The sequence below is a fragment of the Gossypium hirsutum genome, chromosome A09 (genome assembly GCF_007990345.1).
Source record: "Gossypium hirsutum isolate 1008001.06 chromosome A09, Gossypium_hirsutum_v2.1, whole genome shotgun sequence".
In the NCBI taxonomy this organism is placed as follows: Eukaryota; Viridiplantae; Streptophyta; class Magnoliopsida; order Malvales; family Malvaceae; genus Gossypium; species Gossypium hirsutum.
The window spans coordinates 9,898,610-9,970,698 of record NC_053432.1 but is presented as its reverse complement, the minus strand read 5'-3'; the positions used below and the strand labels follow the sequence as shown (position 1 = coordinate 9,970,698).

The 72,089-nt window shown below is 35.4% G+C and overlaps 2 non-coding genes across 2 annotated transcripts; both read left to right on the top strand.

Annotated features, from left to right (window-relative positions):
• Window positions 1-52,795: 52,795 nt before the first annotated feature.
• LOC121207318 (small nucleolar RNA R71) lies at window positions 52,796-52,901 on the top strand. The gene has a single exon (XR_005902409.1). It is a non-coding gene; the product is annotated as a small nucleolar RNA R71 (small nucleolar RNA).
• Window positions 52,902-65,278: 12,377 nt separating this feature from the next.
• Window positions 65,279-65,385, top strand: LOC121207512 (small nucleolar RNA R71). The gene has a single exon (XR_005902601.1). It is a non-coding gene; the product is annotated as a small nucleolar RNA R71 (small nucleolar RNA).
• Window positions 65,386-72,089: the final 6,704 nt, after the last annotated feature.

Here is a 72,089-nt window from a genome sequence, read left to right as displayed (position 1 = left end):
ATTAGAGATAGGCAAAAAAAAAAGTGCCCCATTTTTTTATTTTATTACTAGTATATATTTTTATTTTATTGTATTACATTTTATAATTTTTTTTTAAAAAGAGCCACAATAATTTATTGTATCACCTAGGGCCCCAAAAATGTCAAGAATAAGCTTGTATGGACATAATTTATTTATATGTCCATACTATATATTATATAAATAACATAAATATTCATAAAAGAATCTTATAGTTTTTTTTTGGTAGAGAAAAAACACTCCTATTAGCTAGGAATGGAGAAAAACAGTGTTTCCTTCATATAAGTGATCACGACTATCCTCTTCTAGCAGTCGTATAACATACTGTGGTGGAACTGAGAACAAGACTACTTAGTTTATCTTCCTTATTGCCGCCTTTGTCAAACAATCAACTACTTTATTACTTCCTCACCAAACATGCCAAACAAAGAATCTTATAGTTTTTTATTATAATTTATTAATAAAATATAACTTTCAAAAGTTAAGAAAAAATATATTATTTATAAGAAAAAATATATTATTTATAAGAAGCATTATGAAGGTTTTAGTCAATTCATATTTTTTTATAAAAGTTATATATTATAAATTTTTTATTTTTTTACTTAATTTATGTATTATAAAAATATATAATCTAACATAAGTTTTTCTGTAAATTAAGTTTATATAAGTTTTTATAATTAAAGGTACAAACTGTTTGGACTATAAACTCATATATTATAATGTTGATGCTAATTATGCAAATAAAAAAATGTTTTCTTGTATCATATCGTGAGATATGATACAATTTGAGGGAATGGTGTCAAACACAAGCACTATGACAACTTGCAAACTATTTAATTTGGGACATTCAAGGTTTTGAAATGTAGTTGAGAAAATATTTGTTGCTAAAAAATATATATATTTCGCATATTAACATTACCTGAGTCTTGCATAAAAAAACAAGGATCGTGTCAATATGTTGCATATTCTATAATTTCAATCATAAGTGGAATTGAAATGATCCATACTTCTTACAGACATGGAAGAAGGAGATCTTGATAATCTTAATGATGCAGATTCAAATTCAAATGATGATGAACTTAGTCAATGACCAATAAATGATAATAAGAAGCATGTTAAATATTAAAGAGGGAATAACCCAACAAATATGCACTAGAACAATTAGATAAAATTGCATATTATGTTTATTTTTCATGTTATTTTTATTAGTAATTGTATTATTGATTGCTTTTTTAAACTAGCATAATACATATAATGATTTGATTTTAATTTTTGTTACTTATTTAGAAATTATTTTTATCATACTAATAATTTGTATAGTAATTAATATTTTTTAAAAAATATAAATTATATAAATGTGTAATTATAATTTGTACTACCAAAAATGATATAGGACATTACAATGTAATTACACTCTGTCAGCCATGTCGAAACCATTTTTATTTTGAAAAACGGGGATCGACTTTAAAACAAAATATGGAGTCGCCACCAATCCCTTTTGTTTAGGTGTGATTGAATCACCTTAAAAAATATTTTGTTTCATTAAAATATTAACTCTAGCCTACAATATTAATACCGGGTTTGGGAGTCGGTTACGTACGAAGAAGGATTAGCACCCTCATCACGCCCAAGATTGGTACCAAACTGATTAACTAATGTCCTAATGTTGAAAATTTGAAAAGTATTTAAAATACAATCCTTTTTAAAGCGTGTTTGAATAACTCGAGTTGGAATTTAAGACTCACTCGTTTCGAAGGAATAAAATACTACATCCAGTACGTTAGGATGCAATTTTAAGCCCTCAAAAACTGAAACCATCACATGATTTCCAAAGCATGCAATTAAAAGGATATTTAGTTATTTGGTCAAACGAAAAATCGAAACCCAGTACATTAGGGCACGATTTCTCGAATTTCCAAGCACGGAATATTGCCTTTATTTGAAAAATCTTTTTTTATGAGTTTGGGTAAAAAAAATAAAAAAATAAAAGATAAAATCAATGTAACATTTAAAGTAAAATATCAGTTAAAATGCGAAAATGGTCATACTTGGCGAATAATGATAATGCAAATACAATAATAATAACAAATAACGTAAATTTGTAGGTATAAAGACATAAATAAATAAATGAATAGGTACATAATAGGATAATATATAATAAGATAACAATAATGAGGACAAGAATAAAATAAAAACGAAATAAATAAAATAATAAATGAAATAACAAAGGAAATTCTAGCGAGAATTTAATTTAAATTGAAAGCGAACAAATAAACATATGAATTAGCGAAATATTGAGTGAAATGGTTTAAAAAAATAATAATGATAATAAAAATAATGATAATAAAAATAATAGCAATAATAATACTAATAATACTATAATAATAATGACGGTAGTGATAAAAGAACAATAATAGTGGTAATAACAATAATAATAATACTAATAAAAATAATAGTAACAATAATAACAGAAATAATAATACTAAAAATAATAATAAATATAATAATAAACATAAACTCAAATTAATTAATTTAACAATAAAATAGCCCAAAATAATCGAAAAGGAACTAAATTGAATTGAAAATAGAAGTTTTGGGGCCAAATCAGAAATAAAAGAAAGGGGGAGGACCGAATTAAAACACGCGCAAAATAGGGAGGGACCAAAAAACAAATATCCCTTCTCACAAAATGCGCCGTTGCTAGGAGGACCAAATTGAAACCGCAGTAGAACCGTGGGGCAAATCTAGAAATAAAAATAACTTTAATTGAAAAATCATAAAAAGCAGAGGGGCTAAATGTGCAATTAGCCCCACCATAGAAAACACGTGGATCCTCAGGTCAGGTTGGGTCTCGCACACGGGCTAGGCTAAAACGACGTCGTTTTGGCGCCTATGCTTCGACCCAAAACGGCGCCGTATTGGGAGGTCTATAAATACCATTTTTTTTTGAAAATTTCATTTTCCTTTCCTCTTTAAAAAAACAAAAACCCCCCTCCCTTTTTTCTCTGCAGGCTTGAAGTCCGGCCAGGTTCTAGTGTCGACCATCGTCGTTCGCCGCCGGCCGCCGTACACGGCGATGTCGAAGGTAAAATTTTCCCCTTCTTTTTTTTTTTTATTTTTAATATGTAATGTATGTAAATAATTTTATAAAATAAAAAACAATAATAATAAAAAGTTTCGAAAATAAAAAAAGAAAAGATAAGGAAAAAAACTCAAAAACCTTTGCTCAATTGTTGGTCTTCTATTCTTCAGGTGCTTGCTGCTGTTTTTTTTTTAGTAAAATATGTTTGAATCTCTCCTTATATTTCTCCTTCCTCCCCTTTTTACAAAATCTGTATATTGGCTTTTATAGCCGATCTTTACAACTTACTTTTGCATATTTACAAGTACGTGAGCGAACATGCCACTGACGTGGCGTGGTGGAGCAGCGTATGTCGCAGGATAGTGGCATCCAACTCGCGAGGGAGGCGTGGGTAGCAAACCTAGGTGCGGCGCACCTAGGGTTTTCCGTTTTTCCTAATGGTTGTGGGTTAGTGCTAAGTAGGCTAGGGTTTTGGTTGTGTTTAGGCCTAGGTCCTTGGTTTTTTTTTGGGTATTTAATTTGGGTTATTGGAGTGTTGAGTTATAAAATAGGCTCGGGCTAATTGGGCTTGCTATAGTTGCCCCTCTTTACTCATTATCGTGTAACGAGAATGGAGCAAAGACTTTTAAGAAAGACCAATTTAGCCTGACCTGGCTGAGTCTCGCCTTCTTTTGGTGTTCCTCCTTTCTTCGTAGCTTCTTTCCAGTCCACTGCATCTTATTGCCTGTCATACTCCATTGCCGATTCAGAAATAAGACTTTTAATTTCAACATGCTCTCTGTAACTTTAGAGAGATAAGGTTTGCCATTTTCGATCTGCTCCGCTGCAACTTCAAGGAGATAAGATCTGCTATCTTCAGTCTGGTCCAACTGCAACTTCAGGGAGATGAGACCTGTAACTTAAACCTGCTCTCTGTAACTTCAGAGAGATATGGTTTGCTATCTTTGATCTGCTCCACTGCAACTCCAGGGAGATAAGATCTACTATTTTTAGTCTGCTCCATTGCCGCTACATGGAGATAAGATTCACCGTCTTTGATCTGCTCTACTGCTACTTCAGGAAGATAAGATCTACCATCTTCAGCCTGCTCCTTTGCTATCTTAAGGAGATAAGACTTGTGGCTTAAATCTACTCCCCTGCTACCTCGGGAAGATAAGATTTATTGTCTTTGATCTGCTCCACTGCTATTTTAGGGAGATAAGATCTACAACCTTCAGCCTGCTCCTTTGCTACCTCAAGGAGATAAGGCTGGTTGAAACTTGTAGCTTCAACCAATCTTGCTACATCGTCCTCTAGGGAACATACCTGTAGAATCGATTTCATGGGCCTATGCTTATACCTAATGATTAGGATGCCATGATCAGAATGAGTCAAATGCTCTTAACTAGATGTATTATGAATGACATTTGTATGAATGTAAAATGTCACGAGGATGCCCTTTTTAACGTTTGGGCTATTATTGCTTGTTGTTTGTCTAGATTATATCATTGACGTATGTCTTCTTGTTCAACTGCTATCTTCAACAGAAAATCTAAAGCAATAGTCATAATTTAGATTTTACTTCTCAAGTATTTCCAACCCTTAGGCTTAGTAAGTTCTAAATAATTGTCCTATTTCAAGTTCTTGCCCTATTTAGAAGCTTTCAGAGTAATATAGAAAACTCCTTTTGTGAAAATGCTATTAGTTCATTAATCCTTATTTCAATATGAGTGCTTGAAAAAAATTATAAAGATGGAAAAAACTGAAATTTATTAGGAACAAAATCCGAAAGGAATGAATTAATCAAAGAAAGCAACATTGCCAGAATAAAAAAAATAGGTAAAGGAAAAAAAAAGTGCCCCAGATATCACATCCTGAGCTTCTCCGTACGAGCTTTTGGAGGACCATTTTGAGCTTGACATGTGCCTAGGAGATCTAGAGTACTTTATCGATGCCCCAAGATGTATCATACTTCCTCTTCACTAATTCAAACATAGCAAGACTACCACATGCCTCACATTCGATTGAAATTTGAATTGTCCTTTTCTGGTTTTCAATTCAAAACCCTTTTTGGTTTCAAGGCGCCCTTTGCGGGTTTTCACCTTAGCCTCTCCTTTTAAGAGAAGTACCTTTTGACTGAATCCGAATTTACTAGGTTAGGAAGGCTCTTACCGTCCATCTCAGTTAATATCAGCGCTTCTCCAGAAAACGCCTTCTTTACCACATAAGGTCCTTCTAAGTTTGACATCCATTTCCCTCTGAAATCTTTTTTCCTAGGGAGGATCTTTTTCAATACCAAGTCCCCATCATGGAATACTCTGGGGCGAACCTTTTTGTTGTAAGCTCACATCATTTTCTTCTAGTACATTTGACTATGACGAATAGCCTTTAGCCTCTTTTCTTCAATCACGTTCAGCTGATCATACCAGGATTGGATCCATTCTGCTGCGTCTAGCTTCAACTCTGATAAAACCCGGAGAGAAAGAATTTCGACTTCAATGGGCAAAACTGCCTCTATCCCATAAACCAATGAGTAGGGTGTTGCCCCAATAGAAGCTCTGACAGATGTTCGATATGCATAGAGAGCAAATGGTAACTTTTCATGCCAATCCTTGCAGGTCTCAGCCATTTTCCCCACGATCTTCTTGATATTTTTATTAACTGCCTCAACTACACCATTCATTTTCGGGTGATATGGTGACGAGTTGTTGTGCTTAATTTTGAACTGACTGTAGACCTCCACTATCACACTATTATTCAAATTCAACGCGTTGTTAGATATGATCCTTTCTGGCATGTCATATTACATATAATCTCCTTCTTCAAGAACTTGCTGACTGACGACTTTGTGACATTGGCGTATGAAGCAGCCTCTACCCATTTGGTAAAGTAATCGATGACCACAAAAATGAATCAATGTCTATTAGAAGCTTTTACTGAGATCAGCCCAATGATATCCAGGGAGAAGTCATAACATGAAGAGGTGAATGAGGCATACGAATCTTGTCTCCATAGATTTAGCACTTATGGCACTTCTTGGTGTAACTGATGCAATCTTCTTCCATCGTGGACCAGTAATACCCGAATCTCATGATTTGCCTGGCCATTATGAAACCATTGGCATGCATCCTGCAAACACCCTCATGGACTTTTTCCAAGATTTTCTTAGCTTCAACAACGTCTACACATATTAGCAACACCTAATCCTTTCTCTTTTTATACAAAATCTCTCCGTCTAAGACATAGTCACTAGCCAACCTCCTCAACATTCTCTTATCATTTTCTTTGTCTGATCAGGGTATTCACGATTCTTCACATACCGTAGAATACCAATGTACCAATGATAGTCATCTTTCTCTTCCTCTTTATCGATGTTGTAGCAATGAGTTAGGGCCTCATAAATACGCATTTGGATAGACTTCATATCCTTTTACTTACTTACTCTGATCATAGAAGCTAACGTAGCCAAGGCATCAGCCATCTGGTTTTCGTCTTATGGGAGATAATAGAAAGTGATATCATCAAATCCCTCAATTAACTCTAGGACCAGCTTCCGGTAACTAATTAGCTTGGGGTCCCTTGTTTCCCATTCACCCTTAAGCTGATAGATCACTAGTGCAGAATCCCCATACACCTCTAGCACTTTGACTTTTTGCTCAATGGCTGCACGGATTCCCATGATACATGCTTCGTATTCTGCCATATTATTTGTACAGTCAAAATCCAATTTGCAAGTGAATGGATAATGATCTCCACTTAGGGATATCAGGATTGCCCTAATTCTATTACCAATGGCGTTTGATGCTCCGTCAAAATTCAGTTTCCAAGGATGATCTTTTGGAGTGTCTTCTTCAGTAGTTGCCACATACATTAGATCTTCATTAGGAAAATCAAAGTTCAAAGGCTCATAATCTTCTAAAACTCTACTGGCTAGAAAATCTGCTATTGCACTCCCCTTCACAACCTTCTGGTTCACATAAACTATGTCAAATTTGGAGAGCAAAATTTTCCATCGGGCCATCCTTTCATTTAGAGTCGTTGACTCCATCGTGTACTTAAGAGGGTCTAATTTCGAGATTAACCAAGTCGTATGGTACAACATGTACTGCCTCAATCTTCGAGTTGTCCAAACCAAAGCGCAACATAGTTTCTCAATTGGCGAGTATCTCATTTCACACTCAGTGAATTTCTTACTGAGGTAGTATATCGCCCTTTCTTTCCTACCTATCTTATCGTGTTGGCCCAGCACACATCCCATTGAATTGTCAAATACTGTCAAATACAAAATCAGTGGCGATGTAATTTAATCTTCCTAGGAAACCTCGAACTTCTTTTTGAGTGTGCTGCGGAGGCAATTTTTGTATAGCCTTAACTTTGTCGGGGTCTACCTCAATTCTCTTTTTGTTGACTACAAAACCAGCCTTAACTTTATCGGGGTTTACCTCAATTCCCTTTTTGTTGACTACAAAACCGAGCAGCTTTCTTGACTTAGCCTTGAAAGTACATTTCGTTGGATTGAACTTTAGCTGAAACTTTCACAACCTTAAGAACAATTTCCTCAAAACCTGTACATGCTCCTTTTTTGTTCGGGATTTTACGATCTTATCGTCGTCAAAAACCTCAATTTCCTTGTGCATCATGTCGTGAAACAAGGTTACCATGGCTCTTTGATACGTTGCTCCCGCATTTTTTAACCCGAATGGCATCATCTTATAGCAAAATATTCCCCACAGAGTTATGAATGTGGTTTTTTCCATGTCTTCAGGATGCATTTTTATCTGATTGTATCTAGAGAAACCATCCATAAAGGAGAACAGTGAGTAACCTGCCGTGTTATCCACCAAAGTGTCGATGTGAGGTAGTGGGAAGTTGTCCTTTGGGCTGGCTCTGTTTAAGTCTCTATAATCTACACACATCCGCACTTTTCCATCTTTCTTAGGGACGGGAACAACGTTGGCTACCCATTTTGAGTAATTAACCACTTGTAAGAACCTAGCATCAAATTGCTTCTTGACCTCTTCTCTTATTTTTACTGCAACATCGGGTCTCATCCTTTAGAGCTTCTGTTGAACTGGCTTGCACTCTTCTTTTATGGGGATACGATGCACCGTAATATCAGCACTTAACCCAGGCATATCCTAATACGACCACGCGAAGACATTTTTGAAATCCTGTAATAATTCAATGAGGTCTTGTCTTGTTTCCTCGGTTATGCAAGTTCCAATGTTCACCTCTTTCCCTTCTTCCAATATCACATTCTCAATTGTCTCTTTATGGGGTAGAATCTGTTTCTCTTCCCGTTCTACCATCCTTAACAAATCTGAAGATAATCCACAGTCTTTGTCATTTTCAAAATCCTGAGATTTCTCTAAACACATATCTCACTCAAAAGGAGATTCTGGATCCGTGGAAGCATCGCTCGTGTCGTTGATATCTGGAGACCTATTGTAGACACGGCAGACATAACCAAAGAATGAATCTAAGAGTGGCTTATTTGTATGGCATGATTATGAATGAAATGAGAGAATAAAAGAACATTTTCCCAGAATAAGACACAGAAGTGCATTTTTTATTGAAAATAAAGATGTTTAAACATGAGCTTATTTCACAAAAGATTTTTTAGAACATTACTTTGTATTAGCTCTAAGAACTACAGGAATTTCCTCCATAGTCCAGTTATTTAGAACACTTCCAAGCTCATAAGGAAGAATGCTCGATAAGTTTTCTTCCATCACTCCCTCTTCAAATATGGCATTGATGCTAAAATTTTCCATCATCTCTTAAGCCGTTCCTTCTATTGTCATCTTCGGTTCAGGATGGATCCGGACACGAATGTTCTGGATATATGAGGGAAGGTTATCAGCTCCCATCTGACCTCTGCCCCATTCAATCTTGCTTTCCAGCTCTCTTGCTTCCTTTCCAACTCCTTTCTCCTTTGCTTTGCGTCTAGCCTATACTTTAAACCAAAGCGATCCCGTTTGTCAGCCAAGATTGACACTTCAACTCGTCTATGGAGATATTTCCCCAGTCCCCTTCTAGGCAATGCTCTTTTTCCTACTGTCAGTTGTAGGCTCATCCTTGTAGCCTTGGATATTTTGGGCATTGGGATTTTGCCTCTTTCGATGATGAAGGTTGCGTTCACAAATTCTAATGACCGGAAAGAACATTCTATTGCTTCACTATCATTTTCAACGTATGGCGCATCACTGGTAACGGATGCAATAATGTCCTCTTCTGCGTTTATTGTTACCAGCCGGCCCTCTGTCACCAATTTTAGCTTTTGGTGTAATAATGATGGTACTACCCCTGCTGAATGAATCCAAGGCCTCCCTAATAAACAATTATAAGAAGGTCTGATGTCCATCACTAGGAAGTCTACCTAGTACGTCTTTGGTCCGATCAGAAGAGGTACCTCAATCCTTCCCATTACTTTTCTTTCGGTGCCATCAAATGTCCTCACTATGTTCTGGCATGTCTTCATATGAGAGCTGTCTATAAGCAACCTATTCAATGTGAACAGGGGCAAGACATTCAACGCCGATCTATTGTCAATTAGTACCCCCGGTAATGTATACCCTTTATAGCAGGTGGTGATGTGCAAAGCCTTGGTGGATCCGATACCCCTGGCAGTATTTCATCATCACTAAAAGAGATGAAGTTGTCGGTGCTTATGTTTCTGACAAGGCGGTCTAGCTTGTTTACTGAAATGCCATCAGCGACATAGGTTTCGTTCAACACCTTCATCAGCGCGTTACGGTGTACCTTTGAGTTTAAGAGTAAAACCAGTACCTATATGCGTGTCGACTGCTTGTGTAATTGTTCCACAACACTATACTCGCCGTGTTTTAGGAATTTCAAAAACTCATTGGTTTCATTCTCCATTACCGGTTCATTAACCAGTGGTTCTGACCTTTCTCCCCCTTGTTCAATCACCAAGGATTTCTTTTTTACAGGTTCGGCTTTTGTGTTTGGTGTCCTACTTGGACATTCCTTTCCCGAGACTGTCACATTGCAGTTATAATTCCAGGGCAACCTTTTGCTATCCTTATAATGAAAAGCCACGGGTTTCTGAATTACAACTATTGGTGTCATTTTTGCCCCGGCTTCATTGATTCTTGGTCGTGAGATGATCACCACCGGGTGATTAACTTTCGGGATCTTCTCTATCGACCCCCTCGAGGTGCATACATCTTTTCCTTCAGTGAATTCAAAGAACTCTAGCTCTTTGTTGTCCATTAGACCGTGTACTAGGGCCCTGAATTCACTGCATCTCTGAATCTCATGGTCCTTCTCCCCGTAGAACTCACAATATTTCCTCGCTTGTCGGGATTTTCTCCCCAATCCTGCGTGATTAACCCTCTTTCCACCATTTTTCTCTAAACCTCTCTCAACGGGGTTCTTACTTCTGCAACATTCAACTTGATTCTCTTCCCCATATTCTCGACTATTGTGTTTACCCCATTATCAGCATGATTGGGTAATGGATTTCCTACACCAGGTGTATTATCGAATTTCACAACACCCATTTTGATGAGCCTTTCGACTAACCTTTTAAAAGAGGTGCAATTCTCTATCGAGTGTCCTGTGATTCCCGCATGGTATTCACATTGAGCACTTGCGTCGTACCACTTGGGGTATAGGGGTTGCATCGATTTTAAGTAGAAAAGGGATACAACGTGTGTATCAATAGACTTTTGTACAGCTCTCGATATGTTATTAGAATGAGAATAAATTGGAGCTTTTCGGTTGGTTTATCGTGATTGGTTTTGCATAACCCGTACTCACATTGTTAACTTCATTTTCTCTTTTCTTCGGGGCTGACCTCTTGGCGCTTTCCCCTAGCCTCTATCTTTCCACACTTTATAACATTCTCTATCATTTTACCGGACATCACTATGTCCATGAAACTCTTAGTTGCGTTTCCCAGCATGTGATTAATAAAAGGTGCTTTCAAGATATTAATGAAGAGCATGGCTGTTTCTTTTTCCAGCAATGGCGGTTGAACTTGTGTAGCGACTTCCCTCCACCTCTGAACATACTGTTGAAACTTTCACTCGACTTTTTCTCCATTTTCTGTAACATGATCCCGTCAAGCGCTATGTCTGTCACATGGCCATATTGCTTCATGAAAGCCTGTGCTAAGTCCTTCAATGATTTAAATTTGGTACGACACAACTGATTGTACTATTTGGCCGCAACCCTAGTCAAACTGTCCTAAAAACAGTGAATTAACAACTGATCATTGTTGACATATCCCGTCATCCTCTGACAGAACATTGTAATGCGGACCTCAGGGCAGCTAGTCCCATTATATTTTTCAAACTCCAGTATTTTGAACTTTGGAGGGAGTTCTAAATCTGGGACTAGGCTCAACTCCTTAGCATCCACTCCACAATGATAATCAGCGTTTTCCAACGCCTTGAATTTTTCCTCTAGCCATTTGTATTGGTCCTCTAGTTGCTTTGGGAGTTCCGCTCTTGCCCTTCCCACTTCTGCTACATCATCGAGCTCAGAGACTTCAGGATTTACCTGACTGTCTTCGGGGTTGGAACTCGAGCCCGTTGGGAAAGTTATTGGTGCTGAAGTACTAGTCTGATATTGGGGCCTGATATTGACGGACACACTTTGTGATGGTGCTTGGGTATTCGTTGGGGTGAAACCTGGAGGGTAAGCAATGTCCTCACTATCATCCCCAGTATTGATCATGGGGCTCTTCCCTTTTTCTGGCCCTCCAATCAGTAACTGGGTCAATTGGTTTATCATGTTCTTTTGTGATTCAAACATCTGATCCTTCATATCCTACTGAATCTTGGCCAGTTGCTTTTGCATCTGTATTTGCAGCTGATCTTGCATTTTCTATTTTTGCGTTTGTTCCAATTTTTCCAACCTTTGATCCATAGCTTTGGTTTTTCTCCATGTATAGTAGTGATGTTCCAGGGTAACTATAATACGATTTCTAATTAAGTAGGGTTCTTTTATGAAATTTAATTCACATGATGCGATGTAATGAAAATACATGAGATGAATGCAAAACTAAAAAGGCATCAATTCTAATCCAATTCGATTTAGAATAACTTTATTAGAAAATAAAATCATTTACATAAAATAGATCATATATATGGCTTTCCCTTGATGCTCAAAATTTTAACTCTCTTAAAAAGCCAAGCCAGCTCACGACCCCGATCTAACTCATATTTCACACTTAGCACGTCAGCCTGAACAGCTAAGGTCTGTAAATGATCAACTACCTCTCGTATCTGAGATACAATTTCACCCATAAAGTAATCCCTATCCCTGACCTAGTCTTGAGATCGATGAATCTGTTTTTTCCATTGCTTATTTTCTGCTTCAAGTAGTTCAACACGGAGCTGACAGCCTCGTAACATAGTCTCAAGCTCCTCTATCCCCTCTTTCAATTCTTCAATTTTGTTTCGGTTCCCCTTCAGCTCTATTTTCGATTTGCGACTACGATACTGATGAAGAGTCCTCTCGTGTTTGAGTATCGTGGAACCTCTTCTTCCACTGATCGATTTTAGCCCTTTCCTCTTGGATCTCCTGTCGCCACTGCTTTGATGTTTTTCCCAATCCGACGATTTTTATTGACATATACATTTTCTTATAATCAGTTTTCAAACTGTCCAAGTCTTCTTTCGGCCTTTTTTTCTCCTTTTTCTCATCTTCTAGGCCTCAAGTTTCTGAACATTGACATCTAACCTCAAATGCATCTTTTCCTCCTCCAATTGTTCTATCTTCTTTCCTAACTCTGAATTTCTCTCTTCGAAGTCCTGTTTTATGATTTCTAGCTCGGAGGGGATTACTTGCAAGTATTCTTCCATCGATCGAACATCCTTTAAAATCGGCCCAATGATATCATCATTGATCCTTTTACTCAACCACTCATTGTACTCAGGAGTCGTCATTGAACCTACAATAGATCTCTTCATCCGGCGTGTCTGTTTTCAAGCATAAAAAATCTATCGAACCTTCTTCTTATAATTGCCCCCTATACGAGAACTCACATGAGCTAGCCCATGTGTCATCGGTATAAACTGCCTTGATCTGTATTGTTTTAAAACGAGCAAAGGGGCATATCCAGCGGCTCCCCAAATTTCAGGTAGAGGTACCCAGTCAAAACTCCCACACTGATAGAGGATCTTGTCAGAAACCATCCAAGGGGCTCTCCACTCAACATCTTCCTCTTGGATATTTTGAAGAATTGCCATCCACCTTTCCTTTGATATGTCGTCCCTTATTGGCATAGCTGCTACTTCCTTTAATGGGGAATAATCTTTAGAGAAGACTCAGAAAGAAACTTTGTCGACCTTCTAGAAATGACCATGGAATCAAACCAACAATAATTGCACGCATCCAATGAATCTACCTTTACTTGGCCTCTGACATGCACTCAAAGATCTAAAAGTCTCAGCTAGAATTGGTGGTATCGGTGTGACCCGTTTGTCAAGTCGAACAAATAAGTCGGCAACTGCTTCATCTATATGCCTTAAAGTTTTGGGGGAAATTACCAAGCCATAAATACTCAAGGCGATGATGTCAACTTTCTTCTTTATATCTGGATGTACTACGATCAGGTCCCTTAAATTCACCCAAAGAATACATTTACCACCACCTTTTTGCTGAATTCGGGCTGTAACCCACTGCTCACTCATTCCGGTGGTACTCATTAATTTCTTTACAAAAGCTGGGATATTAGGAGCCCTAGAATAAGTTTTGTTGACTTGAACCTTTGGACAACGAAGCAGGGCTGTATACTCCTCCAAAGTAGGCACCAAGTCCACCTTTCTGAAAGTGAAACAACTATATACGGGATTCCAAAACTGAGCCATAGCCAAAAACAAGTGCTTGTCCACCTTGATGTCGAGCAGGTAGGGTAGGTCGCCATAATTATGATAGAACAACTGCTTAGTCTCATCATCCCAACGGCCCATATATCCCTTAATTTCTAGAACACATGTTGTGTCACACTGAATCGGGTGAAGTCCCACAACTCCGACGTATATCCCTCAGCTAGGCTATCCCCTTTCTCAAGTTGCATCTTCTCTGACCATATACGGACAAACGCATTATCCTTCACTTTATCAAGAAGTTCGTTTTCCATGACAAGCCTTCTAATTTAGTGTAACTGAACAGGAATTGACACCTCTTAAATATGAAATGACATGCAATCATAGGCACAAAAAAACACAATGAGTCAATATCTAATAATAAAAATCAAAGAAAGTAGAAAATAATCAAACACCTATCTGGGTAATCGTTAGGGTTCAGCATAGCTCTATCTAGGGCGGGCTCTTAGGGTTCACTATATATGGCTCGGTTCTAAAAAAAGGGTACCGAACCAGTAGATTCCTCAACCCTCACCCATTATAGGCTCATGTGGATCGAGTTCAGTTTAGGGGAATACATTTTCTTATGGCCATGCGGAGGCGAAAACCTCATGAAGGCATAGTTTCTTACTCCCACTTAAAAGGTGTGACTACAACGGTCATGCAATATGATGCAGGAATATCCTACGAGACTCAAATCACAACAAACATATGACATGACACAAAAAAATGTAACAAAAGAACCATGATTTTTCAAATCAAATTTTCAATTTTTGACAAAAGGACAGAAAATAATCAATTCTATGGCTTGACTCTCTTATTGGTCCCTAGTGGGTCGCCAAGCTGTCGAAAATATTTTTATTTTGAAAAACGGGGATCGAATTTAAAACAAAATATGGAGTCGCCGCCAATCCCTTTTGTTTAGGTGTGATCGGATCACCTTATAAAATATTTTTTTATTAAAATATTAATTCTGGCCTACGATATTAACAATGGGTTCAGGAGCCGGTTATGAACGAAGAAGGATTAGCACCCTCGTCACGCCCAAGATTGGTACCAGATTGATTAACTAATGTCCTAATGTCAAAAATTTGAAAAGTTTTAAAATACAATCCTTTTTAAAGCGTGTTTGAATAACTCGAGTTAGAATTTAAGACTCACTTGTTTCGAAGGAATAAAATAGTACATCCAATACGTTAAGATGCAATTTTAAGCCCTCAAAAACTGAGACCATCTCATGATTTCCAAAACATGCAATTAAAATGATATTTAGTTATTTGGTCAAACGAAAAACTGAAACCCAGCACCTTAGGGCACGATTTCTCGAATTTCCAAGCATGGAATATTGCCTTTATTTGAAAAAAAATCATTTTTTATGAGTTTGGGTAAAAAAATAAAAAAATAAAAGATAAAATCAATGTAACATTTAAAATAGAAGATTAGTTAAAACGCGAAAATGGTCATACTTGGCGAATAATGATAATGCAAATACAATAATAATAACAAATAACATAAACTTGTAGGTATAAAGACATAAATAAATGAATGAATAGGTACATACTAGGATAATATATAATAAGATAATAATAATGAGGACAAGAATAAAATAAAAACGAAATAAATAAAATAATAAATGAAATAACAAAGGAAATTCTAGCGAGAATTTAATTTAAATTGAAAGCGAACAAATAAACATATGAATTAGCGAAATATTGAGTGAAATGGTTTAAAAAAATAATAATGATAATAAAAATAATGATAATAAAAATAATGGTAATAATAATACTAATAATACTATAATAATAATGACGGTAGTGATAAAAGAACAATAATAGAGGCAATAACGATAATAATAATAATACTAAAAATAATAATAAATAAGATAATAATAAATATAAAACTCAAATTAATTAATTTAACAATAAAATAACCCAAAATAATCGAAAAGGAATTAAATTGAATTAAAAATAAAAGTTTTGGGGCCAAATCAGAAATAAAAGAGAGGGAAGGACCGAATTAAAACACGCGCAAAACAGGGAGGGACCAAAAAATAGATATCCCTTCTCCCAAAATGCGTCGTTGCGAGGAGGACCAAATTGAAACCGCAGTAGAACCGTGGGGAAAATTTAGAAATAAAAATAACTTTAATTGAAAAATCATAAAAAGTGGAGGGGCTAATGTGCAATTAGCCCTACCATAGAAAACACGTGGATCCTTAGGTCGGGTCGGGTGGCGCACACGAGCTAGGCTAAAAAGGCGTTGTTTTGGCGCCTATGTTGTGGCCCAAAACGGTGCCGTATTGGGAGGTCTATAAATAACAATTTTTTTTTTTGAAAATTTCATTTTCCTTTCCTCCTTAAAAAAACAAAAACCCCCTCTCCCCTTTTCTCTGTAGGCCTGAAGTCCAGCCAGGCTCCAATGCTGACCACCGCCGACCGCCGTACACGGCGGCACCGAAGGTAAAATTTTCCCTTTCTTTTTTTTTAATATGTAATATATGTAAATAATTTTATAAAATAAAAAACAATAATAATAAAATGTTTCGAAAATGAAAAAAGAAAAGATAAGGAAAAAACTCAAAGACATTTGCTCGATTGTTGGTCTTCTATTCTTCAGGTGCTTGTTGCTGTTTTTTTTTAGTAAAATATGTTTGAATCTCTCCTTGTATTCCTCCTTCCTCCCCCTTTCACAAAATCCGTATATTGGCTTTTATAGTCGATTTTTACAACTTATTTTTGCATATTTGTAGGTACATGAGCGAACATGCCACTGACCTGGTGTGGTGGAGCAGTGCACGTCACGAGGTAGTGGCGTCCAACGCGCGAGGGAGGCTTGGGCAACAAACCTAGGTGCGGCGCACTTAGGGTTTTTCGTTTTTCCTAATGGTTGTGGGTTAGTGCTAAGTGGGCTAGGGTTTGGCTGTGTTTGGGCTTAGGTCCTTGGTTTTTTTTTTGGTATTGAATTTGGGTTATTGGGGTGTTGGGTTGTAAAATGGGCCCGGGCTAATTGGGCTTGCTACAAGCCGAGTACATTTAAAGAATTACTATTCTTTATAATTACAAGAGAGTATAATTACTATATTAATAATTACACTTTCTCTCAATTACTTTGTGCTATCTAAATATACCCTATGAAATTACTCCCTCCGTATTGTTTTTATTTCTCTTTTAAGTCTTCCATTTGTGTCTCAATCTCTCTTAAATGATATTGATTTATTTCTCATTTAAGTTAATTTAAGTTAATTTAGGACATTATATATAGGTAATTATTTGTTATACAAGTAGTGGATAATTTTTATTTCTTAAGCAGTTGAGGTTTTGTCACATGTCTTATTTTTTTTATTTTTTAAATAAAATTTAAAAATACATGGGAAAAGCTCAACTCCACTTATAAAGTTAAAAATTTTCAAATATTTATATATATGTAAAATGATTTAAGAAAATATAATTATCAAATAAATGTATTTGTATAAAAATTATAAATTCATTTAAAATTATTTATAATATTAATTATAAAAATTATGGAAATGATCAAAGGACTAAATCTAGAAAATGCATTCTACACAATTTTACTTAACACATGTTAGTAAATTAAAATTTTTAACTAAGAATACATCAAATATTTGTCCATTTTGAAAAAGAAAAAGAAATTTGCAGATTCTAGAAGTGCAAGATTTGGTAGATGGAGTGGTTAAGAAGGCTTTAACCTTGAAATGATATTAAGGTGTAACTATTATAAATTTTAAGTATGCATAACTTTAAAAAAATAAAAAAAATTCATAATTTTTTAAAAAATTGTTTGTTTGGAATTTTAGGACTTTTAGGAAAAATTTTTTTGTTTGTTTTCTTGAAATTTGAGGAAGCTTTTTTTTTTCAATTCTTTAATGATTTTTTTGTTTTAAGAAATTTTATTTTATTTACACGTGGTATTGGATGAGGTGATTTTTTTCAATGGAAAAGATAAATGGTTAACATGATATACAAAATGATAGTATATGAGCCAAACTAATAAAAACTTTGTAGATAATTTAACTATAGTATAAGGGCAAAATAGGTATTAAGTCATATTTTTATTATTTAATTTGACTTTAAATCTAATCAAACTAACTTGAGATAAAAATTATCTTGTTCACATTTGACCTCAACCAAACCAAACAGATCACCTAATTTATGGGCGAATCTAGGATGAATTTGGACATCATAGAGTAATTGGATGAAAGTGTAATTACTAGGATAATAATTAGATATTATTGTAATTACAAGAAATTTTAATTCCCTAAACGTGTTTGATTGAAATAGTATAATTAAATTGTAATTCTCTATGTAATGTTTGGTTGTATAAATAATAATTCTCTAATTACAGTGGTTACTCAGTCATGCCACAAATGTATAATTACAAGCAATTACACCAAAATCTAATTATTAGGTGCCTTTCTAATCGTTCTTGATATAATCTTTTTCTCTATTCCCAAACTATGATAGTTATAATATAAAAGGTAAGCTACATCATTAGTCACTAAACTATGTGTAAGTTTTTGTTTTAGTCACTTAACTAAAAAAAGTTATAATAAAGTCACTAAACTATCACACCTGGATTTCAATAAAGGCCAAAATTTAGGGAAAAATAGGTGTAAATTAAAAGAATTAGGATATTGGTGGACTCTATTGAAAAATCAAGAAAATTAGGTGACTGAATAGCAAATACTTGGGAATCAATTATGGTTCAGTTAAGTTAAAACTGACTGGTTCCTTGGTGGGAGACAAAATGGTTACCAATGGATGGTTACATGGGGCCTTAAACTGTGTGTAAGAAGGGTTACTTATACATGAGAGAGCAAGATTATTCTGAAGGCAGAATCCTCCTTATTTTTGTTTTACTTTCTTTTCTTATCCATCATCTTCTTCAGTTGCTCTGAAGGAGAGAAAATTGAGGAAACGCTACGTGGGGTAGTGAACAAAAGGTTTGAGGTTAGAAAGTAAAGAATCCGAGGAACTGGTAAGCCTTTCTATCTTTTTGTATTCGTGGATTTGAGGAAGAGAAGTAAGGATTTCTAAAAAGTTCTTGTATAATAATGGAATCTAGGTTTTAAGGTTTGGACACCTTTGGTTTAACCGGTGTATCTGGTTGCCATGCTTAGTTGCCAAGACGAAGGAGGCTTTGACTTTTGGACAAGCTAAACTGGTAAAGACAAAGGGTTTAAGCTGAGTTTATGTACTTTGTTTTGGGTGTTAGTAGTTGTTGTATTGCTAAAATGTTCTACTCAAGTGTCTGTTTTGAGTTCAATCTGAAATCCATGGTTGTATATGATTATGATGAATGAGTAAACTATGCATGCATAACATTGTGGATATATATAGATGATTGTAGGTATGCTCTCTGAATGCACGATATGGTTATGTATTGATGTATTGAAATATGACGTGATATATGCTATAGTAATAAGTGAATTGTTATGTGTGAAAAACATGTTTTTAAAATGCGGAGTATAGAGGGAGTTATTATGACGAGTTGACCGAAGTCACTTGTAGTAGTTATTTTAGGTCATTTTCACACTTAACGAGTTTGTTTCTAGACATTTTATAATTAATTATTATATTTTAAGTATTAGTAGCTTAGGGTTAAAATTTAATAAAAATAAGTGTTTTAACACATTTTTAGTGTTGATGACCTATTAGGCCAACACGAGCCTTAGGTAGGTTTAATTTGGGTACTTAAGTGTGTAGGAGGCTTAATTTTAGGCCCAATTGAAGTAGGAACTTAAGGTGAGTGATACACAAGCTTCCCAAGTCGTGAAAGCATGAGAAAAATATCCAAAGCCACAAAATGCCTTGCGTGGAGCGACACATAATGTGTGTGTCACACCCTAAAAACGACAGATCCAAAAGGATGAGTAAATTATGTATGTAAACTCTTTGACACACTGTGGCAGCATAATTCGACACCTTGTAGGCTTAATGGTGAGTTAGAGTATTAACGCATACTAGTGTTAAAGTATCCACCCATTAGCGGTATCTAATGATTTAGTTATAGGACATATTCAAGTGAAGAAGGAATATGCCCTGGAGTTTTCGCTAAGCACAAAAAGCTTATCAAGTGTATGAGAAAACTGTAGGAGACTTGATTGTCTTTAAGACCAAGCTTTACACGAGTCACCATCAAGGTATAGTACGCTCGGTTTGCTTGAGCACTATCCAAGTTGGTTCTCGTGACAAGATTAGTTGGGAGTCAGTTGAATTGATTTGACCCTCCCCCTGACTGGTCAAACAACAACAAAGATCTTCGTCAGATTCTCTTAATTTAGAAATATAGTTGCGATTTAATTCTCTTGATTTGTGAACATGTGTTAATTCCAAGTGACAATTGAATTAATATAAATCCTGAAAGAAAGTAGGTTAAGAGCCAACTACTTGCTCTGTCTTAGTAATCTAGTCAAAGGCTACCTAAGAATAATGTAACACTCGAGTATATCTATTGACCTAAAATCTAAGAAAAGTTAGGACTAAATTGAAAAAATTAGTAAATTATTGGACTCTACCAGGAAAGTTAGAAATTTTAATGGCCAAATTTTGATTTGGTTGGATCTCAATTCTAGTTCGGTTAGGATGAAACTAGTTGGTTCCATAGTAAAAGACAAAATGATTAAGGATGGATGATTGAGATGGTCAATGAAAACTGTGCCTTATGAATATATATATGTATGAGAAGACAATTTTTTTTTCAATTCTATTTACAAATCTTATTCTTTCCATAACATTTTCTTCTTTAGACGCACTGAAGAAGAAAAGGATGTAGCTGAAGGGAGCTTTGTATGTCGTAGCAGACGAATGAATTGAAGTTTGATAGTAGAGGGATTTAGAAATTGGTAAGTTTCTTTACCTCTCTGTACTTATGGATTGATGAGAGGGTGAAGCAGTAATTCTTAAAAGCTTTTACATAATTCTGGATTTTGGGTTTTAAATGGATTAAACACCTTTAATTTAAATGGTTGTCATGCTTAGCTGATAGGACAAAAAAGGCTTTGGCATCTGGACAAGCTAAACTACTAAAGATAAGGGAATTTAGGTGAGTTTCTGCACCTTGCCTTCTGGATGATAGACATTGTTATGTAAGCTTACAACTTGTATGCTGATTGTTAAATGGTAGATAACAAGTGTTTAAATAACTGGCGTGATGTGTGTAAAATGATAATTTGTATGAAATGTTGAGTAATATATACGTGTGGCAGAGGGAAATTATTGAAGGGATAGATAAAGTTAAGACTTGAGAATGAGAATTTCTTTTAGATACCGCCATATAGTGTTGCTGAGTGTAAACCTTGATGTGCGAAGCTCCAGACCTTACGAAGGGGACACTGTGGTGTTCGAGCATCAAGGTTAGGACGACAAATGGAGGAATGATCGGAAGAATATGGAAAAACGATAATAGAATTCCATCAAGATTCTGCCATCCGGGATTGTTGGGAGTAAATCATGAGGTGCAAAGCTCTGGGCTTTGCGGAAGGGACACTTTAGTGTTTAAGCATGAAGGTGAAATGTGAAATTGGTCCTTCAGGATGACAGTTATTAGGTTCCATGAAGCAACATCGTGACAGCAGTCAATAGGCTCTATGGGGCGACACAGTGACGACAATAAGGTCTTTAGGGGTGACACCTCAAAAGAGGTCTAACGTGTAAGACCATAGCTCGACTATGGCAATGGGGTAGTCCGCCGGGATAGTAAACACTAGGTAGTCCACTGGGACAACAAATGCGGAGAAGTCTGTCAGGATGTAAAAACATGGGGAATCACATTTGGAAAGTTTGTGATAGTTTGTGATTCGGGAGAGAATTTGTCCAAGGCGGTAATGAGTGACGCCAAAGGTAAGTTTTAACCCAGTAAGTGTGAATAGAGGGATAGACTCATTTGGTAAGAAAGTCTACATAATGTACAACAAGACGGTTCTATCAGGGAAACTGTGGATCTACACGGTTTAAGCTGACACGGAACAGGTTGTAATAGAATACAGTAAAAAAATTGTGAATCAACATAAAGTTAGCCAAGAAGGTTGGGTAGGTTAATAAGAATTTTGTGGGAGGAAAGGACTGTTCAATGCTGACTAGCCAGTAAAGCCCGACGAAAGATAGTAGAAAATAGGGGTTCTTCAAAACCATTAAAAAATAGTATTGATCTTGTTGCTTCGTCTAAGGTAAATGTCGTATGCAATGAAGCAACTTAACGAATGTACGAAAAGGGCTAGTGCTATAAGAGCCACATTGTAGGCACTTTCCCCAATGGAAAAAAGAATGTATTCTGGTAAGGACTTGCGTTACAACAATATTGTGGGTAACGCGGAGTATCGCCAGTTGGAAAAATTGATTACAAGAATTAGTCACGTGTTTTGAAAATAAGAAGGGTGAAACCCTAACGTGAAATCATGATTTCAAGCTGATCAAGAATCTAGGTCCGCCAATAAATGGCTTAGAGCGCCTAAGTCATGGGTCTTGACAACTCGGTTCATGAAATCTCCAATTAAACCCAGGGAGTTTACTTTCGAACCAGAAAACTCAGTTCCATAGAAAATTTTTAAGGGAATTACATATAATTATACGTACAGATCTCATTACTTTCTTTCGAACTTATAAGAATTTATGCTTGAATGCTGGTTAACTAATTACCTGGACAAATCAAGAAGGACCAAGTCAGACTCTGACAAGTTAAGTAGTGCACAGTAGTTGTCCATTTATATAGAGGGGCACCCGTAGAGGCCTCGCCTCAGGGTATAAGTTGATTGTATATGTATTTGTTCTTTCATAAAGAAATTCTATACATTTGTTGGACATAAAGCTTTTAGGAGTCTATCACTAGCTATGTACAAGTTGTATTAGCAATTAGAATATAAAACCTACTTCGTTAATTATGTAATTAAATCAAAAATTGAAATTTTATTAAGTCATATGAGTTAGTGTAGCATCCAGTACTTGGACCCGACGATCCGGTTAAATAGTGGGTGTTACAAATTATTTCACGAAAAACAAAATTGACGACAACATTGCACTTTGTAAGAGGTTGGTAAATTGTTAAATTACTTGGAAACATTGAGGAAGGTGTTGTAATGACAATTGTGCTTTAGCACTTGGCCTAAATCTAAAGGTGCATCCATATCATTAACTTTTGATCGAGTCTAATTTTATATAGGTTATTGGTTATTAATTGTCATTGACTAAAAATGATCCTTATCCACTACATTAGTGAATCGAGTTATTGTTTCTTTTATTGCATTTTCATTCAATTTACCATTTATTGGTTTCTACTTGACTTTTACTTTATTGTCTTATACTAGTAACTTATTTAATTACTGAATCAAGAGAGTAGTTGAAGTCATTCGTACCATTTTTCTATACGTTCAATCCCCCAAATATTTCTTAATGGATTTATTTGGTTGTAATTATTATTTGAATGTGATATTATACTCTTGTAGTTAAAAGTAAATAATGAACATTATTTTGTGGCCCAACTAAATATTTATTTTTGAACTAATATTTTTATATGTAGACACCTAATTTTGTCTAGACAATCAATTTCGATTTTATTAAGTTTTGATTTTATTGAATTAGGTGTTATTTGTATTTTATTAAAGTTGAGATCGACCTTCTAATAATTTTGGAAGCGAATTAAATCTTATTTGATTTTGAGTTAAGATTAAAGGTTGAATCTTTAAGATATGTGCTAAACTTAATTTTTTTTCTCAATTAATAAAGTAAATTGGACTTTTGATAATTAAAATTTGGCCATTCATGGTTACTTTTAAGTTGGAATTTATTTTTAAAATCGATTTTTAAAAAATGTTTTAAATGGATATACATATCGAAAATTGATTGTAAGAAATAAAAATAAAAATAAACTCCTGAATTTTGAACACAAAGTTTTAAATCTAAAATTAGATTTCAATTTAATAACAGTGTGCTTCTAGTTTGGTTAGATTTCATTTTATGAGGTAGATTAGAAAGTATCTAAACCCTAAACCTTAAAATCCCATTATGTTATGATAAGATCATTTTGAGACCACCCCTTACTAAGGCTCGATTTTGACTGAAGCCCAAATAACTCATTGTCCATTTCATTTTTAGTCCAAATTTTTTAAAAATTAGTTATTTAGGCCCATTGAAAGCCCGTTTATTTTACCAATCCATTTTAATTTTAGTCTTGGTCCTAAGGCCCATTTGTCATCAAAGCTTACTACTAGGGTTTCTAGACCCTAGCCCCTCCATGCACCCCCACAAAGAAGGAAAAAAGAAGAGATTTTTTACAAATCAAATTTGGTAGTATAAACAGGTAGTACAATGGGTAAATTAGCACAATGACAAACAATTTTTTACAGCACAAATTTGAAGCAAAACAGATCAAATAATGTTAAATAAGACTAAAAAAAACCACACCTTTTTTTTTATCCTTTTTCATTTCATTTCCTTTTTATTCTTTTATTCTCGTCAAATCTAAAAATCAGATCTGAGAAATATTTTCAAAAACCATTTTCAAAACAAAAAAGAAGCCTTTTTGTACCGGCCACCGTGCTCGCCACCAGAGACCGCAGAAAGAAAAACAAAGAGGAAACCTTTCATTTGGATTTTATAGAGGCACGGAGGGGAAATTTCCAGATGAGCCTCTCCGTGTTTCAGAGTTTGCAAGCAGGGGTCGTTGCATGGTGAATTTGCAACATCAGTATTACAAGTATTATTATATTTAGATTTTAAGTTTGATTGGATTTTTTTAGATTAGATATGTTATTTTTTTATAATTATTTATTTAGATTTAAATATGATTTTTGCTTCTTAAGGTTGATACGAGGTTTACGTTTTAATTCTGATTAGATTATTTAAATTAGGTTAGATTTTCAAGTAGTTTTAAAATAGATTTTAAATTAAATTAGAATTAGGTTGGAGTCCGATTTGGAGTTTTCGATAAGAAATCTTAATTTCCGAACTTTGTAAGGCTATCTATGATAAGCATTGTGGTGAACTATTTTTCCTTGTTCAATCTTTTACAATTTCATGCTAGTGTTAATATTAAATGCATTTAGAATTATTTTGAGCTAGTGGAGAGATTGAATGAACATATATAATATGAGATAAAATAATATGTAATTAAGTAAATTAATTGTTGGGGATTGACCCGATTAAGCAACGAACAAGTAAAAATAGCGGAAAAAATTGAGAAATTGAACACACAAATTTAACGTGAAAAAACCCTCCAAAGAGAATAAAAAAACTATTGGCAAAGATAATTTTACTATAATGACAAAAGAACAAAGAGTACAAAAGATGGAGATAAAAAAAAACTAAACCTCGAAACCTGAAAACAAAGAACCTAATAAAACGTAAACACAGAATTCTCCAAAAGTGTTATAAGTTTTAATATTTAATGAGTATTTTTCTAAGGTTGTAAAAGAGCCTATTTTTAGGCTAAATTTGCAGGTCAAATAAATTATGTTAATAAATGTTAAATATATTATACTAATAAATACTAAATCTTTTAGAAAGAACATATATTTTGTTTAACTTAACTTGCAAGCAATCTCTTATTTTATTTAACAGGAATTTGGGTCACACAACTTTACCAATAAGTTTCGACTTTTTATCTATTAATTACATCATTATTAGTCATGGAGTCAGACCATTGAAAGTATTATGACTAGACTCTCACTTATTTACTATTATGAAAGGTAACAAATAAAGCTTTGTCTAATGACTTCATGTGTATGTTACTCTCACAAGGCGCTTGTGATCCCTTTAGGTTTTAGTTTGATCAATTTTTTTTAAAGCTTCATTATATTTTCCATGATGTAAATTATTAATAATTCATTGAATGATTTAAGTCACCATGAAATACCCCTGATCAAGTTCCATTTACATAAACTACATAATGACTTTAAGGGGATGCCATTGGCTCTGTATTCAAGCTATAATTCCACTATCTATAAGTGAAGCTATATCATGAATAAGTTGTATACCCAATGTACCAACCTTTTTGCCACTACTTCGAGTTGCATTAGTTATCAATACATCGAAGTATACAAGTTATACATAAATAGTCATTCACATACTTAGGATTAAGGTAAGAACACAAAGAATGTATCAAGAGACTTAATCTATAAATGATTTAAAATTAATTTATCTTGTGTTCAGCCCAATGTGTTGTTATTCTAGACTAACACATCCATGTCTCTACTATGAGTCACTTCCACTTTCATGGCCAAGATAAGTTACTTGCTCCTCATAACCTCATGAACTTAATTACCTACAAGTAAATTAATTACATCTATGCCCCTTTCGCTTTGTCATTTGTACGTTACTCTAATGAACTACAAATATATTTAGATTACTTACTAACAAAATTTGTCTTCTACATGAAAAACAATATTTGTGATGCAAATTCTTTTGAGCTTAACATATGTATTCAATGAACCGTATTTTCTTATATATGCAAAATCACTAAAAACTTATCAACATAGAGATAATGAATTACATGTGTTGTAACACCTCACACCTGTCCTTACATACAGTACAAGTGGAAGGTGTCATCGGAGCACGTACTTATCGAAATATCCAAGTTATTTAAAATTTCAAAAATTAAAACATTTTTATAAAAATAATAAAACCAAGTTTGAGTTGGTTTAGGGACTATAGAATAAATTTGAAATTATTTAGAAGTTTTCGAGACTCAAAATAGACCCTAAAGAGTTAAAATGGCCCAAAATAGTGTAGTTGGCAAACTAAAGCTGCGATACAGGTACCTCTAGAGAAATACAATTACTTCTTGGGAGAATTGCATGTACCTTTGGAGAAGTATTGATACAAATCATTGGCATTGTAGCATTTTGCTCACTGTCAAACTTGTTGCGACAACATAGGATCTTATCGTTGGAATAAATCTAGTTCGAAAATAGTTTTCTTGCACAATAATTTTTTTTTTGAAAATCCAGCCGATTTTTGATATTTATAGAAACAAAATTTTCCTGAAATAGTACTTGTGTTTTGGGCTAGACGGATCCTAAAACATTCCTGGCTTTCAACCGAATGGCCTTCTTTGCTATTTTCGTACCACGAACTGTTTCAAGTGTGGGTTTAAATAATTTTGAATCAAATACAGAACCAAAAATTATTTCCTTTACTTTCAGTAGGAAAGTAAATCCCTCCTCCCCTCTCTCTCTCTCATAGAAATCGGTAGAATTGTTATTCCTGGAAAATAGAATTTATATTTAGAAATAAATTCTCACTATTTTGTGGTAGAATAAAAATATCTCAAAGTTGTATATAACTTCTTGTATTTTTTCCCTACTGTTGCCATTTATTTATAGGGAGAGGAAGTGAAACCCTAGTTGAATTAGTAGAATGCCTTTAATGTAACATCTCGACCGGCGAAGCCCTAGTATTCAAGTGTTGTTTTAGAAGAAAGAATTTTAGAATGAGTTCTAAATAATGAATTGATGGATTCATTTAAGAAACAGAAGTTCACAAGTACGCCTTTGGGCGAAGTCCTAAAAGTTGAAAATATAGTCCACAGGAATAAGGCTTAAAAGGATAGTTTTAAGTGCCCAACATTAGGATTGAATTAAGTAATAAGTTACTTTTTGAGTACGCTAATGACACTCTGGTCTGGTGGATCCTAAAGGAATGAAGCCTATAGCTAACCTTTGGGAAAACTAAGTATGATGAATCAAGAATAGTGTTAAGGGTATAAGTATATGAATAAGACTCCTGGTTATAAAGATGTACGATAAGCTAAGTAGAGTTAGCCCAAAAAAGGGACATTCTGGCATAGAGAGTAGGCAAATCGAGAGTGTTATGTTTATACGACCTTCTATAATAGGAACAGTTAAGGAACCATAGAGAGGAATATTTTATTAAGTGGTAGTAGCAGCTCAAATGCATTTTTGGCATATAGAATGGGTAGAATCTGATATGGGAATAAGTAGACAACTATTCCTAGTTATATTAGGATGATAAATGAAACAAAAAGGATGGTTATGAGGTATGAGGCCACGCTAGAAGGCATAACACCTCCAGTGACTAAAGTGGTCCCCATACTAGCCTATTTGTAAGGAAAGCTAGTTGGGAACTAACCAAATGTGAATTAGAAGAGTCAAAGGCTAAAGGAGTATCAGGTAAGCCTATTAGACGTGGCCAATTTTGATAAGTCACTCATTTTAGACCTGACCTTTACCAAGTCCTCATAAAAACTTGAGTTAAGTTAAAAGGACAATCAGGTAAAATTAAAGGGGTTGTCTCCTTTCTTAAGGACAAGGGCCTTGAGAAGATGAAGGATGCTCCCAAAAAGACAAGTTTGGAACTTTGATTTTCTGCTAGTAAGCTGCCTCCCAATAGATGAGTCTAAAGCCCTGATTTCTGCTAGTGATTTCCCTCTCAATAAGGTACGTTTCGTGATTGTGTTTGTTAAAGAAATGCAAATCTGTACATATACTTGAAGAATTAAGGCTTAGTGATATGTCTGAGTTAAAGTAGAGGTGAAAGTTTACTCAAATGAACTCTAACAAAGTGTATTTATTTGATAAGGTGAGGAGGCCATAGCATCTGGTTGAATGAAGGATCTGGAGCTCAAGTGGTTGATTCCAAGAAGAAAGGGGCTAGATCTGAAGTTTAAACTGTCTTTAAGGTTATAAGGTGAGTTTCTAAGTCGACTTTTGCAAATGTATTGTGCATGTTAGAACTTCTGTTAAAATGAGCTAAGAATGCATGATGTGATGATTCTGTGTGAAATATATGTCTAATGAGCTTATATGAAGAATTTGTATAGAAATTAGATATGATATCTAAGGATAACATGTCTAAATATGTAAAGTGTGTATATGTGTGTTTTGATGATATGAAGAAGTCTGTTGTGAAAGAGTCTGGCATGAGTAAGTTAGTTGTGAGCGAGTTTGTCAAGTATGAGTCTACGAGAAATGTCTATGTTTGTCTCTAGAGTCGTCTGAAGGGGTCTTTCGGGACTAAAAACATGAATCTCTAAAAGGAAAAGTTCATGACACTCTGAAGACCATATAATGTAAGGCCTTGGCTAGGCCACGACATCATATGGAATATGTAAAAGACGGTTGGGTGAGTACATAGCGATGAGGGGCAAACCTCACGGCGATGAGTATAGGCAAATCCCTATAGTCAAAAGCACCAATTATCGTATAAATGAGCCTTTGTGGCTATCTTTGAAAGGATACCTTTGTAGCTGTCTTTATTAAAGAAGTGCCTTTGTGGCAGTTTCCATGAGAAAACCTTTGTGGCAATCTCTGTTATAAGAAAGCCTTTGTGTCTATCTCTTTCAAAAGGATGCATTTATGCCTATCTCTGTCAAAAAGATGCCTGTGTCGCTATCTCTATCAAAAGGAATGCCTACGTGGCAGAATCTGAAGAACGAAATTCATGATGACTATTTGGAGACAACGCCTTTGGGCTGATACCGAATGAATGACGAACTTCGTATAGTTATAGGAATGAATAGAAAGGTTATTATACACCGTAGTACGTGGTGAGGCAAGGATATGAGTTAAGAGTAAGAATAGAGAATGCTTTAAAGTAAGAAAGATATGGGCAAATTCTGAGATAAGTATTGGGTGTAGTCTACCTCGCCTTAAGACAATGATAATATTAGTGAGTATGAAATAGGTTATTAAGTTTGGTAATAAGGTAAATGAAGTGATTAAGGATTATGTAAAAATAGAAGTTAAGAAATGATACAGAAAGTAATGAGATGTTAAGTCTTTACAAGAGAAGGAAAAATGAATTTGAAGAAAGAAAGATGATAGCCTTAGTATTTTACCCGCCAAAGAAGGAAGAAATGTCAAGAAATACATTAAGGGTGTGTAAAACAACATATGAAACATAGAATGAATGAAAAAGGTATTCTAAGGTTTAGCTCACTAAGTTCTTATGAACTTACTATAGTTGTTTATTTTTTTAAGTATATAAAGGAATAAGTGCTGAGAACGATGCTAAGGCTACGCCAAGGAAACAACGTTGACTGTTATGCATACAGTAGAAATCAAGTGGCGTGTCAAAGTCTACACATAAATTATTTAAGTAGAAATTAAATATGTTTATAGCTAAATTACTGCGCCTAAATAAATAGGTAGAACTCCAAGTTGTACACCGTAGACCAAGAAAGAAAGTAGGAAAGTCTAAAGTTTTATTGAGTTGTAAATCTAACTATGCAATGTATTCCAATAAGAAACGTTTACATCAATAATAAAGAGGAAATTTTCAGTTACATATGTAAGAAGGATGTAACACTCGAGATTTGGATTTGGTAGATCGGGCTGGGTTGAGGGCATTACATTTAATGCCTATTTAATAGAAAAACACCAATCGCCTAGTTGAACTAGGAGAGAAGAGCGAATAATAGGGTGTGCATCCCCTCATATGTATTATGATGGGGACATGTATTGGGTCCAATTATATTTGTTTCCTGAACTTTTAACCCAAAACTTTATAATTTAATCTAACCTAGTACATTTTTTTATATTTCTAAAAATAGACATTATTATTAAATTAATTTAAATTAATTAATTTTCCAATTAAATATGTTTCTCAATCGAATTCTAATTCGGTTAAAATTATTACAACTTTACTCTAAAAGAATCTATGCGAGAAAATATTTAATTTCTACATCTAATAGATTCACAATGACCAATTAATTTAATTCCATTTCTGAACTTCAATTACTTAATTAAATAATAATTCAAAAAACTTAAATTAATTCTCAAGTCATTTCCATACTTAGTGAGAAACCATATTCATTTTCGAAAGTAATCTATTTCTAACTTTATTATTTTTATCCATTTATATTCATTTGATTCAACATGCAATTCGTTTTTTGTTTTAACGAGCTAGCGGAGGGACCGATTGAACATATGTAATTAGGGCTCAAATGATTTATAATTAAGTTCTAGCTTTTCGCCTAATAATTATAAACTCATTTAGTTATGAAATCATTCAACTATAGTATCGTGATTCAGCTCTCCCTAACAACAAACCATTACAAAAGCTACTTGACCGGTGCTCTTCCACTAACCTTGTCATAAGTGTGCTACCCGCATAGGATATCTTTCATCTCTTTGGGATAAATCCGTTCTCCCAATATGATCCTATTTTATCTCATGGTAACCATTACATCTTCCATCATGAAAAGTCAATAACTATCAAACAATAATTCAATCATTCATCACAAAGACAAACAACCTGTGGCCATGTTTACTTTTCATCTACCATGTAATACCAATGAAAGGATATCATTTACCTATTTCTTGGGCTATGAATTCTACTATTGTGAATGGTGCTACATACTGTAGAAGTCGTATACCCATTGCACTAGCTTTCAGTTCCTTATCTATTCGAACTTAGGCTTTTACTTACCTTAAAGCATACGAGTCACATATATATAGTTCATCATCCACTTAGGATTAAGTTATGTCACACTAATGAACATCACAAGTGAATAAATCCATAAATAGATTCAATATTTATTCTATTTGGGTCCTGCCCGATGTGCTGTTAGTCCAATCACTCACATCTATGTCTCTATCTTTTAAGAGTCACCCACTCCAATGCTCAAGTCAAAGCATCTCCCCAATTGGACTTGATAGATGACATATTAGTCTTTTAATCGGATTGCTCATTTTATATTAGACTACGGAAATGTTTAGGTTCATTTACTAATATAAACTTTCTTTTCGTTTTACAATCAGACCACGTAATATCACTTAGTATTAGTTAAACATTAAATAACCAGTGAGCTAATATTTGTTTCCATTTTGCTTTAAATGCAAAAAAATTGAGGACAATATACAAAGGATATTAATGTAATTCACAGATGATTTTATTAAACCAATCTATTCGAAAAAAATACAAGTGCACATAAATGAAAATACTACACTTAGGACACCAGATCCAATAGTCTCCCACTTACACTAGTGAAGTAGATGAGTCATGTTTTGCATTCTTATGCCCTCCATCTGTTTCCTAAAAACTCTCTAACAAGAAGATTCTTGGTAAACAAATCCATAAGGTTTGTCCTTAGATGTAATCTTTGACTACATCTACTATTCTGTCAATCATTACTGTCTCTTTTATGATACTTTCTGTCAATGTGTTTTGTCCTTATGTGATTTCTTTAGGGTTAGCTATATCTGCACTATTATAGTGCCATAACTTTTTCCATACCTCATATTTGGATCTTCCATGGTGAAGTTAACAATGTAACCCTGCTTGACACTTATTCACACTATGGACCCATCACCTAGGACAAAGACCTAGTCTGATGTCGATATCTTCAAATCTCAACACCTTTGGAAGTCAAAATCAGTATATCCTATATGAGTAAGATCTCCTCTAGAATAAACAAATGTATAATCCCTTGTTCTCTATAAATACTTGAGTATATGCTTAATTGATTACCAGTGTCTTGGACCAGAATAAACAAATATATAATCCCTCAATATATCTGGATGTGTGCACAACATAGCATACATGAGACTTCCTATTCCAGAGGCGTAAGAAATCTTTCTTATGTTTTCTCTTTCTTCTAAAGTCTTAGGACAATCCTCTAAAGAAAGATGAAATCCCGATATAAAAGGTTGGGTTCCCTTTTTGGAATTGTTGCAAGATTATCAAATGATGTGCAAGTGTACATAGTCGTCAATAAGTAATAAAGGAGTGAGTAAAGAGTATCATCTCCACAGGGACTGTACGTAAGACAAATATTGTGCAATTAACAACTAGCAAGTTGGTGATGGAAATAATGGAAAGAGAATTGAGTTAAGTGATTAACCTAATTAAAATGTAACTCATAAGTAAGTAGAAAATATTAACAAGTTTTAATCACAATGACATGAAGGGCTAGAATAACTATTTCCCCTAACTTATGATCATTGAAAACAATGCTAAGGAATGTTACGGTAAACCCGTGTCAATTTGGCAATTTATTAACCAGGAACCTATAAGCTATGAAGTCTCACTTTTAAACTTTTAATTTTTTTATCATATTTCTATGTTTAATTAACTTCAAGGTTCATATGCAAGTATCATACCTAGGGCTTATGCAAGGTAACAATATTTTTAAATACCATTTATAATTCAATTATTAAGAAATCAAACATACATCATTTAAATAGTGTGTCCACTAATTACCATCTTGTTTAAATTGATGAATTAATTCATAAACTTCCCAACACTACTTGTACATAAGCAAACATGATCATGATACACATAACCTTAACAATAGAGTATTAATAGCACAAGCTAAAGGATCATAATTATTATAGCATCAACAAAATTAAGTCATAACGATTAAATTAAAAGTAAAAGAATAAATTGCAATCATTTTTATCAGTCTATGAACAAAGTAAGATTAAAGGAAAGAAAATCGTAAGGCCGATTCTGGTGGTTCTCCAAGGTAATGCTCACATTGCTCCTCCTCTCTTCTCTTTTGCGTTGCTTCCAAGCACAAATGTTCTCAAGTTTGTCGAAATTGGCTAGTCTCAATGTTTCTAAGATGCTTTCTCGACTTTGTGTTGTGTGCTCTCAATTATGGTGTGTTTGAAGTCTAATTAGTGCCCCTTATTTATACTAGTGAGTCCCCTTCTCCTTTTACTATTTTTGGCATCTCACCCTTGATTTTCTCCATGTAGGTGGACAGTTGGCATGATTTGAGGAAGATTAGTGGATGGTTTGCTTGATTCAAGAGGTAGGGTAGATGGTTTGCTTGATTTGTGGAGGAGCTGTTTGATTCTTTCCATGGATGATTTAGTGGTTGAGGTAGGTAAAGGCCAAGTCCATGGATGGTTTTGAGCTCCCTTCTCTTCTCTAGTAGACAGTTTGGGCTAATCCTTCCCTTAGTGGAGGGTTTGGGCTTTTTTAGGTTGTCCAAGCTTGTTTGTCCATTCCATCATTGGGTTGAGAAGAATCCTAAAGTCCAACAAGCAATTTTGGGGCATTCAAATATGACAACATATTAGCCTAATCCCGTAGGTCTTATGCTGTAGTGTTGCTTCAACATTGAGTGTCAACATGTGAACTTCAAGTTGTTCTTCCCTCCTATTCCACTAACTACCTTCAAAGATGAAGAAATCATATAATTAGAATATAAATAAATCAAGGTGAATTATTCCAAAGATAAATTTTACGATAAATAGAAATTAGAAAAATTACAACATAATTTGTCATCAATCACCCTTGTCTTGAATGAAATTATAAGTTAAAAGGTATTAAAATAAATATTTTAGAGTTATCAGGAATCGACCGTTGCATGACATTCCAATATCTTTCTTATGTATGAAGGTGGTGATAATGCTATCACTTTATTTTTTCAATCCCTTAAGATTCGAATACCTAGAAAAAAATTAGGTTCTCTCAAGTCCTTCATGCTAAACTGTTGAGTTAACGACAGTTTAACTAATGAAAATGTCTATATGTCATTTCCATTAAGTAGAATGTTATTGACATATAGAACGAGAAATATCACCTTTCCTTCCCTAATACGTTTATCAACACAAGGTTCATCTATTTTGACAGTTTGATCAAATCTTTGATTCCATGAGTGGGATGCTTGTTTAAGTTCATATATGGATCTAAGCAGTTTGCAAACTTTATGCTCATTGCCTTTAGTTATATATCTGATCAGTTGCATCATATAGATGCCCTTTTCAAGACAGTCATTCAAGAACATTGTCTTGACATCCATTTACCAAATCTCGTAATCGAGAGCAACTACAATGGATAACAATACTTGGATTGACTTGAGCATGACAACTAGAGAGAAGGTTTCTTCGTAATCGGTACCTTATTTCTAAGTATAACTTTTTGCTACAAGTCTAGCTTTATAAGTTTCACTTTTCATCTAAATTTGTTTTTTTTCTTGTAGGTCCACTTACACCGTATGGGTTTTATCCCTTCCGGTAAGTCTATAAGTTCCCATATAGAGATGGAATTCATAGAATCCTTGTGAGCATTCATAGCTATTTCCAAAAGCTTAGAATTAGTACATTGCATCACTTCATAATATGTGAGTATGTTATCATCTTCCTGTTCAATAGGCTCAATGTTTAAATCACTTCAGTTGGACTAGAAGAACTCAAGCTTGCGAGAGACCCTCTTACTATGACGAATCACCCTATGTTTTTGATCTTTTGTAGGTCTACTATTAGGAGTTGATTCTAGAACTATTTTTGTAAGGTTTTGTGCATTTCCCAAAACTTCATCAAGTACCTTTTTACTTTAAGCTTTAAAGTCATTCATGTAACTTTCCTCAATGAAAGTAGCATGAGTTGACCTTATCATTATTTTCTTTTTATGGTTATAAAACAAACCACCTTTTTCTCCTTTTGGATATCCCACAAACATGTATAATTCCATCTGTATCCAACTTCCTCGCATCTTTATCCAATACGTGGGTTGGGGTATCCCCAAATCCTCAAATGATTTAGATTTGGCTTCCTACCATGCCACAATTCAAATGGAGTTTTAGATGTTGCCATAGTTGGTACATCATTTAGAATATAACAAGTTATATATATGACATATCCGAAAAAGGAGGTTGGCAACTTCGAATAACTTAACATTGATCAAACCATGTCTAACAAAGTTTGATTTCTTCTCTTTACCATGCCATTCTATTATAGAATGCCTGATGTAGTTAACTGGATAGAATCTTATTCTCTATGAGATACCCTAAGAACTCATCTGATAAATATTCCCCACCTCAACCAGACTGAAGTGCCTTTATGGGTAAATCTAGTTGTTTCTCCACTTTCGCAGGAAACTCTTTGAATTTATCAAAGGTTTCACTTTCACGGTGCATTATGTACACATACCCATATTTGGAATAATCATCAATAGAGGTTACATAATACTCGTACCAATCTCTTACACTGATGTTCATGGGGCCACATACGTCAGTTTACACAAGTTTTAAAGGTTTCATAACCCTCGTTCCTTTTGCATTAAAAATTTCTTAGTCATTGTACCTTCTAAGTAAGATTCATATTGTGGAAGATCAACTTCTTTAAGTGAACTTAAAGTGCCATATTTCACAAGTCTAGTTATTCCTTCTTGGTTAATAAGACCAAGTCTCAAATGCTAAAGGTGCAACTTATTAGAGTGAGAAGTTTTAAGTCTTTTATTTAAAATTTTAGTTTCAAGAAGTGCGTACATCTTTGGTTTGATAAAATAGAGATTATTTGACATTCATCCATTACAATTAAGATTACGGTTTCTAAATATTGTAACATTATTATTAAAATTCACAATCAAACCATCTTTAAATAACCCAGTGTTCTATTGAATCTTCCACTAAGTAAGTTTATATCATAAAGAGTTCCTTACCTTTGCCCTTAGTGACTAGGTAGTCCTTCCACTCTTTGCAGTTTGTTTTAAAGTGTCCTTTCTTGTTGAAGAAGAAACATTTAGACATGGATAAATCTTTTGGCTTCTTGGCTCTCTTCCTTTCCACTTGAAGTGACCTAGAGGGCTTAGCCTTGTTTCTTTTAATGTGCTTTCCCTTCCCTTTAGAGGAAGAAGCAACAACTAATTTTTCTTCTTCTTTTTAGACAGGTTGATTGCCATTCAACATCAACTCATAGGATTGTAATTCCTTCCTGAGTTATGTAAGCGTCAGATTATTGTTTCCAAGATTATATGCGACCCTAAAGCTTGTAAAGTTGTGTAAGTTTAGATTGCCCTCATTATCCGTAGCCTCGGCAAAGTATCCCATAAGAGTAATCATATGGTCTTTGACCGGAGTGTCAGGCTTTTGCTGGGCATTCATTAAACTAGTTATAGTCAATTATCGAGCCAAGGAAGCTTAGCCTTCGAACATGTCCTTTAGTTTGTCTAGAATTTCTTTAGTAGTTTTATAGCTTTCCATGATTGCCAGCATATACCAACGAGCTACCTCATCAGACTCTTCCCAACATTTTCTGGCCTTAGCTTGAGTGGCAGGAGGAAATTTATTATCTAGGATTGATTTGAGTTTCTCACAGCTCATGACAATCATGAGGTTCATTTTTCATTCCTTATAGTTATTTCTCTTCAGTTTGTTCTCAATGAGTATGTTTAATAAATGAGTAGGTTCCCTTTTTGAACTGAAAATAAAATATCCATTATTAATATCTTTGTATTAAAAAATATTTTGAAAACATTTTGCAATATACAATATGCATTAATGTAACACCCTATACTCAGCCCGGTCACCGAGCTCGAGTAATAGGACGCTACACCACCATTACAACATCACACATCACATAACGTCTTATTAGCAAGCAAACGCCATCAAATTTGAATCAATTATAGTGATTCCAAGTGAAGAATACCCTTGGCGATATTAACTTATGCCAAACATACATAAAAACAAGCCTATAACAAATTAGAAGCATGCTTTAAGACCAATTAACAAAAATTACCAAAAAATCATGTAGGTATTGATACTAATTCAATGGTATCAATATTTCTCATATATGGTATCGATACCAATAAGAAAATTGGTACCAAATCAACATTTTGTTTTCTTGCAAAATTTAAAACCCAACAACTATCGATATAAATAAAAAATGTATCGGTATTTTTACCCCAAGTATCGGTACTCAAGAAATGGTATCAATAGCAAAATAAGCTACTATTTTCCTATGTATTTGAAATATCATGGAGGTATCGATACTAAATACTTAATTATCAATACCTTTGCACAAAATAAAAAATACCAAAATAGGGCATCTAACTCAATTAGACATATACCACTTCAACAAGTTTATAAAACCTCAATATTCATCATCAACACATCCATATTTGCAGTTCAATGCGTCATCAATAATTTAAGCTAATTAAACCAATGAACTAACATTAAACGTCCATAAATTCTATGAGTAATAACATCAAGCAATCATCTAAAAGATCATGGAAATAATCAACCAACAATATAGCACATTGCCTTATTCCCACAATTTAAAAAAATAGCAATAATATCAACTACTCGATCATTAAGCTTAACTCGGATCACTTTCTTGGAATTTCTGCACTGCTCACACTGTAAATGCTAAATATCTACAATGGTTAGAAAGAGTGGGCAAGCTTAAACAAGCTCAGTGAATGTCAAAATAACCACAAAATATACACAACATCAAAGGTTAAACATGAACATACTACAACACATTCACAACCATATTCTAACTAAGTCAACATAACATATTCACGCTTGATTAGATCATAAAACTAGAATATACTCTCACGAGCAATTACACTCAACTCATATATATATAATTCATTTAATGATAATTTATCAAGACAAAACAATGCATTCATGCTTTAATAGCCCACAAATCTAGCTTATATATACACATGCATTTACACACAACATTTTAATATATTAATCACTTTATGATAATTTGGAAACTTGGAAACATGAAACATAAAGTGGGCTCTATCACCACAAATTGGATACACGTATCTCTATTACACCAATAACTCAAAGAGTCTAACATATCCCATAAGTGTAGCATGAAGCTAAACACTCTCCAACATCCTAACATATCTCGGTGAATAGAGCTTAGCTCAACATTCCTTTATCTTTCTGATCTGTCCCAAGGTCTCATTGCCCAAAGCACAAAGCACAAAGCACAAAGCACAAAACACAAAACACAAAACACAAAGGTGAGTACTTACAATCCTATGGCATGCCAACTATATCCAACAGTCTCATATGGTCACAAGGCCAAAATATCCACAAATACACACATTCAATTACTATTTTAATATACAAAATATCTATTCATATTCATCAGTTCACATCACAATTGTAACGCCCCTAACCCGAATCCGTCACCGAAATAGAGTTACAGAGCATTACCGGAGTTACCGATTCATTTATCAGATATTTCATTAATCCGATATCTTTTTTTTTTCACGTTCAAGTCTCGTATTCAAGTCATCCGGATCTTTATAAAGAAATTTGATCGTCGTTTTCATTGATTTCATGTTATAATACATTCAACTAATGCTCTAAACAAAATTATCATTTTACCCTTAAACTTTTAATTAATGATGATTTCATCCTTAGGTTAAAATAAAATAAAATTATTGCAATTTAATCCTTATTTCCAGTCGTTATTCTCACACAAATTGATAACAACCTATGAATTCTATAAAATGTCAGAATTTTCCATAATTTCAACACTTTTCAATTTAATCCTTAAAACATGTTTTTCCCTGATCTTGAGCTAAATTAATAATTTCATTCAATTTTGTAATTTAAATAATAAAATAACCCATTTCATGCAAATTGGTCATTTCTAACATTTTTTTTACAAAATTGCCCATAAAATTTTACTTTTATTCAGTTTAGTCCATGAGCTTAAAACATACAAATTAGCCATGCTAGCTGAATACTCATACATATTTTCCTCCTCCTCCTCTCCATTCCACATCCTTAATTTATATAACATGCAACAAGTAACATTATCAATAATTTCACTATTTACTTATGTATATTCAAAACTGTCCATTTGCGTCATAGTCCCTAAATTATTTATATCTTAAGCTACAGAACTCGAAATTAAGATCCTCTAATTTTCAATAAAACTAGACTTACTTATCTTATTACCATAACATTTTCAGAATTTTTGGTTTAGCAAATAAGTACATTTTATTCTTTAAAGTTGCCCCTGTTCTGCTGTCTGACAGTTCCGACCCTTCTTCACTAAGAATTAATTATCTCATCGTATGAGATTCGAATGATGTTCCTGCTTATTTATATTGAAAATAGACTCTTTAAGGATTTTAAACATATAAATTTAATCCCTTAATTATTTTTCTCCAATTTTTTATGATTTTCCAAAGTCAGAACAGGGGAACCCGGAATCATTGTAACATTGTCTCACAAAACTTATTATATCTCATGATTTACAATTCCATTGCTTACACCATTTCTTCTATAAGAAACTAGACTCAATAAGATTTAATTTAATATTTTATTCATCCTATAATTATATTTCTGCAATTTTTGGAGATTTTTCAAAGTTAGACTATTGCTGCTGTCCAAAACTTTTTTAGTGCAAAATGTTGATTTTCATTTTGCCCCAAATTTCACAGTTCATACAATTCAGTCCTTACTTAATTAACCCCTCATTTAAACTAATTTTCTCAATTAATACTTTTCCTAGACATTATAAGTTATTTCATAACTATTGAAATTCAGAATTTCCACATAAAACTCTAACTTCAAACTCTTTTATAATTTAGGTCCCAAACATTCACTTTCTATTCAATTCTTTCAAAAAAATCAGCATATAAACAATTTAAAGCTCTAATTCTATGTCAAATCATCATATAATTCCAGAACATATTCATAGAAACTTTCAATTTCTTTCATAGAATCAAGAACTAATGAATTCAACAAATGGACCTAGTTGTAAAAGTCACAAAAACACAAAAATTTCAAGAAATAATCAAGAATTGAACTTACTTGCAGTAAAAATATGAAAAACCAGCTTAAGGGAACTCTTCCATGGTGTTTTTTTCTGATGAGAATGCAGAAAAATAAAGAGAAATCTAGATAATTCTATTTTAGTCCTAGCTTTATTAAGTAAATTTTACAATTTTCCAATTTTGCCCTTATTTTCTTGGTGATTTCATGCTCTTGCCGTCCAGCCCAAATAGACCTTGGGTTTATTTCCCTTTTAAACCCTCTTTCTTTTATCATTTAAGCTATTTAATCATTTCTCACAATTTTGTATTTGATATAATTTAGTCCTTTTTGTTCAATTAGCTATCAGTACTTTAAAATTTCTTGACGAAACTTTAATACTAAATTATTAACACTCGATAAATATTTATAAAAATATTTATGGCTCGATTTAAAATTCCCGAGGTCTCGATACCTTATTTTCAATTCTAATTATTTTAATATATATATTTGTACATTTCACTATTTCAAAATTTTTCCTAACTTCACATTTAACTTATACTCACTAAATTAATAATATTTCCTACTCATTTGTCGGATTTAGTGATCTCGAATCACTATTCTGACACCACTGAAAATTAGGCTATTACAACAATCCTTTACGCAATGCACATTTATCGGTTTCACATTTATTTGCACTTTAAGTGTCACAATAATTCTAGTTAAGCTATCATTTACCAGACCTCACATGTGTGCATTAAAATTAGTACATTGTATATCATTTACAAGTATTCTCATATATTACATGTCATAATAATATCACATTCCATAATTCAACACATATGTACTTACTGTTTTTTTCACGTTTTCACTGCACATTTATATCGCTAACACAACATCATTATTGTCATTAAACATATTTAATATGCCCAACACTAACACATTCACAAGAGCTATCACAATATATATCACATGTCACATTATCACAACTTAATACTCAGTGCGCATCACACAATCACATACTTTTGAAATTAAACAAAGGGTATAAGGAAGCTTACGTTCGGAACTTAGCATAGGGGTTTAGGCTATTCCTAAGCTCCCAATTAACATTATGAATAGTGTCTACCAATAGCTAATCCAAACACTCACCGATCATGCTTTTGCCTAATTGCTGAAAGCTTAAACAATATATATTACATGTCACATTATCACAACTTAATACTCAGTGCGCATAACACAATCACATACTTTTTAAATTAAACAAAGGGTATAAGGAAGCTTACGTTTAGAACTTAGGATAGGGGTTTAGGCTATTCCTGAGCTCCCAATTAACACAATGAATAGTGTCTACAAACAGCTATTCCAAACACTCACCGATCATGCTTTTGCCTAATTGTTGAAAGGTTAAACTAGTTTTTCCTTGCCTTTCGCCTTGCTCATAGAAGGCACCAATGGTTTTGATGGTTCACACATAATAACCACACAATATATAAAATCAATTAGCAACAAAAGACTCACCTAAACCAACCAAAAATGCAAGCCTAAGCTATATTCTCTTTAAACTAAAACTTTTGACATAGAAAACTTGAAACTCAAATATCTCGGTTTCTACTTATTCTTTTTGCCTAAATTTGATTCTATTCATCTACTTATACATCTAAGAACAATTCCCAACTTTCAAACTACTCAAAACTATACAGATTCATGGATCCAAAATTTCAACATATAATAGCAATTTTCATGAATTCATTAAAACATTGGAATTCTTTAATGAAACTTTAAGGTATGTTTAGAAACCCTTATAATCATATCAAAACTAATGGAAAAACACTTTGAAACCTCTTTTTTATTCAAATCCTGAAATCCACCATTAACGATCCAATTTTTGGCTTTTATTCAAATATTTTGATTCAATGGATAAAACTCAACTTAAAAGGCTAGATATCATCAAAAATTGATAGGAAAACAAATCATAACATTCGATGGGAGAAAAATGAACATTTTGTTGAAAATTTGAAAAAAACCACAAGCTTGAAGGATGACTAAATCGATGGTGTTTTTGGTGTTTTCTTGAAATTCTATGGAGGTTTATTGGTTGGGTGATGATAGAAATTAAAGGGATGAAGTTTGGGAATCAAAATTGGAAGATCAAAATAGATGAATAAAGTTTGGGGTTTTAATTGACGACATATAATAAGTGAAGAATGCTCTCTTCCTTTTTAAACGTCAAAATAGTGTGAAAAAAGGGGGTTAAATTCGATTGATTTTAAAACTTGGTTTATTTTTTTTAAAACTACTCTTAATTTAACCTTTTTTACAAAACAATCTTATTTTCTGAATTGAAATTCTTTCCTACCTTATTTTTAAAAAAATTATTTGATTTTCAAAAAGCTATAGTTGAAAATAATTTTGGGTTACCACACATCAAAATTTCTAAACCCATATTGAGATTCCTAATTTACCCTAAAAAAATTGAGGCACAATTTTAGGGTGTGACAATTAAGATGATGTATGTGTCTTACGTTAAACCTTGAAAGCATTTGTAAGTCATTGCAATGATAATTCCTACACCTATTGAATTTTGTTACTGTGGGGAAATCTCAATCAACTAGTAAGAAGATGGATTTTCATCCAATTAACACATAAACCTAATTCATTCAGTATTCACATGTACTAATAATCGTTTAATGTTTGGCTATCATTCTATCTTAAGTAGAGCTTTTTGGGTAGTTACTTAACTAGAAGATATTGAGGTATAACCGTCACAACACCTATCACATCATAGACCACAAATGAGTCATCGTGGGTCAATCTCACTGAGTGATAATACCTCTTTGAAGATAAACTTCTTGTTATGTCGCATGATAATACCTAAAACGTTTTTTGCCAAATATTATACGATTACAAGATAGTTCTTCTTACTTTCAGGAAATCTCCTCATTGAGATCCACATGAAAATCCTACCATGGGGTAGTTAAATTGTAATGCCATCACAAGAGATCATTGATGAAGGTTGTAGCTCTTGTTTAGGGGCTTTCTTCCATTCAGTCTTTTAAAAACATGCAAGGTTTTTTATGTATAGTTTCAATCATGAATGATTAATAAACGCATGACAAGTACACGCGACATTTTTTCCCTAAACAATATGACATGCTTATCATACATATTCATGAACATATATTTGTAGTAAATACATATCATCATGTTATCATAAATAAAAGAAAAAAATTTAAATGATCATGATCAACCAAAGTTTCCATGATTCCATCCTAGAAATATAATAAAATCACAAAAGTCACCACAAAGTATACTTTGGGTCTTCTAGTTTTCCACCATGGACTTTTTCTGTTGCACCGGTTCACGTCGCCACTAGCCTCCTCTACCAGTCACTACTGTCAACCACCACCGCTAAACGACCGATAGCCTTTGCTGTCGGACCATCATTGATCTTTTGCTGGTTGACTTGGTTGGGTTTGGTTTGTCTCGATTAGCTTAGATGCATATTGGTTCTCCGAATTTGTAACAATCCGATTTTGACCCTAGTCAGAATAGTAGTTTCGAGACCACAAATCCGAGTTTGAAAAATATTTTAATATTATTTTCTATGTCTGTGATATGTGAATTTATACCTGCGAAATTGCTGTGATTTAATTTGTCTGTTTCTGTGCTTAATTATGAAAAATGATTAAATCGCATAAAGTGTAAAGTTGAGTGCTAGATGTTAAAGCACCTAATTGGCTTGGCTTTTAAAATAAAGGTCCTTGCATGTCAAATTTGCCATTTGTATTAATGGTGGACAATGATGGACATTAGTAGGTGGATTTTCATGTGATATTACTAAGGATAAAATGGTAAAATGAGAAATTATAGTAAGTAAAATAAAAAAAAAGCATGAAAATGAATCATTTGGTGTTCTTCATTGTCGAAAATCCTAATAAAAGAAAAGATAAAAGCTTTGCTGGGGTTCGGCTATTGAAGGACTTGATTAAGGTATGAGTTTTGGTTAGTTTTTGATAATTTCTACGTTTCTGTGATCGTTACTTCGAGTTCTTCAAATTCCATGTCTGAATTTCTGTTTCTGTTAAAGATTTCATGAAATGGAATTGTTGATATCATGAGTTTTGTAATGTTCTTGGATGAATTATGAAGGTTTAGTAGATGATTTATAAGCATTGTCTTTGAATTTTGATGAAATAGAGCTATTTGGGATAATTTGTGAAAATAAGGTTTTGAAGGACTAAATTATGAATTAAATGTGTTATTTGGGATTGTATGGAAGCCATGTATATTTGGCCAAGCTATAGTCTTGGTGAATTTTGCATATTTGTGATTTTGTGAAAAATGGACTAAATTGTCAAAGTGTGATAATATAAGGGCTAAAATGCAAAGTGCCCTAAATATGTGTATATGGATTAAGTTGAATGAAATGAATGATTTAATGGTTGAATTTGTATTGTATTAGATCAAGAACAAAGAAAACCGGACTTAGATCGAGGGAAGTCCAAAATAGTTGAATAGTCGACTCGTTATGTCTGAAATCCGTATGAGGTAAGTCAAATTACAACTAAATGTTAGTTGAAATAAATTCTACTTATATAAACTGTAAATTGTATTGGATGGAAATGAGAGCCTGATGAATGGATTTCGAGTAAATTCTGTTAATAGGATAGTATCTGAAAAACTCAGTATGTTTTCAAACAAAGTTGACATCTGTCTGAGACATCGTGTAAGACCGTGTCTGGGACATAGGCCTCGATTGAGATTTACATATAAGACCATGTCTGGGACATTGGCATCGTATCTGATTTCATGTAAGACCCTCTCTAGGACAGAGGCATCGATATTGAATTACATATAAGACCACGTCTGGGACGTCGGCATTGTACTTGTTTATGAGCATCTGTAATCGTTTATGACTCGTCTGATGTTGGCGTATGAAATCTGATATTGAGTATATGAAATGTATAATCTATGCAGGTACATTTGTATCATACTAAATCTCTGAATATGAAAAACTCTGACTCTGTGAAATATGTATGTGATCGCGTGATTTCGTGATAGGTTTTAAATATTTATAATTACTCACTCTTGAAACTAACTATTATCGCGATGTAGGCAAGTGTACCTATCGAACAGTAGAATAGTTTTAGCAAGACCGGATTTGTTGAACCCAAAGGAGCTAAAATTTAGTAATGACTATCTTTTTATTATCTAGCCTAAGAATAAAGAGGTTTTGTTTTAATTAACTAATTATCTAAACTAAGAACGCACAAAGAAAAGAATTAGGGAATTGCTTTTGGAAAAAATCGATTGACTTAAGACAATACCTAAGGACAAATCCACCTAGATTGTACTTATTATTCTGGCTATTTATTCATTTAACTTATTCCATAGAGATCCCTAAGTTATGTTATTATCCCTATTCAAGACTAATAATGTCTAATCCCTAGATTGAATAACCAAGACTTTTCTCTAATTAACACTCTAGGGTTGCATTAACTCGATCTATGGATCTCCTTATTAGGTTTCACCCTAATCCGGCAAAATCTTGTCACCCTATATCTAGGTGCGCAATCAACTCCACTTAATTATGATAATTGTACTCTTAGATAGGGTCCATTCCTCCTCTGAATAAGAGCTTATCTTGAATCACTATCCTGGGATATCAAAACAAGAATTAAGAACATATAATTAAGAACAAGTTAAATATTTATCATACAATTCAGAAAATAATACCAAGATTCGTCTTAGGTTTCATTCCCCTTAGGTATTTAGGGGATTTAGTTCATAACTAAATAAGAAAACATCTCAAAATAATAAAGAATACAAAACATAAAGAAACCCCAAAACTCCTGAAGGGGAATTGAGGAGAGATCTTCAGTCTTGATACCCAAAACTCCTGAAGGGGAATTGAGGAGAGATCTTCAGTCTTGATGATGAATCCGGCTTCTGTGATGAATCAATCGGCTTCTTTGGAGTAATTCCTTACTCCCTATTCTGTGTGTCCCCATTTTCTTCCTCCTCTAAGGTGTATTTATAGGCTTTGGAATGCTTAGAAACCCTTAAAATTAGCTTTTTCTGAACTCAACTTGGGCTCGGTAGGGACACGCCCGTGTTCGATTACTTCAAGCCGTGCTCGAGCCTACCAAATTGACACGGCCGTGTGGTCTACCCGTGTGAGGAGGTCCAGGTCGTGTTGATTTCTTACTTTGGCCCATTTTCTCCGTTTTTGCCCGTTTCTCGTTCCTTTCGCTCTCCTATGCTCTCCTAAGTATAAAACATGAAATTAAAGCATTAGGAGCATTGAATTCACCAATTCTAATGAGAAATCATCCATAAAAAACATGGGGTAAAAATATGTATAATTTATGGTTTATCAAATACCCCCACTCTTAAGCATTTGCTTGTCCTCAAGCAAAATTCTCAACTCATAATCAAAATAAATTCTTCTCAACTTATAATTTCTATCGATAATATCTCACATTAATCTATAAGTAATCATACATTGAGAATTCAACTAGAAGAACTTAAAAGTTTCAAACATTCAAAGTTGAGCATTTTAATCATGCAAACATAAGTGTCTCTTCTCATTTAAGTAATTACCTTTTGATTCAGAATATCACAGAGTTCTACATCCTCACTAAAGATTCACTCAAATCATTCGAGGTGTTTAAGGATAATAAATTGAAGCACTCAATAGTCAATAATGAAAAGTCATTACCATAGGCTTGCATGAAAATCAAATCTCCACCACTATAATTTAAGATGATACATCAATCAAAAGGTCTTTAGAGGGTTGTAATGCGGCTTGGTTAGGGGGTGTGGTCACAAGCTGAAAGAAAGGGTTAGAATCGAGATTGAATTGAAGAATTACCTAATTAGAAAAAGAAACAGTGCTTCTTCTCAGACTATGAAATTTAACTTCTGAAGTTTACAAACAGAAGATCACTACTAATATGTATACATTTTTTTAAGAACAAGTTAAATAAAATGGACTAACTGTTAAGAACAAAACAAAGCTAAGCAATCCATTCAACTTAAATCTCGACAAAAATAGGGATTAATTTAGGGGATTTCAACAATAATGGGTTAAAGATTAATATTAAGGGTAATACAAGAAATGGCTTGTTAGGTTCAAGGTGGTTTACTAGGGGTTAATCGTGAAGGTAGGCTTTTCATGGCATGAGTGGGTTAATCCTAAGTGCCTTAATCATTTTGACATATCAAATCAAATGGTGTGGTCTCGACATGCACAATCAAGCAAGTTCTAGAATAATAGTTCAATACTGACACACTCAAAGCAATAATAAAAGTGAGCATGAAAGGATTAATAGATGCTCAAAAGGCTCAATAATCTCACAAAAAATATGGCTTTTTGATGTTTAGAATCGTGAATTCCAATTCAAAGTAATACCTAGACTTGGGGAAACAACCTATAATTTTAAATTGTTAAAAATCAACTTATTATGCTTGATTCTCTAATGCCTTAAAGTTTAAACAATCAATGCATAAATCCATATGTTTTAATTCAAGATATATCAATCAAAATCATAAATCAATTAAAATTTATCCTAAATATGATATGAGAGCTTTTCAAGAGAACAAGGTAATCATTCAGGGATTTTTCTGATAATGACATGAATGCCCTCTCCACTTAAGATGTACATTGCCCTCAATGTACAAAGATAGGTATTATAGAATATAAAAATAAGATAGGGAGAGAAGTGAGACTTCATGTATGATGAATTCCTCGAACTAGAGTTTTGGAGAGTAATCGGTTCGAGAGTGGAGGAGGATACTCCGGTGGTTGTAGAGGTTCATTAGTCCATAAGTCCTGCACCAAAAGAATATTATATCTAGTGGTAGCTATGGTCATGGTCGATCAGGACATGGCAGTCAGGGAGAACCTTTCCCGGTGGAGTTTTAGTTCCTATGTGACGATGAGTTTAAGAGCTCTATATAACTGTGATAAAATCAGGAACTTTTTAGGGGATATTAGGAAGAATAATTACTCAAAAAGAAATAACCGAAATTAATAATTAAAAAATAAAATTTCTAAAATCTAATAAAAATAAAAAGTAGTTTCAATAAAAATTAAAAACATAAAATAATAAATAAATATTTTTAAACATCTTCATCGCTAGATGGTTCGCGAGGTGGGACTGGCGATGAGGTGTGGAGGTGCTATCAAATCTGCTGTAGAGTAGCATCAATGTTGTCAAATCGTTGAAAACACTACTGCTCGAATCGATTGAGGTGTTCAGAGATGTCAGCATATGAAGCCGCCGCATGAACTGGACGAGAGTGTGGTGGTGGCTGGGTCGGTCGGTCCTTGTGTTGTGGGGGGACATCATTAAGAATGTCCTCGTAGGCCTCCTCCTCGGTAGATTGGGTGAGACGATACTGGGGAGGGTAGGTTCCTCGGCGCCTCTCGATCATCCTTATGCTAAGCATGCTCGAGATGCCTTGTGGAGACATCTGGCCGATGAGGGTGAGGGATGATTCTTGGGCTGCGGTGTTGAGGAGCCCGAAGTGTCGCGCCAGTCGAGTCACGTAGGGGCCAATGGAGATGACCCCCTTTCGGTGCCGCTCCGTCTGGTGCTGAATCACAAGGGCGATGAAATAGGCAAGGTCGATGACGTGCCCTTGTGACATACACCATAAGAAGTAGACATCGTGAATTTTGGCGATGCTCGTGCTCTTTCGCCTCCCTATAATCGTGGGAGCCAAAATGGTGTGTAGGTACCTCTGGGATGGTGGGAAAACTGATGCCTTGGAGTGGCTAGGATTGTAGGAGGCTGCGCTAGGGGCGAAAGTGTGCCAGCACTTCGAGGGAGAGAAATGTATGTGGCGACTGAGAGCATGTAGTTCATTCTCCTCCTTGAACTCCTCCATATGTAAGCCTAGTATAGCACCAAACTCTGGGACGCTTAGCTGGTGGATTAATCTGCCTAGGTGAAATTGAACCATGCTGGGATCATCGTAGTTTGTCATTACGGTATGAAGATGGAACGTTGAGCATAGTTCCATCGTGACCTCAAGGTATGTTGGCTCGATAATCCCAAAGAATAGCTCCCAAGGGTCGGTGGTTAGGAGGGCTCGAATCGAATCAGCCAACTGAACCTGTTCTACAGCAGCCTAGTCGATGCGGCGACTCGCAATTAAAGGTCGGGCCCGAAGTATTTGGAACAGTTCTTTCTGGGGCCTTCAGGGGAACTGTAGGAGAGGGTGACGAATTTTCGCGGTTGGACCCGAGGAAGAGGACGAACCCTTCCTCTTCTTTGAAGTGGGTACGGTGGTTTTCTTTCCTCGTGAAGGCAACATCAAAAGCCTGTAATATAAAGAATAATAATAATAGGTAAACGAATTCGAAAAAGTAAAAGGCATGAATTTGGAACTAATTATTTTAGCCAATACTATTAATATGAAGCAAACTCAACCACAATAACAGTGAGAATGAAAATAGAAATGTAATGGGTATGAGGTTTTCCTAATCTCAATTTAACACGGAATGTATGATAACTAACTTAGGAATGCAAATTAAATGATATACATTGGCATGGTAATAGCATGAGAATAAACATAGTAATGTCATAGGTATGAGGTGTTCCTAATAACTTGAGTTAGCACAAAATGTATGATAGCTAACCTAAGAATGCAAATTAAATGATAGAAAAATGAAAAACAGTTTAAAAGATATGAAGATCATGTTGATAATAAGCATTAGAAATAAGTAAAATAGAAGTGAAAGGAGTAAACAAACGCTAAGGGAAAGAGATTGAGCGTTAAAAATGAAGTGGGAAGCGGCGCATGGGCGTGGCAAGGAGGCCGTGTGGAGTTGCAGCGGCTAGGGTTAGGGTTTTTGAATGGGGAAGAAAGTGAATAGTGCAGGGTATTTATAGATTTTGGGCGACACGGCCAGGGCACACGCCCGTGTTCCCTAATTTCAGCCCGTGTGATCCGCGAATTTCAATTTTGGGTGCGTCTGACATTTAGTACACGCCCATGTTCCTCGGGCGTGCGGGTTCACACGGCCGTATCGCACGACCGTGTCTAGCTTCGTTCGCTTCTCCCAAGCCTGTGTGTACAAGCCCCATGCCCGTGTCAATCTAACAGGTTCGACCACGGGTGGGCGTGTCACACGCCCGTGCTATTTTAACAGGTTCAACCACAAGTCTTCCACACGGACATGTCGCACGCCTGTGTTGTTTTGGCAGGCTTGAGCACGGCCGTGGCGTTTTATCGTAGCCCATGTTGGGGAAATCCTTGCCCTATTTTCACACGGCCTTAAGCATGCCTATATGCTTGGCCGTGTCTCTGTGAAAACACCTGTATTCAAGATTTCTATTAGTGAGTTAGAAGTTAAATACAAAAATTTAAAGAAATTAATATTTTTAGTGCTCAGGTTACCTCCCGAGAAGCTCTTATTTATAGTCTAAACTCGACTTACCTCTCCAGTGAATGGTCATGGTGGTTTGAGGAGTTTATACCCCTCATTCCTGCTATCAATCTCATCAAAATAAGGTTTTAATCGGGTGTTGTTTACCTTAAAAGTGCCGAACTTGGGATGACTCACCTCCACCGTACTGAATGGAAAAATACTGAGTACCGTAAGAGGGATTTCCTCATTTGGTGTGGTAGTGACAATGTGGGGATCTGCGACATCTAATAAGACTTTATTACCAACCTTAAGTTGATTTGGAGAGGTATCGGGCTCGTTCTGGCATAGTTTTTGTTTATCGTGTGTTCTCGATTTATGTGTTCGCCATTCATCTAGCTCCTCTATTTGCAGCATTCATTCTTCATGAATAGAACCTCTACTATTGTTTGAGAGTGGCTCATGTACTTCCTTTAAACTTAGCTCCTGCAAAGTGGGTTGTATCATGTGGCCAGTTTTAATAGGATGGTTTAGACGATCACCTTCAACTTCTGATGTGTTGTCAGAATTGCGAGCTTGAAGGGTGAGTGTTTCGTCCCCTACGCGAAGCGTGAGTTCACCTGTGCCAACATCAATAATTGTTTTAGCAGTTACTAAAAAGGGCCTTCCTAGGATTAAAGGAGTATTGCTATCCTCATTTATGTCTAAAACAATAAAGTCAACGAGAAAAATAAATTTATCGATTTTGGCTAGCACATCTTCAATAATACCCCTAGGAAATCTATAGTTTTATTTGCTAATTGAATGCTCATCCTAGTCTGTTGGGGTTTCTTGAGACCTAGTTGCTTGAACATTTTAAAAGGCATGACGTTGATACTAGCCCCTAAACCAGCTAATGCATTATTAACATCTAAACTACCAATTAAGCAAGGAATCGTAAAACTCCCTGGATCTTCTAGTTTCTACGGTAGCTTATTTTTCAGAATAGCTAAGCACACTATGTTTAGCTCCACATGCGACGCCTCGTCCAACTTCCGCTTATTTGCTAAAAGCTCTTTTAAGAATTTCATTACGTTTGGCATCTACGATAGAGCTTCAATAAACGGTAAGTTAATATGTAATTTTTTTAAGAGTTTAAGGAATTTACCAAATTATTCATCTGAGCAGTCTTTCCTTGTCACGTTGGGGTATGGTACATGAGGTTTATATTTGACATTAACTAATTTGTTTGTATTTTGATCTACCTCACCTTGACCTGTACTTACCACAGTTTCTTGGCGCGGTTCTGGTTCAGGCTCTACAAATCCTTCTTCATTTTGAATATTAATCGTGTTGAGCTGTTCCATTAGGTTGGGTTCAGTATTACTTGGCAAACTACCTTATGGTCGTTCAGAGATTAGTTTGGAAAGCTAGCCTATCTGAGTTTCGAGTCCTTGGATCGACGCTTGTTGATTCTTAAATGTTGTCTCGGTGTTCTGGAAATGAGTTTCTGACACCGATATAAACTTTGAGAGCATCTCTTCTAGGTTCGGCTCCTTCTCCTGTTGGTAGGGAGGTTGCTGAAAACCCGGAGGATGTTGTGGTCTTTGTTTTCCTTGGCCTCCCCATGAAAAATTGGGATGGTTCCTCCAACCTGCATTGTAAACGTTACTAAATGGATTGTTTTGAGGTTGAGGATTATTACCCATGTAGTTTAGTTGCTCGTTATCCATGTTATGGGCATAAGGTTGATATTCCGGATGGTTTGTTCCACCGCTACTTACTTCGCACTGCATTACTGGGTGAACCTGTGAAGAAATAAGAAAACCATCAATCTTTTTATTTAAGAGTTCTACCTGATTAGAGAGCATGGTGACCGGATCGATGTTATAAACACCGGCTATTTTTGTTGGCTTTGTCCTCATGACTTGCCACTGATAGTTATTCAGTGACATCTCCTTAATAAACTCATAGGCATCTTCAGGTGTTTTATTATTGATGGTTCTGCCAGCAGCTGCGTCAACCATTTGTCGAGTCGAATGATTCAGACCATTGTGGAATGTTTGAACTTGGAGCCAAAGCGGTAACCCATGGTGAGGGCACCTTCGTAGTAAGTCCTTGTATCTCTCCCATGCATCGTAGAGGGTTTCTAAATCCATCTGCACAAAAGAAGAGATATCATTATGTAATTTAGCCGTTTTAGCCGGTGAAAAATATTTTAGTAAGAATTTTTCGATCATTTGTTCCCAAGTAGTGATTGACCCTCGTGTTAACAAGTTCAACCACTGTTTAGCTTTGTTCCTCAATGAAAAGGGAAACAACCGAAGACGTATGGCATCATCAGAAATGCCATTAATTTTAAATGTATCGCATAGTTCTAAGACGTATGGCATCATCCTGCAAACCATCAAACTGAACAAATTGTTGTATCATTTGAATAGTGTTAGGTTTTAATTCAAAAGTATTTGCAGCTACAACAGGTCTAACTATGCTCGATTCAGTTCCTGTTAAAGAAGGTTTAGCATAATCATACATAGTGCGTGGAGTAGGATTTGATTAACCGCAATTGCAGGAGGTAGCTAATTGCCTTGGTTTTCAGCCATCTCTTCGGTTGGAGGTTGAGTATTGTCTTCTTGCTTGTTCTCAGTGTATCTTAAGCTTTGCGTTATTTCTATTTGGTTTCTACGAACTGTACGATCGATTTCTTCGTCAAAAAGTAATGGTCCTGACGGATTCATCATCAAGACTGAAGATCTCTTTGGTTTCTTCCTAGACTTGTTATTCTGGCTCCGAATCAGTCGATTTATTCATTCAACTTGTTCCGTATAGATCTCTAAGTTAAGTTATTATTCCTATTCAAGACTATTAATGTCTAATCCCTAGATTGAATAGCCGAGACTTTTCTCTAATTAACACTCTAGGGTTGCATTAACTCGATCTATGGATCCCCTTATTAGGTTTCACCCTAATCCGGCAAAATCTTGTCACCCTATATCTAGGCGCGCAATTAACTTCACTTAATTATGATAAATGTACTCTTAGATAGGGTCTATTCCTCCTCTGAATAAGAGCTTATCTTGAATCAGTATCCTGGGATATCAAAACAAGAATTAAGAACACATAATTAAGAACAAGTTAAATATTTATCATATAATTCAGAAAATAATAACAAGATTCATCTTAAGTTTCATTCCCCTTAGGTATTTAGGGGATTTAGTTCATAACTAAATAAGAAAACATCTCAGAATAATAAAGAATACAAAACATAAAGAAAACCCAAAACTCCTGAAGGGGAATTGAGGAGAGATCTTCAGTCTTGATGATAAATTCAGCTTCTGAGATGAATCAATCGGCTTCCTTGGAGTAATTCCTTACTCCCTATTCTATGTGTCCCCCTTTTCTTCCTTCTCTGGGGTATATTTATAGGCTTTGGAATGCCTAGAAGCCCTCAAAATTAGCCTTTTCCGAATTGAACTCAACTTGGGCTCGGCAGGGACACGCTCGTGGCACATGCCCGTGTTCGATTACTTCAGGCTATGCTCGAGCCTGCCAAATTGACATGGCCGTGTGGTCTACCCGTGTGAGGAGGTCTAGGCCGTGTTGATTTCGTACTTTGGCCTATTTTCTCTGTTTTTGGCCCGTTTCTCATTCCTTTCGCTCTCCTATGCTCTCCTAAGTATAAAACATGAAATTAAAGCATTAGGAGCATCGAATTCACCAATTCTAATGAGAAATCATCCATAAAATGCATTAAACATGGGGTAAAAATATGTATAATTTATGGTTTATCAGTATGGAATTGTAAATGAAGCATGACATATATGCAACAAAGGTGCATGGTTAAGTATGAATTATTCTATGAAATGGTTATGAATCTTATGGTTGAATTATACTTATACGCTTTAGTAGTTAGACCAATTGTATTTGGCTTACTAAGCTCTTTGTAGCTTATTCTGTGTGATTACTGTCTGTTTTACAGTTGTCGTAGCTACTGAAGGCTAGGGGATAGTTAATGATCGTCACCACACTATTGATCTCATTTTGGTATTTTTGAAGGTGTAAATATTTTAAAGTATGGCATGTATAGGCTAGAATATCCATGTATTAAGTTTTGAATTGTATATATGTTAAGCTATGAGAGTTGGTTAGAAAATGGTATGTTTGTGTGAAGATTTGGTATAATTTTGAATGGGTTCTTGAATGATGATGAAATAGTTGTAATAAAGCATGTTTTGAGTATGAAATTGGCTGAAAATTTGTTGTATGAATGTTGCTTAGCATTGCTTGTAGGATTGACCCTTAAATGGGTGGCAAATTGGCTTAAATCAAGCCTGCATTATGCCACACGGTCAGAGGCCACGGGTGTGTCTGGTGGCCGTGTTAGTTTGGCAGTAACCTCTTAAAATTTGCATGGTTAGGGACCACGGGCGTGCCTTATGGCCGTGGGCTTAAGTCAGTAGCTAGCTATGTATCACACGGTCATGGCACACGGCCGTGTCTGTTGGCCGTGTGAAAAAGTCAGTATAGGACCTCTTTTTGGCACGGTTGGATCATATGGGCATGGCTTATGCCCGTGTAAGTCACAAGGGCGTGTGGCTTTGACAGCTTTGAAATATTTGATTAAGTTCTAAAAATTTTGAATGAGTTCAGTTTAATCCCGATCTTTCCTAAATGTATGTTTTAGGTCTCGTAGACTGTATTAAAGGTTGAATTGTGAATGAATATCTATGTATTGATATTATATGATATCAGTGATTCTGTATTGTTCTGTAATGTTCTGTCTGTCCGATGACGCCCCTTACCTATTCCAGAGACGGTTATGGGATAGGGGTGTTACATTTTATTGGTATCAGAGCTATGGTTTAGTCGATTCTAGGACTACCATAGCATATGTGAGTCTAGCTATACATGCCATATATATGAATCTGTGATAGTGTGATGACTCCTGACATTGAAATGTGCTTTTGTATAGTAAATGGATCCCGATAGAGCCATAGCTGATGATGTTGAAGGCAATGCACATGTCCCCGCGCAAGGGACAGTGCAAGATGATTCACAACTGACTATGAGTAGCCGTGATAGCGAGGCTAAGCAAGCCTTTTATCAGATGATGAATAAATGGTTTACCCAATACATTAGAATCAATCCGACTGTACAACAACCTCCACCCCAATTAATCCTTCTTAAATTCCTGTTATGACTTCCGTGAATCCAGTTCAGTCAAGTAGACCACCAGCTGGTAAGATTAGAAAGTATGGGGCTAAAGAGTTCCTAGTTTCCACGAATGATGATGCTGAAAGAGCAGAATTCTGGTTGGAAAATACAATAAGAGTGTTTGATGAAATGTCTCTGAGTCCTGAGGAGTGTGTAAAATTTACCGTTTCACTTCTAAGAGATACGGGATACCGTTGGTGGAAAACTTTAATATCTGTGGTTCCGAGTGAGCGGATTACTTGGAATTTCTTCCAAGCTGAATTTCAGAAGAAATATATCAATCAGAGATTCATTGATCAGAAACGCAAAGAGTTTCTCGAGCTTAAACAGGGTCGTATGTCTGTTACTGAATACGAATGTGAATTTGTGAGGTTAAGGCAGTATGCTCGGGAATGTGTATCGAATGTAGCAATAATGTGCAAAAGGTTTGAAGATGAATTAAATGAAGATATCCGTCTGTTAGTTGGGATTCTGGAAATTAAAGAAATGGTTGTGCTCATTGAGCGAGCTTGTAAAGTTGAAGAATAAAGTAAAGAGAAACGAAAAACTGATTTTGAAGCTAGAGATGCTAGAAAGAGATCTTTGCATAAATTATTTCAGTTTGGGTCAAAGAAATTCTGAGATGATCAGAACTGTTCAAATACTAATGTGGGACATTCAAATAGAGATCGAACTAGATCATATTCGAACACCAGAGCTCCTGTTACATCTGTTGCAAGTGTTGGAAACATCCGATCTGAGAAACCTGAATGTAAACACTATGGTAAAAGACATCCGGGAAATTGTAGATTGAATGACCGAGCCTGTTTCTGATGTGGATCCCTAGATCATTTTGTAAGAGATTGTTCTGAACCCATTGAGCAAGAAAATGTATAGAATCCGAGATCGAGTAACACCTCAACTAGAGGTAGACCTTCCAGAAATGTAAGAAATACGAGTAGTGGTCAAAGAGCTACTGGGGATACCGTTGTTAGATCTGAGGCTAGAACACCTGCCAGAGCCTATGCTATTAGAGCTCGTGAGGAAGCCTCGTCTCCAAATGTGATTATTGGTACTTTTACTCTCTATGATACTTCTGTGATTGCATTGATAGACCCTGGATCAACGCATTCTTATATTTGTATAAATTTAGTGTAGAGTAAGACTTTGCCTGTAGAGTCTACTGAATTCGTAATTAGAGTATCGAACCCCTTAGGCAAAAGTGTCTTGGTTGAAGAAGTTTGCAAGAATTGTCCGTTAATGATTCAAGGTATCTGTTTTCCTGCTGATCTGATGCTTTTACTTTTCGATTAATTTGACATAATTCTGGGAATGGATTGGTTAACTCTGCATGATGCTATTGTGAATTCCAAATGAAAAATCATTGATTTAAGGTGTAAGAATGATGAAATAATCCAAATTGAGTCTAGTGATCTGAATGGACTATCAGCTGTGGTATCTGTAATGAAAATACAAAAATATGTGAAGAAAGGTTGTGAAGCTTACTTAGCTTATGTATTAGATTCGAAAGTGAATGATATGAAAGTTGAATCAGTGCCTGTTGTCTGTGAATTCTCTGATGTATTTCTTGAAGAACTACTTGGTTTGCCTCTGATTCAAGAAGTCGAGTTTGGCATTGAATTAGTACCTGGTACTACTCCGATTTTAATAGCTCCATATAGAATGGCTCCAACCAAGTTAAAGGAATTAAAATCTCAGTTACAAGAATTGACCGATCAAGGATTTGCTAGATTGAGCTTTTCACCTTGGGGTGCTCCTGTTCTGTTTGTGAAAAGGAAAGATGGCACAATGAGAATGTGTATTGATTACAGCCAACTTAATAAAGTGATCGTAAAGAACAAATACCCTCTGCCTAGAATTGATGATTTATTCGATCAGTTGAAAGGTGCAGCTGTGTTTTCAAAGATAGATTTGAGGTTGGGTTACTATCAGTTGCGGGTAAGGGACTCTGACATTTCGAAAGCTGCTTTCAGAATGAGGTACGACCATTATGAATTTTTAGTTATGCCTTTCGGATTGACTAATGCACCTGCCATCTTTATGGATTTGATGAATAGAATTTTCAGACCGTATTTAGATCAATTTGTTGTAGTTTTTATTGATGACATATTGATTTATTCACGTGATGAATCTGAGCATGCCGAACATCTGAGAATAGTGCTACAAACTTTGCGAGATAAACAGTTGTATGCAAAGTTTAGTAAATGTGAATTCTGGAGTTGGTTTTCTAGGTCATATTGTATCAGCTCTCGGTATCCGAGTTGATCCGAGCAAGATTTTAGCTATTCTGGATTGGAAGCCTCCGAGGAATGTATCTGAAGTCCGCAGTTTTTTGGGACTGCCGGTTACTACAGACGATTTGTAAAAGATTTCTCTGTGATAGCAACTCCGTTGACAAAATTGCTTCAGAAAGATGTGAAGTTTGAATGGTTTGAGAAATGTCAGAAAAGTTTTAAGCGGTTAAAAGCTCTGTTAACTGAAGCTCCGGTATTGGTACATGATCGCAGTGATTCGTAACAAGTAATAAATATTTATAATGAAGATCAAACCTAGACTAACTATTATCACGATGAAAAGGCAAGCGAGACCGGGATATCGTACCCAAAGGAGCCAAAAGTACTAGTAGTAACTATCTTTTTATTATCTAGCCTAGGAATAAAAGGGTTTGTTTTAATTAACTAATTATTTAAACTAAGAACGCATAGAGAAAAGAATTGGGGAATTGATTTTGGGAAAATCGATTGACTTGAGACAATACCTAAGGAAAAATCCACCTAGACTTTACTTGTTATTCTGGCTTCGAATCGGACGATTTATTCATTCAACTTGTTCCGTAGAGATCCCTAAGTTATATTATTATCCCTATTCAAGACTAATAACGTCCAATCCCTAGATTGAATAACCGAGACTTTTCTCTAATTAACGCTCTAGGGTTGCATTAACTCGATCTATGGATCCCCTTATTAGGTTTCACCTAATCCGGCAAAATCTTGTCACCCTATTTCTAGGCGCAAAATCAACTCCGCTTAATTATGGAAATTGTACTCTTAGACAGGGTCTATTCCTCCTTTGAATAAGAGCGTGTCTTGAATCAATATCCTGGGATATCAAAACAAGAATTAAGAACACATAATTAAGAACAAGTTAAATATTTATCATATGATTCAGAAAATAATAACAAATTTCGTCTTAGGTTTCATTCCCCTTAGGTATTTAGGGGATTTAGTTCATAACTCAATAAGAAAACATCTCAGAAGAATAAAAATAACAAAACATAAAGAAAACTCTAAAACCCCTGAAGGAATTCTGAGAGAGATCTTCAGTCTTGGAATAGCTCTGGCTTTTGAGATGGATCGTCTGGCTTCCTTCAAGTAATTCTCGGCGTGTGGTTCTGCGTTCCAGAAAAGTTCTGGAGAGCCCCCTAATAAAAATAACAAAACATAAAGAAAACTCTAAAACCCCTGAAGGAATTCTGAGAGAGATCTTCAGTCTTGGAATAGCTCTGGATTTTGAGATGGATCGTCTGGCTTCCTTCAAGTAATTCTCGGCGTGTGGTTCTGTGTTCCAGAAAAGTTCTGGAGAGCCCCCTTTCTAGGTCGTACTTAGGGTGTTTATATAGGCTTTTGATTGGCTTTCTTCCCCCCTAAGTATCCTTTTTCCGTGACATGGTTGCCAGGCCATGTGCGATCCGTTAAATTGCCACGGCCGTGTAGGCTCAATGGCCAGGCCTTGTGAGTCGTGTAAACCTTGGTCGACACCCTCGAAAGGCATGGGCGTGTGAGCTGCCCATGTGGCAAGGGGGTCTTCTCGATTTGGTCCGTTTTGTCCCTTTTTTTAGCTTGTTTTTGGCTCCTTTTGACTCTTGGTCCTCTCTTCGGTACAAAACATGAAACAACCGGATTAAAAGCACCAAAATCCACAAATCTAGTAGTAAACATCCATAAATATGCTAAGTATTTGGGGTAAAAACCTATATCATTTTGCGTTTATCAAATTCCCCCACACTTAAGCATTTGCTTGGCCTCAAGCAAAATTCTCACTTACTGCTAGAATTCATTCTTTTCAATCACATAATCAGTATTGATAATGTTACAAACTATTCCACAGAATTTTATACAGTAAGAATTTAACTATAGGGGCATTAAAAGCCTCAAACAATCTAAATCGGATATCTCAATAATAATATTATAGGTAAGCTCCTTCCTTTAAGTAATTAACTTAAGTCCTAAATACACAAGAGATGACATCCTCACTAAAGATTCACTCAAATCACTCAAAGTGTTTAAGGGTTAAGATTAAGCACTTGATTGTCTAACATGAAAAGTTATTACCATAGGCTTGCCTGAAAATCAAATCTCCACCACTTGTAAATGATATGATACACTAATCAAAAGGTCTTTGCATGGTTGTAATGGGGTTTAGGTTATAAGTATGGATAGAGGTCAAAGAACAGGGGTTAGAATCGAGATAATTTCAATATGTTACCCCACTATCAAAAACTTAATTACTGAATCACAAACAAATAGCTAGAACTATTTTACATGAGTTCATGACAACTTTAGCTTGCTGAGAATTACACACATTTTTTTTAAGAACAAATCAAGTTAGTACAATATGGAAATCAGACTTCATGATTCAGTAACAAAAAATGGTGAACATAGTGAGGTAACAATATTAAATTCAATCTCGATAAAAAGGGTCAAAATAAGTAAGAGGATTTTAACAATAATGGGTTAATGGGTTAATGATGAGGGTTAATCAAAGAAAAAGGTTAATAGGTTCAAAAGGGGTTCACTAAGGGTTTAATTATGTGGGAAGGCTTTTTATGGAGTCAATGGGTTAAATCCTAAGTGCCTTTATCATCTCAGTATATCAAATCATACGTGTGGTCTTGACATGTATAATCGAAGCAAGTTCTAGAATAACAGTTCAATGTTGACACACTCAAACCACAAAAGAAGTGAGCAAGAAAGAAAGCTATATGCTCAAAAGGCTCAAAAATCTCACCAAAAATTTGGATTTTTGATGTCATTCCTGTATACTAAGAATTTCAAGATAATACCTCAATTTAGGAAAATAATCTAAAAATTTTAGTTCTCAAAATATCAACTTATCATGCTTGATTCTTTAATGTCCTATAATCAAATAATCATGCATAATTCCCATGGTCTAATTCATGACATACCAACAATAGTTATAGATCAATCAGAATTCATTCTATCAATATTATGAGAAAATCACTTAAGCACAAAACAAAATTCAAGGATTTGAGAATAATGCAAAAAGTTAGGTTCCATGTTCACCCCCCACACTTAAGATATATATTGCCCTCAATGTACAAAGATAGGCTAGTCAACATAAAGAAAATCATAAGATGGAAAGAAGTGAAATTCCCTGTTAGAAGGATGCGGAGCTTGATTCTGAGGCTGGAGTGTTTGGGGAAAATGGTAGCGGCCACTGTTCTTGGATAGATGAAGAAATTGGGTCGTTGAACATGGCACTCGTTAGGTATTATTCCCTATTTGTTTCCTCATTGCGTAAAATATTCCTAGCAGCTTTGCTTGGAAGTCTGTAGAATCATGAAGAGCTTATGAAGAGTTGGTGTGGAAGAGAGTGTAGTGAGATTACTTGTTGTGGGTGGTGACTTTGCCAGTGCTCTCTCTCCTCTCGGTCAATGTGTGAGCTAATATGGCATGGAGATAGCGGAGGGAAGGGGGGAGAGCTGAGGCCTTCGGGCGGCTGGGGTCGTAGTTGGAAGAGAGTGGTGCCAAAGCCTTCCAGCACAAGGAGGGAGAGATGTGGATATTGCGTGGTAGTGCATTCATGTCCTCCTCCTCCATAAACTCATCGGCGTAAAGTCCTATAGCAACTCCAAACTCTGGGACACTCATCGCACGAACTAGACCGCCTAATCGGAAGTGAATAGTTCCTGGGTCATCATTATTCGTCATCACCACCTGTAAATGAAAAGTAGAGCATAATTCTAAGGTTAGCTCTAAATAATCATTCCCTTGGGTCTGTAGACAGGAGGGCGCAGATGACATCAGCGAGCTAGACTTGTTCGACGACAACCCAGTTGATGCAACGACCTGTGGTGATAGGTCGTGCACGTAGTATTTGAAATAGCTCCTCCTGTGAAGCTTGTGGAAATTTAAGGAATGGGTGCCGAACTTCGGATGTAGCTCTTATCGAGGAAGAACCTGGTCCCCTACGTCTCTTTGAGGATGAGATTGCGGCCTTCTTTCCTCTCGATGACGACATAATGTACCTGAAAATATATGAGCATTGATAGAATCCAAGATACATCAGTAGTTAAGCAACAGGCCTAAAACTAGTATATGCTATTTAGTGTTTTAAATAAGTCAAATATAGAAAATTCTAAAGCAAATTCTTAACTTGTCTAAAACATATTTGTAATAGTAACAATATCTATGTAAACTATGAAAAATACTAATGTAACAACACAAATTGGAAAAACAAGGTTAAGAAACTGAACCAGGGCTGTTATAAGGCGGTGCACGGGCGTGTGATGGCGAGCATAGGCGTGTAACGCGGAGAGGAAACCATGTGGTGGGAAAAATAGAGGGTATAGGGAGGGAAAAAATGGGGATTAATGCAAGTGGAGTGACTTTGAGGGTGGTTTGGGGGTTGGGGAAGTGAGAATCTAGGGAATGGTGGTCGGAATAGGGAGTAAGGGTTGAGGGAGGGTGGATTTCGGCTAGGGTTTTGAAAGGAGGAAGAAGATGAACAGGGGTTTGTTTATATAGGGGAGGGGCACACGGCCTAGGGCCACGCCCTTGTGCTGTGAGGGTAGCCCGTGTTTTTCAAAATTTTCAAATGTGGTCGTGCCCGGCTACTATCACACGCCTATGTGTCTTAGACGTGTGTGGCACACGACCATGTCGCACGGCCGTGCCTAGCATTGTTTGCTTCTCCAACGCCCGTGTGTTATGGTATCACGCCAGTGTATTGTTGTCCATAGTTTAATGGCACGGGCGTGTCGCACACCCGTGTGGAAGAAATAAAATCGAGCCTTGTCCCTGGCACGCCTGTAGTTTTCTGTCCCACGCCTGTGTTCTTCCTATCAAGTTCACCTACGGCCATGTCGCACAGCTGTGGGATTTATCGCACCCTGTGTTTTGGGAAATCATGTTCTACTTAAAAACGGCCGTATCGCACGGCCATGTCTCTTCCCCTGTTTGGCCACGACTTTTGGGACGTCCGTATGCCCAGCCGTGTGTTGAAAAACTTTGGAATTCAAAGATAAAGTTAATGATTCGAAGTGTTAGAAATTAATTAAAAATAAAGAAATAAAAATATGTTAGTGCTCGGGTTGCCTCCCGAGAAGCGCTTATTTATAGTCTAAGCTCGACTTACCTCTTTTGAATGATCATGGTGGTTTGAGGAGTTCATACTCCTCATTCCTATTGTCAGTTTTAAAATAAGGTTTTAAACGGGTGTTGTTTACCTTAAAAGTGTCGAACTTGGGATGACTCACCTCCACTATATCGAATGGATAAATACTGAGTACCATAAGAGGGATTTCCTCATTTAGTGTGGTAGTGACAATGTGAGGATCAATGGCATTTAGTAAGACTTGATCGCCGAGCTGAAGTTGATTAGGAGAGGTATCGGGCTTGTTTTTGTGTAGTTTCAGTTTATCATGTGTTCTTGGTTTGTGTTCTCGCCATTCATCTAGCTCTTCTATCCGTAGTCTTCATTCTTCATGGACGTCTTTGTTCTCTCCATGATAGTAGCGCACTCTCTCTGTTGTCTTTGTTCGAGGAGGTTTCTGCAAGGACGATTGAATATTAGTTTTATCATCGACAATTTTTGTAGCATTATCCTGAGTCTTAGGGGTTTTGACTGAGTCGAGTGCTTAGAGTGTTACTGCGTCGTCACCTGCAAGAAGTGTTAGCTCCCCTGTGCCTACATTAATAATGGTTCTGGCAGTTGCTAAAAAGGGTCGTCCAAAAATTAAAGGTACCTCGTCATCCTCATCCATATCTAAGACAACAAAGTCTACTGGGTAAATAAATTTATCAATTTTAATGAGAACATCTTCAATAATACCCTTAGGAAATCTAACTGTTTTGTCAGCCAATTGTATGCTCGTCCTAGTCTGTTTGGGTTTACCGAGACCTAGTCGTTTAAACATTTTATAGGGCATAACATTTATACTTGCCCCTAGATAAGCTAAAGCATTATTCACAGATAAACTACCAATTAAGCAAGGAATTGTAAAACTCCCTAGATCTTGCAATTTGTTAGGTAGATTATTCTTTAGAATAGCTGAGCATACTGCATTGAGTTCCACATGCGATGTAGTGTCTAATTTCCTTTTATTGCTCAGAAGTTCCTTTAAGAATTTTGCTGAGTTGGGCATCTGCGAAAGAACTTCAAAAAAGGGTAAGTTAATATGTAATTTCTTTAAGAGTTTAACAAACTTACCGAATTGTTCTTCTATTCTGTCTTTTGTCATCGCTTTAGAATATGGCACACGAGGTTCATGATTCGTACTTACCTATTTGGGATCATTATCGTTTACCTCTTCTTGTCCTTTGTTCATCGCGTTGTTTTGATGTATTTCTGGCTCGGGTATAATGAGTCCGTCCTTATTTTGAGCGCTAATTGCATTGAGGTGTTCCCTTGGATTAGGTTCAGTATTACTTGGTAGGCTACCTTGTGGTCTTTGGAGATTAGTTTGGACAGCTGTCCTATCTGAGTTTCGAGTCCTTAGATCGATGCTTGTTGATTCTTAAGTGCAGTCTCAGTATTTTGAAAACGGGTTTCTGACACCGAGATGAATTTAGAGAGTATTTCTTCAAGGTGCAGCTTCTTCTCTTAATGATAAGGTGGCTGTTGAAAACCCTGAGGATTTTGTGGCTTTTGATTCCCTTGACCTTTCTATGAAAAATTTAGGTGGTTCCTCCAACCTGCATTATAGGTTTTACTGTATGGGTTATTTTGAGATCTAAAGTTATTATTACCCATATAGTTGACTTTTTCTTCTTCAGTTGTAGGATTGAAGGATTGGTATTTTGTATGCACACCTCCTCCGCTTGAGTCACACCTCATTACTGGATGTACCTACATAGAACCAAGAAAACTATCAATCTTTTTATTGAGAAGTTCTACCTGATTAGAGAGCATGGTGATTGAATCGATGTTATAAACGCCGGCTGTTTTTTTGGCTTATGCCACTGATAGTTGTTTAGTGACATCTCCTCTATGAATTCGTAGGCATCTTCCGGTGTTTTATTGTTGATAGTTCCGCCAGCAGCAGTGTCAATCATTTGTCTTGTCAAAGGATTCACACTATTGTAGAACGTTTGAACTTGCAACCATAGGGGTAACCCATGGTGAGGGCACCTTCTCAATAGATCTTTGTATCTCTCCCATGCATCGTAAAGTGTTTCTAAGTCCATCTGCACAAAAGAAGAGATATCATTTCGTAATTTAGCCATTTTAGCCGGCGGAAAATATTTTAGTAAAAATTTCTCGGTCATTTGCTCCCAAGTAGTGATAGACCCTCGTGGTAACGAGTTTAACCACTATTTAGCTTTGTTTCTCAGTGAGAAAGGAAATAACCGAAGACGGATGGCATCATTAGAAATGCCATTGATTTTGAATGTATCGCAAAATTCCAGGAAATTTGCTAAGTGAGTGTTGGGATCTTCATCCTGCAAGCCATCAAACTGAACAAAATGCTGTATCATCTGAATAGTGTTAGGTTTTAATTCAAAATTATTCACAGCAATAGCAGGTCTAACTATACTTGATTCAGTTCCTGTTAAAGAGAGTTTAGCATGGTCATACATAGTACGTGGAGCAGGATTTTGATTAGCTGCAATTGTAGGAGGCAGCTGATTGTCTTGGTTTTCAGCCATCTCGTCAGTTGGAGGTTGAGTATTGTCTTCTTGTTCGTTTTCTGTGTATCGTAAACTACACCTTCTTTCTCTTTGATTTTTAAGAACTGTTCGATTGATTTCTTCATCAAAAAGTAAAGGTCCTGACAGGTTTCTTCTAGTCACAAACTATAAAAACCTGCCAAGAGAAAGAAAAAGTAAATTAATAAATAAGAAAATAAAATAAAATTGCAAGAAAAATAAATGGCTAAAGTAATAAAAATTTAGTGTTCGTAATATTTCAGTTCCCCGACAATGGCGCCAAAAACTTGATCGCAGTGATTCGTAACGAGTAATAAATATTTATAATAAAGATCAAACCTAGACTAACTATTATCACGACAAAAAGGCAAGTGCATCTATCGAACAATAGTATAGTAACGGCAAGACCGGGATATCGTACCCAAGGGAACCAAAAGTACTAGTAATAACTATCTTTTTATTATCTAGCCTAGGAATAAAAGGGTTTTGTTTTAATTAACTAATTATTTAAACTAAGAATGCACAGAGAAAAGAATTGGGGAATTGCTTTTAGGAAAATCGATTGACTTGAAACAATACCTAAGGAAAAAGCCACCTAGACTTTACTTGTTATTCTGGCTCCGAATTGGACGATTTATTCATTCAACTTGTTCCGTAGAGATCCCTAAGTTATGTCATTATCCCTATTCAAGACTAATAACGTCTAATCCTTAGATTGAATAACCGAGAATTTTCTCTAATTAACGCTCTAAGGTTGCATTAACTCGATCTATGGATCCCTTCATTAGGTTTCACCCTAATCCGGCAAAATCTTGTCACCCTATTTCTGGGGTGCAATCAACTCCGCTTGATTATGGCAAATGTACTCTTAGACAGGATCTATTCCTCCTCTGAATAAGAGCGTGTCTTGAATCAATATCCTAGGATATCAAAACAAGAATTAAGAACACATAATTAAGAACAAGTTAAATATTTATCATACGATTCAGAAAATAATAACAAGATTCGTCTTAGGTTTCACTCCCCTTAGGTATTTAGGGGATTTAGTTCATAACTCAATATGAAAACATCTCAGAAGAATAAAAATAACAAAACATAAAGAAAACTGTAAAACCCTTGAAGGAATTCTAAGAGAGATCTTCAGTCTTGGAGTAGCTCCAGCTTTTGAGGTGGATTGTCTGGCTTTCTTCAAGTAATTCCCGGTGTGCGGTTCTGTGTTCCAGAAAAGTTTTGGAGAGCCCCCTTTCTAGGTCATACTTAGGGTGTTTATATAGGCTTTTGATTGGCTTTCTTCCCCCCTAAGTATCCTTTTTTTTGTGTAGAATACAACTCCTTGAAAAAGGGACACGCCCGTGTGCCACGACCGTGTGACGTGGTTGCCAGGCCGTGTGTAATCCGCTAAATTGCCGAGGTCGTGTGGGCTCAATGGCCAGGCTGTGTGAGTCGTGTAAACCTTGGTCGACACCCTCGAAAGGCACGGGCGTGTGAGCTACCCGTGTGGCAAGGCTTAGGCCGTGTGGGTCTTCTCAATTTGGTCTATTTTGTCCATTTTTTAGCTCGTTTTTGGCTCCTTTTGACTCTTGGTGCTCTCCTGGGTACAGAACATGAAATAACCGGATTAAAAGCACCAAAATCCATAAATCTAGTAGTAAACATCCATAAATATGCTAAGTATTTGGGGTAAAAACATGTATCATTTGGTGTTTATCAGTACAACCTGAGTCGGGTAAAGAATTCATTGTTTACAGTGATGCTTCGTTGAATGGACTCTGTTGTGTTTTAATGTAAGAAGGAAAAGTTGTTGCTTATGCTTCGAGACAGTTGAAGCCGCATGAGAATAACTATCCAACACACGACCTTGAGTTAGCTGCCATTGTGTTTGCTTTGAAGATCTAGCGTCACTATCTGTTTGGTGAGAAATGTCACGTGTTTTCTGATCATAAGAGTCTGAAGCATTTAATGACGCAAAAATTTTTGAATTTACGACGGAGAAGATGGTTAGAATTGTTAAAAGACTATGAACTTGTGATTGATTATCACCCAGGAAAAGCTAATGTGGTTGCTGATGCTTTGAGTCGAAAATCATTATTTGCAATGAATGCTCGTTTAGTTCTGTCTGATGATTGTTCAGTTTTAGTTGAATTAAAAGGGAGACCTTTGTTTCTACAACAGATTATCGAAGCTTAGAAGGTTGATAATGAGATTATGGCTAAATGAACTCAGTGTAATTCTGAATCTGATTCTGAATTCCGAATAGATGTTGATGACTGTCTGAGGTTCAGAAATAGACTTTGTGTTTTGCGAAATCCAGATTTGATTCAAATGATTTTGAGTGAAGCCCACAATAGTAGATTTTCTGTACATCCGGGAAGTACGAAAATGTATAATGATTTGAAACAACTATATTGGTGGCCGGGAATGAAAAGAGATATTTCTGACTTTGTTTCGAGATGTTTGATCTGTTAGCAAGTTAAAGCTGAGCATCAGGTGCCATTTGGGTTATTACAACCAATTCTGATTTTGGAGTGGAAATGGGATCGGGTGACCATGGATTTGTTTTGGGTTTGCCTCTGTCCCCGAAAAAGAAAGACGCAATTTGGGTTGTAGTTGATCGTTTGACGAAATTAGCTTATTTTATTCCAGATCGGTTTGATTATTCGCTTGATAAGTTAGTTGAGTTGTATATTTCTGATATTGTTAGATTGCATGGTGTGCCATTGTCAATAGTGTCTGATAGAGACCCGAGATTCACATCACAATTCTGAAAGAAGTTGTAAGATGCTCTGGGAACTAAATTGCATTTTACCATTGCTTTTCATCCGCAAACAGATGGCCAGTCTAAATGGATTATTCAGATTCTTGAGGATATGTTGAGATGTTGCATTCTCAAGTTTGAAGGTACGTGGGAACAGTATCTACGTTTGATTGAATTTGCTTATAATAATAGTTTTCAGTCGATCATCAAAATGGCACCGTACGAAGCTTTATACGGTAGAAAGTGTAGAACTCCGTTATACTGGTCTGAGCTCAGTAAGAATAAGATTTACGGTATTGATTTGATAAAAGAAACATAACAGAAAGTGAAAGTAATCCAAGATAGTCTGAAAGCTGCCTCTGATCGTTAGAAATCTTATTCAGATTTAAAACAAAAAGATATTGAATTTGAGGTCGGTGATAAAGTGTTTTTGAAAGTATCTCCGTGGAAAAAACTGTTTCGATTTGGTAAAAAGGGGAAGTTGAGTCCGAGGTTCATTGGACCGTATGAAATCACTGAGCAAATTGGCCCAGTTGCTTATAGATTGAGGCTACCATCTGAGTTAGAAAAGATTTATAATGTATTTCATGTATCGATGCTTCGACGGTATAGATCTGATCCGTCTTATGTAATTTCACCGTCTGAGATTGAAATTCAGTCTAATATGACTTATGAAGAAAAGCCAATTCGAATCTTAGCTCGAGAGATCAAAGAATTACGTAATAAGAGAATCCCGTTAGTCAAAGTACTGTGGCATAGACACGGAGTAGAAGAGGCTACATGGGAGCCTGAAGAATGATTGAGACAACAATATCCGAATCTGTTTAATGGTAAGATTTTTGGGGATGAAAATCCTTAAGGGGGAGAATTGTAACAATTTGGTTTTGACCGTAGTCAAAATAGTGGTTTCGGGACCACAAATTCGAGTTTGAAAAATATTTTAATATTATTTTCTGTGTCTGTGATATGTGAATTTATACCTGCGAAATTTCTGTGATTTAATTTGTCTATTTCTATACTTAATTATGAAAAATGATTAAATCGCATAAAGTGTAAAGTTGAGTGCTAGATGTTAAAGCACCTAATTGATTTGGATTTTAAAATAATGGTCATGGCATGTCAAATTTACCATTTGTATTAATGGTGGACAATGATAGACATTAGTAGGTGGATTTTCATGTGTTATTACTAAGGACAAAATGGTAAAATGTGAAATTATAGTAATCAAAATAAAACAAAAGCATGAAAATGAATCATTTGGTGTTTTTCATTGCCGAAAATCCTAATAAAAGGAAAGAGAAAAGCTTTGCTAGGGTTCAACCATTAAAGGACTTGATTAAGGTATGAGTTTTGGTCAGTTTTTTATAATTTCTACGTTTCTGTGATCGTTGCTTCGTGTTCTTCAAAGCCTATGTCTGAATTTCTATTTCTGTTAAAGATTTCATGAAATGACATTGTTGATATCATGAGTTTTGTAATGTTCTTGGATGAATTATGAAGGTTTAGTAGATGATTTATAAGCTTTGTCTTTGAATTTTGATGAAATAGAGCTATTTGGGCTAATTTGTGAAAATAGGTTTTGAAGGACTAAATTGAGGATTAAATGTGTTATTTGGGCTTGTATGGAAGCCATGTATATTTGGCCAAGCTATAGTCTTGGTGAATTTTGCATATTTGTGATTTTGTGAGAAATAGACTAAATTGTCAAAGTGTGATAATATAAGGGCTAAAATGCAAAGTGCCCTAAATATGTGTATATGGATTAAATTGAATGAAATGAATGATTGAATGGTTGAATTTGTATTGTATTAGATCAAGAACAAAGAAAATCAGACTTAGATCGAGGGAAGCCCAAAATAGTTGAATAGTCGACTCGTTCTGTCCGAAATCCGTACGAGGTAAGTCAAATTACAATTAAGTGTTAATTGAAATAAATTCTACTTATATAAACTGTAAATTGTATTGGATGACGATGAGAGCCTGATGAATGAATTTTGAGTAAATTCTGTTAATAGGATAGTATCTGAAAAACTCAGTATGTTTTTAAACAAAGTTGACATTTGCATGAGACATCGTGTAAGACCGTGTCTAGACACAGGCCTCGATTGTGATTTATGTATAAGACCTTGTCTGGGACATTGGCATCGTATCTGATTTCGTGTAAGACCCTGTTTGGGACAGAGGCATCGATATTGAATTACATATAAGACCACGTCCGGGACGTCGGCATTGTACTTGTTTATGAGCATTTGTAATCGTTTATGACTCGTCTGATGTTGGTGTATGAAATCTAAGATTGAGTATATGAAATGTATAATCTATGCAGGTACGTTTGTATCGTACTAAATCTCTGAATATGAAAAACTCTGACTCTGTGAAATATGTATGGAATTGTAAATGAAGCATGACATATATGCAACAAAGGTGCATGGTTAAGTATGAATTATTCTAGGAAATGGTTATGAATCTGATGGTTGAATTGTACTTATACGCTTTAATAGTTAGACCAATTGTATTTGGCTTACTAAGCTCTTTGTAGCTTACTCCGTGTGATTACTGTCTGTTTTACAATTGTCGTAGCTACTGAAGGCTCGGGGATAGTCTAGGATCTTCACCACACTATCGATCTCATTTTGGTATTTTTGAAAGTGTAAATATTTTAAAGTATGGCATGTATAGGCTAGAATATCCATGTATTAAGTTTTGAATTGTATATATGTTAAGCCATGAGAGTTGGTTAGAAAATGGTATGTTTGTGTTAGGATTTGTTATGGTTTTGAATGGGTTGTTGAATGATGATGATATAGTTGTAATAAAGCATGTTTTGAGTATGAAATTGGCTGAAAATTTTTTGTATGAATGTTTCTTAGCATTGCTTGTAGGATTGACCCTTAAAGGGGTGGCAAATTGGCTTAAATCAAGCCTGCATTATGCCACACGATCAGAGGCCACGGGCGTGCCTGGTGGCTGTGTTAGTTTGGAAGTAACCTCTTAAAATTTGCACGGTTAGGGAACACAGACGTGCCTTATGGCCGTGGGCTTAAGTCAGTAGCTAGCTATGTATCGCACAGTCATGGCACCAGGCCGTGTCCATTGGCCGTGTGAAAAAGTCAGTATAGGACCTCTTTTTGGCACGGTTGGATCACACGGGCCTGGCTTATGCCCGTGTAAGTCACACGACCTAGTCACACGGGCGTGTGGCTTTGACAGCTTTGAAATATTTGATTAAGTTCTGAAAATTCTGAACGAGTTCAGTTTAATTCCGATCTTTCCTAAATGTATGTTTTAGGTCTCGTAGACTATATTAAAGGTTGAATTGTGAATGAATATCTATGTATTGATATTATATGATATCAGTGATTCTGTATTGTTCTGTAATGCTCTGCCTATCTGGTGATGCCCCTTACCTATTCCAGAGACGGTTACGGGATAGAGGTGTTACAGGATTCCCCTAAAAATATGGTTACATAAGACTTATGCCTGTTTCTGACTCACATGAATTATTTTAAAATAAAAAAAT